The sequence below is a fragment of the Lathamus discolor genome, chromosome 5 (genome assembly GCF_037157495.1).
Source record: "Lathamus discolor isolate bLatDis1 chromosome 5, bLatDis1.hap1, whole genome shotgun sequence".
NCBI classification, from domain to species: domain Eukaryota; kingdom Metazoa; phylum Chordata; class Aves; order Psittaciformes; family Psittacidae; genus Lathamus; species Lathamus discolor.
Genome location: NC_088888.1, coordinates 38,113,667 through 38,185,755, shown reverse-complemented (window position 1 = coordinate 38,185,755; position 72,089 = coordinate 38,113,667). Strand labels below are relative to the sequence as shown.

The window sequence follows — 72,089 nt, the reverse complement described above, 5'->3', positions numbered from 1 at the left end:
CTGCCCGTGTACCTGACTTCTACGTTTTAGTGCAATTCTAGGTCTCAGGCATCAAAATGAAACTAATAAAATGAAAGGCTGAACCTGAAAGATTAAACTTAGGTTTACTCTTTCAGGGCTATACTTCAACACATAATTTCTTTTTATCATTATTAAGTTTTTGTAACTAATAGTTTTTTAATACCAATTGGATATCACATCGAAACTAAATAGATGAAATATTATATATAACGCTTCCTAGAATTCATTCTTAGAGTTTCGGCTATAAGAGTTCAATGCTGCATCATTATTAGTGTTTGAAACTAGTACATGGTAAATTGCCCTAATAGCTTTTCTGAGATGTTCCTGAAATTAGCCCATGAATATGTAAACTCTTTTCAAATAGCTGAAAATGAGTGCTGTGACTGTAGAAATCTGAGGTGGAGACTAAAATGAAGATGTGGTATTTTGTAATTTTTGAAAATGATGAAAGTACAAATGTGAGATCCTGGGGAGCTGTCATGGGAACTGTGCCTAAGTCCATTTTTCATTAATAAAAAGTAATGAAGCCAATGTCAAGGGATCAGAGTTGATGAGCAATAGCACCTTTATACATACATAAAATAATCTCTGACATACCAAATTGACATGTATTTTTTAAAAAAATACTGAATTTGTAGCCAATGGTAATGATGGCACGACAGAAATATGACTATTTCTCAATACTATTAAAGAATTTGATATAATGCCTCCCACCCTGAACAACTACTTCTTAGCAACTTGGATATAAGCCTTGTCTTATGCGTGGAAAGAGTCTAAATAAATGGTGGTGATTTGCAGCAAAATGTTGAATCCTGGGAGGTGTCCAAGTGAGGTGGTGCTGGGCACTGTGATGTTAAGGTTTTTTTATGGTGTTTATTAATTTTTGCGAGGGAAGTGTAAACTGTACATTAATTATGTTCCACAGGGACTAAATGGGGAGGTGTAGCAGAAGATGGAATAATCACTTTATCACTTGCTGGGCATTCTGAGCTGGTATAATTTAATATAGTCCAACTAAAAGTGGGAATAAATGCTTCCTTATTGGAGATTTATTTCCTAGGCTGGTATGTGGACCTGTGTTTTATTCCCTTCAGACACTATATATCTGTTCTTATATGCCAAAGCTACAGGCTTTTCTCTTATTCTTGGTGCCAGGATCACTGAATGCTTCTTAAATTGCTTGTAGATGATGGTAAGTGCAACTAAAACAATTTTATCAATGATGAAAAGAGGAAGCAGGTAAATATCTGGGATCACGAAGCAATACAAAAAGGACCAGAAAAGGCTGGCAGAGTGGGGACAGGCTGCTTCTACATTGAACATGACTTCATTCTTTGGGTACTGCATATTTACAGGGTGTGCTCACTGCCACCCTGTAAAGAGGGAGAAGGCCATAGCCACCCATGGAAAAGTCTCACACAAAGGATACAGTACAATGCTGTGCTGATTTTTGTAGGAAAATTTCTACAGTTCTTTTAATTCTGTTTCCATCCTGGCAAGGACCCCCTGACTGTGCACTGAGGAGACCCTGCTCTTTCTTGGGAGAGAGGAAGAGGAAAGGGAAGATAGAAAATGCCCTGCCAAGCCATAGCAGGCCTCTGGAAGACACTCAAGTTATTGGTCTGGAAGGCAGACGTATTTTGCAACCAGAACCCTCTGGACAGGAGCAATTTTCCTGTCAAAATGAGTTTTAAGGAATTTTAGAATGTGCAAGGCCTCAGCAGCCTTTGGGCATGCTTGCACAATAGCAGAGTTGCAGGGGTGACTGCAGTAAGAGCAGTCTAGCTAAGCTGGCTTCCATCAGAGTGGCTCAGGTGCTAACAGCACTGAAGTTTCAGGGTACAATCTTCAGCTTTTGCTCAAACCAGTCAAGCTACAATGTGGCAGCTATTTGTGATCTGACTGCACAGAGGCTAACTCTTGATTCAGGCCAGTACAAGATTTCTTGCCCTTGATCATGTTTTCTGTAAGGAAGAAGTTTGGAATGGCAAGTTCCAAGGCAGTTCAGACAGGCAAGGCGAGTGCATTTGAGGCTGCTGAGAATGGTGCCTGTAGTGCTAGTAATATTTATCACATTGCAGTGGAAATGAGAACCCTGCAACATCTTCCATAGACCCTTAAGATGCTTGAAGACAAGACAAAGTTTTGATTTAAACCATTGGCTGAAATTGCTTAAAGCAAGAAGAGTGCCTCGACATAGTGTAGGATGGGCATGCATTTTGTCCTCTTGTCCCTGGTGTCATCGTGAAAACTTTTAGGAGGGTAGATGAGATGATTGGTGTGGGTACATGATAAGCTTCCAGAAGATCTTGCTTACCAACAACTAAATAGCTCCGTGTTACCGGTGGTTTGAGATAGTGAGATATGTTCTTTATTCTTTTAGAGTTTTCCATATTGATTAGGCTCAAATGTGCTCCTTTTACAAATATGACCATCAGAGTGATTGTTTTGCATAGAAGTGCCATAAATTTTGTCTGGCTCCAAAAGCCTCTTCTGCAGTCATTTGACACTGGTGGGCCCTTCCCAGCACCCTGTAAATCAGTTACTATCTGGCAGTTTTGTGTTAGTTTCCCTTCCTTGTCTGTCCTTTGAGCAAGTGTTGGAGACAACTTCATTTCTTTACATGCACAGTCATCTGCAATATACCTTGTAACTTTACGGCTGGAAAACTTGAAAAATAGTGTGCATTGGGATGGGGATTGAAAGTCTCCCTCCTGCTGCCTCCAGCCTCCAATCCAAACCCAAGGAGGGGCAGCTGCTGGAACAAACGGTACAAAAAGGAGGTGGATTCACATTGAGGCCACCGCAGGGCAGTGTTACCCTCACAGAGCTTGAGGAACATCCACCTAGCAGTGCAGAGGATTTGCCTTGGGTTTCTCCACATACAGGGAATGCTCATTCAGTGTAGTGCATCCTCTGTGGCATCTCCTGGGCTTCTAACTCAGACCTAGGGAGCATGGATGTGTTCACTTGCTCTTAATTGCCATGTGGGACACCACCTACCCAAAGAGGAGTGAGAAAGGAGATATTTATGTCCTTCTTTCAACAAGAAGATTGCAACTGTTCTTTTCCTGGGCCTCCAATGTCAGGAGTCACCTTGTTCCCTCTTCTCACAGGCATAAAGACCATCAGACTATACCACTCAATCATGAAGGTGGTATTTAATGGGGTGCCTTGTATTTTCATTGACAGAGAACCCATCAACCAAGGTGCCTATGCCACTGGATCCATTTAACCATGCCTAAGATGCACTTGACAACATGTTAGTGTGCCACCAGCACCCATCTGATTTTCTCCTGCTTCTTTGCTGCTGCAGCACAAATTACATGTCTGAAGATGTTTCCTGGTTCTTGGACTCAGATCTATCCTGCAAACATTAAATATGATCTGATTATTAAATGCTGCCCCACAGTCTCATTTAGCATGCTTTTGCTGAGAAAACCTACTAGTGACACTAAATGACTCCCTAAGTGAGGAAAAGTGGATTTTAGATGATAAATTGTTTAAAACATTTACTGCAAAGCTACTTTGAGAAGAATAACAAGGGGAAACCATTTTGTGTGGAAAACTTCAAATCCCTGAATAAAGTATATAGCAATTTTCATTTAAGGCTTTATATATATATTTAATATGTATGATATATATATATATTCCTCTTGAAGGCAAGACTTGGGAATTTCAGGCTTCTCTGTAAAGGGCACAAGTCCAGAAGTTGTGATTTTTGGATCACTACTTCTCTGCTGAGCTAGTCTAACTCAGGAAGGTGGTAAAGGTTTTAAACTGGCAGAGATATGCCTGAGGCAAGCTTCAGGCATATTGGCGTCACAGCTGTCTCTCTGCTTTGCCAGCAGAAAAGTGGTACCATATAGACTGATTAGAGGAACATGGATAAGAGAATGGCTTATTTCATTTCAGATAAAATAAACAAATGAAACCTTCAGGAAGAAGCCAGGTTTTTTTCAAGAGGTTGTTTGGGTTTTTTTTATTTCCTGGAAAGGTGTTCTACTGTTCTGTTCTGAGTTTGATGTCAACTGGTATGCCAGTTTAGCCTGTGTGATTTATGTGATTTGGCAAGTTTTAAATGGGACTGCTCGTGGTTTACTCTCATGTGAATGAGGCGCCTTGCACATGAAATCAAAATCATTTCTTGTGGAAGCCATAGTTTCATATCAGGTTCTTAATTACACATAACAAGCCAGGTGGGAGAGCATTTTGTACCTGGCTCTTGAGGACATATGTTGCATCACAAGGCATTTGTGAAATTCACATCCAGATTATGTTTTCTAAAATTTTATGATATTTTAGACTTCCGACTCTTTGATTTGCATCTAGCCAAACATTAAACATTGACATGCAATGCTTTGTATATATAAACTTTTTACTTTTCATTTTCATGTAACCACAGGGAGGTTTTCAACAAGATGGAGCTACGTTCCTCACAGCAGGGTGGACAAGGGAAAATAGGCATTAATTGCAATGAGAGGTTCAGATGGTATAAGGCAAGCAATGGAGCAGGTTTTCCAGAGAGGCTGTGCAGTTTCCATCCTTGAAGGTCTTCAAGACACAGCTGGAGAAAGCCTTGAACACCATGGTCTGATCTCAGAGCTGTCCCTGCTTTGAGCAGAAGTCTGAACCAGAGACCCTCTATCGTCCCTTCCAAGATGAATTATCCTAGAATATTATGATTATTAGTTGCTAGTTTGTCCAGTCTAATTCCAAAAATTACTATGGGCAGTGTTAGATGAAGATGGAGACTCTTTCCTAAACTGGAAATAATTTATAAATATGGAAAGGCAGCTGGGATGCTGTCATTGCTTGATGAAGATTGGTGTCCAGGAATACATGTTTATAAATCATCAGGATGGGAGCTGAACTCCCTCTGGCACTGGTTGAAATGTTATTTCTACATATTTTTAATGCAGTTCTTCGGACAGCTTGGCCAGCACCGGGACAGCAGTGAAGAGATTAATTAGTTGAAAGGAGTTTTGTTGGGTTTACATGTTAGTAAAAGTGAGGACAAACCAGGTAAGGCAGGATTTACACTGACGAACTCTCAGCTGTGTTAGTTATTCCCCTGGGACTTTATTTCTTGAAATCTTACAACTTTCTGGAGAAACTTCTTTCCAGCTTTTGGCTCTTTGATGCCCGTAAAAAGGACAATCAGAACCCCTTCTTAAGGTTTTTCCCCTCTCCCATTTAACTTCTGCTGGTTGAGCTGTGACTTCCACTTTTCTTAGCAACACTCCCCCAGATCTCCTCCTACTCCTCCCTCTGGCTCTGAAGGCAATGCTAAGAATCATTTGCTGAGAACAGCTTCAGCAGCATCCCAAATGATATCTTCAGGGAGTCCCTTGGGAACACCACCACTTCTTTAGGTTTTCTTGCTTAATTAGAAATCCCTGTCCTGAACTCCCATCCAAGACCCTTGCACTTTTCTTTTCCTCCAAACAGCAAGTTAATTCTAGTTCTTACCCCTCTGATTTTAGTGGATTTACCACTGGAACATGAATATCTCATTGTCACTCACTTCTGAGTACTACTGGTACTAGATAACTGCAATTTTATGAGCTCTGTGTTTAGAGACTGCCATTAGAAAAGCAGCACTTTAGTGCCCTCTGGTATTGAGTTTTACTGTGGTGTTCATAGTATCTTCTGTAGCAAGAACAAGAAGTACTGCAGTAAAGACAAAATTTGAGGTACCGTAAATGTTAAATTTCTTTTAAACGATCCACTGCAAGCTGACAAGCAAGATATACTTAATACTTTAGTCTATAAATATAAAAATTGATCCAAGACTATGTCCCACGAAAGTAAGAAAAAGGTTGAATTTCTCTCTCACAGAAGTTGCCTCTTGTGTGAATGATTTACCTCTAAACCTTCCAATTTTTAGGTTATTTCATGATTAGTGACCTTCAGTGGTAGTATCACCACAAGTGTCATTTGTTTCTTCTAACCAAGTGTGCTGTTCGGGGAAGACCATCTTTGTAGAGGACTTGACCTTGTGACATGGAGGGGAGCTTACGCCTATGAACTGTGATTGCTACAAGTCTGAAGAAAAAGCTCATCGTCTGAGGATTTCAACCGAAAACTCTAAGCAACTGTAACTTCTGCTGATTTAAATCTGGAGTATAAATAGATCAGCTCAGAAGTTTATAGCTGGCTACCAGCAGAGAGGACTTAATTTTTAAAGCTGCTGGCATAGGTGAAAACTTAACTCGGAAGAAATTCCCAAGACTTCTGAAAATTAGACAGAACTTTGTAAACATTCTTCATGAGAGGATTTTTGCATATATTTCTTGTTCGGAAGGAAGACAAACCTGTTGGTCTACTAATGAAAAAAAAGAAAAAGAAATTGTGTTTAGGAAGAAATTGGTGATATACAGCCAAAACCCTCCCTTTGTTGGTGCAAGAATACAGTGCTGTCGTCACAATCCTGTGGAACATCTATGGTATTTTTCTACCAGTACTGAATGTGGTAGGAAGAAAGAAAGTAGGTGACAGTCCTCCAGTCCTCCTTCCCTTTGCTGTTGGTGCCCTTGGGTGCCACAAATCCTGCTTTACTCTGCTAAGTGCAACTGTATGACCCCATTTAGATCTTTCTCTTCTGCTTCAGCCTCTCATCACATTGACACTGCCTAGACATGTTGGCCTCTGAGGATCAATGTGCTGCCATGTATCCACCTCCTTATCTACAGCCCATGCCAAGATCAGCTTCTAGACAGCCATAACAGCATATGTTAGCAGTTGGGCAAGCGTAGCAGTGCATGGTGAACCCTGTTATGCATGTTTGGGTTCCTCCTGTGCCCCAGGAGTTTACCACTTCTGTTTTTTACCCTGTGCTAAAGTGCTGTGAGACAGGGACTGCATGGAGATCTGAATAGGCTGCTGCAGTGCCTGAGTGCTTCATGGGTTGCATCATGTTGTTAGCAGTCCCTTGGTGCTAAGAGATACTGTGAAAAGCAAATTAAAATAAAATGTGGTTTTAGAGGAACATTTTATAAATGGAGTACTGATTTCCACTAGATGTATTTTTAGTGTCAGGAGGGGGCTATATAAAAGGATTTCTCCTGATTTGAGCTGGCAAGGTGGCTTCTTTTGTGGTGGTTTTAATCCAAGGTTGTGAAAGGAAGCTAAAATTTTGGTGTTCAATTGAAAACATTTTAGATAAATCTAATCTTCAGAACAGAGGTACAGAAGATGTTTAGGAAAGTGGGCAGTTAGGGGCATCTCAGAGGATGCTCGGTGAATCTGCCACCCTTTCATCAAAAACTAGACCTTAGGCTTTTGAGGAGAGGTATCTATTTCTTTTGTTTATATACACAAGTTGGTTGGTAAGATTAACCACACAATTTCTCTAGGATCCTTTTGTAAGGACTGAAGATACTTTTGTTCATCACAAAACTAGTACAGAGGAATGACAAAGAGTATATTTGGAGCCCAGAGAGAATAGCCAGCTACCACAAATGGCTGAGTTAAGTGAGTGGGCAGGACAAGCACATCTGAGAACTTCTTTAGGTATATGGTTCCCGGATAGCCGCATTGTTGCTTTTAATAATTAATTATGCATTTACGTGTAAAACTAAATATAGTTACATGCCCTAAAATTAAGAAACACAGTAAATGGAGAAGGTATTTGAATGGTGTACCAGGTTATACATTTTAATATTACAGTGTGCTTAATCATTATCAGTCATTAAGGAAATTTAGTGTGTGTGTTCGTGGGCATGCATACACATTTAGCTCTTTCTAGAACCCATCTGGTTAACTCTGTTGCTTCTTCAGAGATTATAGAGTGTCTTTTAAATTCCTGTTATGCCACATTTATTTTATTTGCCTTTTAATAAAGGAAATATTCTTTTAAACTTAAAAAACCCCAACTTTGAAAAGTGCCTTTCCATAAATCTCAAGGGTCTCTTGAAATGCTTTAGAAGTTCAAAACAACGGCAGCAACAAAAACAAACCCAGCAATTTTCTCTGAATGGGGATATAGAGAAAAATTCTTCCACTGCAGGCACAAATCTCAGCTGTATCATGCTCCCAGCCCTATTCTTTTTTTTTTCCCATTGGACACTTGAGGAAAGAAAGGTGCTTGCAACATGGAAAAGAGAAAATCTTGTTCAAATTGATATTAACCAACTGTGAGGGAAGAAGCAGGGGGTGATTTCTGAAGTCTGAAATGCTTTTTGGAAAGGACTATGACAACTTCTTCACCAGCAATGGAAGACATTTTTAGCCCAGTGCTGCTTCTGACCAAGTACTTACTGTAGCAAAGCAGTGGTTTGAGCATCTCCCTTGCCCTAATGGTGGGAATTTATAGCTTGAGTACCAGTTTCAACTGATTCTTCTGTTAAGGCCTCCCAAGCTCTTGTAATTAGAGGCCAGAACGGCCTATGCTGACCTCCTAAATAAAGCAAGGAATGAAATTCAGTCCACTGATGTCTTCATAAAGTCCCTATCTTCTATTTGAGCATAGGCTTTAGTAGTTATCCAGTTTTGTTCTAAACACATCAGATAATGAGCAATCTACTGTATCCCACAGGAAGCTGTTCACATAGTTATCTCTTCTCTCTCAAAAGCATGCGTTTCATGTTATGTTTGAACATTTCTAATTTCAGCTCCCTGGTGTTTTGTATCTCATTATCTAAAGATGTTAACATCCATTCAACATTGGGCTTAGATGAGATCACCAGAGCGACTGCTCACCAACTGCTCATAGACCCCCTTCCCAGAGGCTGCTGCCCACCAGAGCAGGGATGGCTACAGGTCTTCTGAAATAACGCTGTTTACAATGCTAAACTCATCCTGGGCAGCAACTTGCAAGAAATAAAAACCAAACTGGTTCTTGCTAAAACCATGCATATCAGTACTTTAATGTACTAGACTGAGGTACCTCTTATCTCCACAGCTGCAGTTATGATCAAATATCATCTTAACCTTGTTTTGAGTACACTGTCCTCTGAATCTTTCACTGTAAAATGTGCATCTGAGATTTTGAATCAATTTTGTAATTCTTTTCTGAACTACTTTTCAGCATGTGGATATAAGACTTGAATAATCATTTCTGAACAATCATTTTGCAAGCTGTGTTAATCTACACAGACTTCTTTTCAATGACAAAGAGTGAGCCTTTCACACAGAGGCTTCTTTCCAAATGAAGCTCCTAGTCCTGCAAGCGTGACATGATGCCAGACTCCTCCAGAAACATGGGTACTGAAACTTTGGTATTTTAACCCCCCATTTAAATATCTCTGAGAAAGAAAAAGGAAATGGCAAAATTAGATTAATTTGAATTACATTCCCTTTTTTTTTTTTTTTTTTTTTTCCACTGCTCCAGTGGAAAAAGTTAACACAGAATCACACAGAATCACACAGAATCCCAAGGGTTGGAAGGGACCTAAAAAGATCATCTAGTCCAACCCCCCTGCAAGAGCAGGGTAACCTACAGTACATCACACAGGAACTTGTCCAGGCGGGCCTTGAATATCTCCAGTGTAGGAGACTCCACAACCCCCCTGGGCAACCTGTTCCAGTGCTCTGTCACTCTTACAGTAAAGAAGTTCTTCCTGATGTTAATGTGGAACTTCCTATGCTCCAGTTTACACCCATTGCCCCTTGTCCTATCACTGGATATCACTGAAAAAAGCCTAGCTCCATCATCCTGACACCTACCCTTTACATATTTGTAAACATTGATGAGGTCACCCCTCAGTCTCCTCTTCTCCAAGCTAAAGAGACCCAGCTCCCTCAGCCTCTCCTCATAAGGGAGATGCTCCACTCCCTTAATCATCTTTGTGGCTCTGCGCTGGACTCCTTCAAGCAATTCCCTGTCCTTCTTGAATTGAGGGGCCCAGAACTGGACACAATATTCCAGATGCGGCCTCACCAAGGCTGAGTAGAGGGGGAGGAGAACCTCTCTTGACCTACTGACCACTCCCTTTCTAATGCACCCTAAGATGCATTGAAAGCACGTTTTGATTTGATTTTTAAAGAGAAGTATTTTCTTCCCACAAGGAGCTGGCAGTTTAAAGCAAGATATTAGGACTGTTCATTTCCACGCAGTTCACTGCAGTAGCTGCAATACATTGTGTGATCAAATTAATATGTATGAGAACGTCCAATATGTGCATGCAAAACCTCATTGTTTTTACGGCAGCTCGTTATGCATCAATTCTATGAAGTCAGAAGTGTAGTCTGAATTCAAGTTACTTTGCAGTGAATTGGAAATCCTTGCATTGCTGGAGTAGGTGAAGTTCATTAATGTTCATTTTGGGAATGATTTAATGATGAGCGGTTGATACATTGCCAGCTCATAGTCAGCTCAATATCAACTCATTAGCAAGGAGCTGAACTCTGTCTGAGTTGTTCTGAGACTTGTACCTCAAACAACACTTGAGGGAGAATCATAATTTTATTAAAAGAAAAAAAGTCCTTGATGTAAGAAGCAATTTTTAAAATAAGGTGAGAGTTGATAGAAGCAATGTTGGAACTGCCTTGAAATTGCTTTCCAGCAAAGCTGTCACCCTTAAAAAATACAACATGAATAACAGGGTATGTCGGTGTCTTTCTCATGGCAACACAAAACCACTATGCTTTGTAACTGCTGAAAGCTGCTTATGTAGAAGGCCTGCTATTTTATACTTTTAGATCTAGGAAATCAACACTGAATTTAATTTAAACCTCATATACAAAAACAAATCAGTAACACCATATCAAAAGCAAGGATTACATCTGGTCTCAATCAATTTATGTACAACATTCAATGCACTTGAAAGCACACCACCCACAGCAACATCTCCCAGCGTGCTGAGATCTTCCAACACTACCTTCGTTGCTTTCTTTTCCTCATTTAGAATGTGTTCTTTAAAAACAGATAAACAGAATTAATTTTCATGATTCACATTTTCCATAATCCACTGGCTCCACCTTTTTAAAGCTATTCCTGCATTCCTTCATCTACTGTCCCAGCCACCAAACAATGTGATCCATAAATTCCATTGATTTGGTACATACTTTGCAGTTCCTAAGACTTTTAGACCCCATAGACTCACATCTTTTACCAAATATGTTATTTGGGGATCCCAAATACCTGGGATTATCTTTTAATTGCTTGTTTAACCAAAGTACTGATGTATTGACTTAATCATGTTTGTTCTCATTTATCTGCTTAAACAGCAAGAAATACTAAAAGATAACAACATTGTTGATTGATTTGACTGTGTGACGTTTGATGCAATCCATATGGGCCACAAAGTCAGCATTAGGTTTGCAATTACAAGAAGTCATCTCCAAAATCTCAAGGAAGAGGAAAGCTGTTGCTGTTAGGAAGAAATTCAATTCCTGTAGTAAAGAATCATTTGTTTTGGTTTATTCACTCCAGTGAGATATATGAAGGCAATGTCAGTAAATCAGCTGTCAGCTGACAGCAAAAAACTTAGCTCCAAAACCCAAGAAACTGCAAACTAGGATCTGCCAGCTTCATTCCTGGTAGTTTAAAAATACTAAAAAACATAGGAAAACCTGTGACAGGAAACTGATGTATACAAACCCCAGCAAACCCCTGTTATTTGTCATGTGCAGTTTTCCACGTCTTAGAAATGATCGCTGAGAAAATTTCATAGCCCTAAGATCTCGTTACCCTGTGGATTTTTCAAGATGTCTGTGTCCAGGTGTGGACTTTTTTGCAGCTAGAGTTAAAACAGTGGATTCTTGGCTGGTTTTTGCCTCTCAGGAACCTACCCAGCTCCTGAGCTTAAGAAGAGAGAGCAGAAGCTGATCATGTTTTTGATGCAGAGGTGTTGCAGTTTACCTTTGCAGGCAAGCCAGAAGCTAGGGAAGAAATGGAAAGAGAGGAGAGAAGTGGAGCCATAAAATCTCATAAAGAATACATGGGAAATTCTTGCTGAATTTTTTTTATGATTGTATCAATTTTGTGCACTGTGGAAAAAGCTATTTTGTTTTTCTCATGGTATATTGCATTCGTTCGAGTAGAGCCATTAAAAGCATAGGCATAATAATTTGTGAGGCAGCTTGTGACCCATGCTGCTTTTTCTTGCCTTCTTCACCCTAGTTAAACTTTGAAAGCTTCCCACATTATTGTCAAATGTTTCTTGCAGCTAAGGAGATAAATGCAGCGCACCATCTTCTGTTAACAGCTGAATTACAGATTCTCCCTACTGGAAGAACTAACAAACATTTTCTGTACAAGGCAACAGTTTATTTCCATTGAACTTGGAATGGAAAATGCAGGCAAGCTCTGCAAACTGAAACATAAAGAACAGAAAAATGGGAATATTAGGGACTTAATGTTTCTCTGTGTACCAAGAATTGTTGTTATATTATGCCAGGCACTTTAATGAAGAAATTAGCAATAAACATTTAGGACTGTACAAACAACTTAGGTGTACAAAATATTTGCAGCAGAGGCAGTGAAAGGTAAGCTAAGGAAGAAAAGGTATAGTGTTGCATCCATAGTATGTAAATTGTGAAGGGAAAGCGAGGATGTGGGTTTCTGTCTGGCCTGGCTTCTGTCACCTCTGTTCTGCAACTGGTAAATTTTTCCTCAGTTGAACAGTCTCATCTAGTCTCCTGGGTCTCCTTAAGGCAATAGGAACTACCTAATGATCAGAAACATTCTCCATAATAAGGAGATTTGTGCTTACGGCTGCCTCTTTTCTATGCCTAAAATGTGCTGTTTTTCTAGAAATAACAAAGGGTTATGGTGACAGACAGGTGTTACAGTTTCTTGCAGGATCCAGATGTTTGATGTTGGTGTTAGACACTGTGCATACAGAGTCTCTGGCTCAGCTAGAAGTGGTCAGCTGGCCGTGTCAGCTAGGGCTCCAGAAAGTCAGAGGCCACCATACCTCCTTGTCTTCCTTGCTACCTCCTTGTCTGTCAGCTGTTGTTCAATGCAGCATAGCTTGGCTGCATCTTCAACACCAGCTTCATCAAAAAGTATTGTTTTCTTGCCTGCTGCGGGAGGTTCTCATAATGGAGCTAAATACTGCTTTTCTTGGTTTTGTGACACACTCTTGTTATTCAGAGCAAAGCAAGCAGAATCTCCAGCAGTTGCTCTGCTATTTTCCATTCCTCCTTTATAATTTTTAACCTTTTCACTATCCCCTTCTGGCTCGAGTTGGGCTGGGAATCAGTGCTTCCTGTTTGCTAACGCCAGGCTGTAATGAATGAGTGTTTTACACTGTGTTGCAGCCTTTCTGCTGAATTTGGTTCTGACATAAGCTGGTTGGACAAGCTGTCAGTTGTCACTCTCATGATGTTTCCCTTGTGAATGGGTTCTTTGGCATCCTTTTGCCCAGAGGACAGTCAGACACTCTTGCCTACTCTGTCTGATTTCTTCAGCGCTTATTGCTTGCTTGTGCCTGATGCAGAGAGGCAGTTACTACCCTTTAGAAATCTGCAATAGGCATTAACCTAGGGCACTGACACTGGTGGTTTTGTGATCCAAGAAAGATGTTAAACAGCTGAGGTAGGAGGGGGAGGGTGACTGTACCTCTGAATGGAGCTGATGCACTGTGGAAACCTCAGCTAATTACCTCTGGATGAAGAAACTGTCAAGGTCCGCTGGCCAAGATGTTGGAGGCTGTTACCTGAGCAGTACCATGGGCCCTGGGCAATAAGCCAGCACAGCTTCCAGCCTCTGCCAGCCCATTAGCCGCAAACTACTAATATGACACATCCCTCACGACTTGTGTCCTCTATAGCCAGCGCTGGATTCAGTCCCAGATCAGAGCTCCTACATCAAGGATTTTTTTCCAGAATTCCTTTTTTTTTTTTTTAATTATTATTAGAAGCAAACCAGTAGACACAAAAGCCTAACCATTCCTTGCTGCTTAAAAACAACACACGGTGCTGTGGTGCCTGCTTTAGTGTACAGCAGTATTAGTGAGAGGTGTGAGCACATTGGGAACCTCACTACAGTGCTGATGCTATGGCCCAAAGATCCCTGAGAGCCTTCCCAAATCACCTTGGGAGAAATCTGTGTGAAAAAGACATAGCAGCCCCAAGGTTGCTCTTTCAGCAAGATATCACTACAGGCCTGAACAAATATTGAAATAAGTGGAAAGAGTTTCATCGCATCACAGAACAGTTAGAGTTGGAAGTGACCTTAAAGATCATCTTTAGGGTAGTTCCAGCTACTTATGGGGTAGTTCCAACCCCCTGCCATGGGCAGGGACACCTTCTGCTAGACCAGGTTGCTCCAAGCCCCATCCAGCCTGGCCTTGAACACTTCCAGGGACAGGGCAGCCACAGCTTCTCTGGGCAACCTGTGCCAGTGCCTCACCACTAGTTTGCCTAGACTTTGCTTGGCTGGAATAGGAGGGTAACTGCTGATGCTAATGTTTACTTGGGGCTGTCATCAGGCAGCAGCCCCAGCGCAGCATCGCCTGGCAGTGCTATTGGGAGCAGGAGGAGTAGCTTGGTCTGGTGCAGTGGGCTTCTCACTGGTGCAACCAACATGCATTTGCTTTCTAAACGACACCTCTCCACCTGCATAAGACAGCTTAAAGCTGTTTTAAGCAAGCACCAACATTGTTGGGTAAAGCCCAGACAACACTGACATCTCTAAAGATGGGAGGAAAAGCAGCTACATGAGTGAACACAACAGCCAAGCCAGCCAAAAAGCACAGCATCCGTCTCACGCTGTGGGCCATTAATCTCACGGGGTAATGAGTGTCTGGGAAAGCTCCTTCCTCCCTCTGGTGGAAGCAGGCAGCTGGGCGTAGCCCTGCCACAAACTCAGTGCTGGTTTGGCCATGGGTGACAAACACCTGCAGGATGAGTAGGGGTCTTCTGGAAGAAAGCAGACTCATGCCAGAGCTGGGGGCTGTGCTGGAGCATCATGGCATAGACTGACAGCACTGCTGTGTACAGGTTTCTTTGCTTTGAAGAAGTGAGGAGGTGTTCACCAATCTGCATGACAGCTGAGACAGGCCAGCCTGAAACAGCCTTGCAGCCATCCAAATCACTGCTGTGTCAAAACATCAGTCACCTTTGGGTTTTGTAGTTTTGCTTTCTGTGGAATTGTTTTTCACTGAAGGATGAATGTCCGCCTCACCTGATAGCTTTTACCCAACTTTTCCTCTCTGAAAATCACTGCACAGGAAATCATTCAGTATGAGAGGAAGAAGATGGTGCCATGTCTGCATTCTGGCTTCAGACACAGACCAATCACACACACATTGTTTGCAACAGCCTAGCATTTTTGGGCCAAGAGTGGGTTTTACTTTCATCAGTCTTCATAACCTAACAAAACCCATTCTACAAACCTCTTCATACCAATGCAAAGATGCTGTATATAAGTACTGCCTGAAGTCCTGCCCATCCCTGCAATGGCAGGGCAGCCCCATATGCGTACACTGTGCTCTTCAACTCTTAACAGATAATCTGATTGCCTGCTGTACAGGCAGCAGGTGGCAATAGGTCTCTCAGCTGAGGTAACTCTGCTGTTAACAATGGAAAAAGCTGGGCCCATTTGTGGTCTTGGCTGTTAATTGGCTGTTAAACCCGCAGCTGACCTGATAGAGACGCTTGGGAGAGCTCTTTTGTGATCCTCTGTTGGGTTCCTTGGGCACATTGGTTGCTTTTCTGCGGTGAGTGAAGCTAATCTGGATGGGGTGGGATGAGAACTGGCCCAGTAGTTTGTTTTGCCAGCTCTTTCATCAGTTTGGATCTTCAGCAGAGGCATAATAACTGATAGTGAGCATGCAAATATGTTTTAATGTACAGCTTTCTGCAATAAGTGACAATGAGCTAAGAAAGGAGGGAATTTGATTTGTACGTTATTTCAGTTTTCTCTGAATATGCTTATGTTTATATATATATGTTGCTATTTAACCTTGCTTTTGACTTTCTGGTACCTGGAGTCCTTTAATATTTGGACATGTTGGTTTATACTCAGGAGCAGACTGTGCGTGTAATTCTTTCTGTACCACCACAGTTTTCAGCACAGGACAATTCTAACATACGCTAGTATGACTTTCATTTGGCAGATTAGACTATAAACTTGGACAGCTTGGTAAAGGGTATGTGTCCTATTCAGCCATTGCTCTTGTGTTTTGGTATCACCTGAGTGAGGAAGCAGACTGGCACAGGAGGCATCTAGTGCTGCCGTCCGGGTCACTCTCTGTTCTAGGGCCCTGCTGTGCACCCAGAGTTGGCAGCTGGATTAACAGTGTAGCAGAGAGAGTAAAGAAATACCCAGTTCTGAGCCCATTTGTGCTAGCTGAAGATGCCTCTGTTCCCAACTGCCCCTCAGCCAGCATAGCCACCCCTGCAACCTGCTTGGTGGAAGCTCCCTACTTCTGTGGAAACTTAACTGTTCAGATTACAACCACAGTTTACCAGGTGCTTTGGTGTTTAGATAGCTATGAGCATAAAGCTTGTGTTTTTTTGTGGGTGTGTATTTCCGAGTGAAGTGTGCCATTAACGTTTTTCTGGCTATGTGAACAATTAGATACAAGATTCTGGTGATGCTATGCAATTTTTCATAAGAGCACTCTTCTGTTTTGTGGTAGCTTTCACAATTTTTACAGTCACTGCTTTGTTTGGGTCAGGCTGTAATCTTTCTGAAGAAACTCAATGTCAGAAAAGTTATGGGTCTATCAAAAAGCAGCAGTTTAATTTTATAGGCACACCTGTGAATTTAATTCTCTCTCTAAAACTTCTTTTAAGTCCTTAAAGGGCCATTCCAAACTTGAAGGGGGAAGCTTTGATTGCATAGTCTCAGTAAACTGCACGATATATAGACATACTGAACCTGACAAGTTCATTAATCCTGAAACCTGGCCAAATAACTAAATTCCAAAAGGCACTGCATTAAAAAATGAAAAGTTCCCTGTATGATAAAGGCCCATTTATTATTTTTTTTTTATTTCTTGCTGCTGTCATCCATTAGTAAATGCCAACAGCTGCTAGTAAGGTCACTGTAGTTAAGTTTTCCTCACCTGAGGAATATCAGTGAACTAGAAGTTCAAGGACATGGACATTCTTTCCCCTTCCGTTTCTTAAACTGAAGCATAAAAACTTTTACAGACTACATCAAATCAGCTGATAGAAGGAATAATCTCTACTGTCCTGAGGGCTATACTAAAGGGGAGAGGGACTTCTGAGCTGAAGGAAACCTGCCTTCTAGTGCAGCCTCCCAGCTTGCTTTCAAAGAAGGTGCATTTTGAAGCTATCATTGTGTTGCATACAGCAACAATATTTTTTTCTAGGATTTCACAAAAAAAACCCCAACCTTTTCTATCTCATGCAGTAAGGTAAGTGAGATAACCGTTTATTCTGAAAAAGATGAGGTAGCTGTAGAACAACCATTTTTTTACGATTGCTTTTAAAGTGATCTTGCATGGTACTGGCTTTTCAAGTCCCCTTTTCTTAACAGTGGCCTAAGCCAATTCACACTTCAGATTTATGCAGAAGCTTGTAAGAAAGGAGAAAAAGAAGAAAGCAGAAGGAAAAAATGTATTTGTCAGCCCAGGCAGCACCTAAAAATCTGATGACTATGATAACACAAAGTAAGTTACTTAAACACTATTTTAAATTCTAAAACTTTTTTTCCTTTTTTACAGGGAAGTTAATGATTATGTGTCTTACTGAGTTCTCCTTTTTTACTAAAGCAGAAATACTTACAAGCTGTAAGCATCTTTATCACATGCTGATAACAGGGCTAAACAAAAGTACTTGAAATCTCTGGACTGTGTATTCTTGAAGTTATTCACTGCAATTTTGTAATTTCTGGCAATTTAGGGAAAGTAAAATTGCCACTCTGAAGTCAATGTGAGCTCTGACACCCATTTTAGTATGGCCAGTCTTTCCAAGAGAGTCCATTAGCTGAGGAACTCCCTCCTCATGGATAATGGGTATCCAACGTGCCTATGTGAACCTGTTGAGGTTTTTCTGTCACTAAATATGAAGCACATCTATCCTCCTGCTTTTTGGTGCAGAATCTTTTTTTGTTTCTGAAAAGCCAAATGGAGAGAATCACCACTATTAGATGAGCACCTTGGGGAAGCTTGGGTGCCAATCCACCTAAGTATTTATGATGGCTCAAGCTGAGGGGTTGCCTGAAACCATCTGCGGGACAACCTGCATGCTGTAGGCAAACCCTCTGCTTCCAGAACTTGGTTATGTAGAACCTCTTTAAAGCTATTACTAGGCAGAACAATTTACTTTGTATTCAGTGACAAGAAAGCTGTTTTTAACATAGGACATCTTGTACCACAGCTGTTACACAATGAAAGGACAGTGGATGTACTGAGGTATTTTAGTTTTACTGGGAAGTGAATTAGCTGAAGTTGAATCATGAGGGTCTAGAAGACTGCTGACCTTGCCTAGCTGTTAGTAAAACCTGCAAGCACCTGTGGCCCCTTGCATTTTACAGCAAGATAAGTGTCCCAAGTTTATCTCGGCTCAACTCAAAAAAGCAAATATCCTCTCCCCTCCTAACACCTTTGTGACAGAGAAGACCTTACTCTCAGTCCTGAGAGACCTGATAATTGTCTGTCCTCCATAAAAAATTCTCTTTATGTTCTCTGTAACTGAATCTTGTCTCTGTGACAGAAGAAGTGAGGGAAGAAAGACTGTGGGATTGGAAAAAGACAGGCAAGTGCAAAGGGATGGAAGAGGGGAGAGAGACAGAAAACCTGATTAATATAAAATATGAAAATGCTGGAAAGCCCTGAAGTATTCTGACTTCTACTTTGTCTTATACATCTTAACACTGTTTTTCTGTTTGTTCTTTAGCTCTAGAAAATTATAATTGCTCAATACTTTGCAAACACTAATGGCTTTAATAGATTAAATCTGTGGTAATATCTATGCAACCTAATAAAGCTACGTAGTTTTTAATACAGTACATTAAGATTTCTCTTCTGAATGTGTTGGCAAGAGGGAATATGACAACAAGGGGGAAACAATTCTAAGAGCATGCAAACAAAACCCAGGAAAGACTTGAGTCTTCTGACTCAGAATAAAATGAATTTATAATGAAACAGTCTTCACAAAAGGGAGCTTTTATTTCTTCACTGAATGTTATTTTCTAGACACATTTGACAGCGTTGCTCGTATCTTGGAATTTAGAGAACAAAGAGAAATTATTTTCATTTCTCTTACACTAAAAATTTCCCTTGATGTTCAAGTTCAGTTTTGGTAATACTCTAATAGGTTGCACTTATATACAGCTTTCCATTTTAAAATCTAGATCATCATACATATACTGAACTAAACATTGCATACCCTCATGGTGTTGAGCAGTAGTAATATCCTTGAATCACAGTTGAAACTGAGACTTTGAACTTACCGGTAGTGTTGCCCAATACATCTAAGGCAGAATTGAGAAGATGGTCAAATAGATTTCATGCTGGCTTTTTTTCTCCATGTCTACTGTGAAGCTGGATACCCACTTGACTTCCTTGGATCCCCTCTGCCTGGGTGGATTTTTTTTTCTTTCCCAGAGAAAGAGCCTAGGATTGCAGACACATGTCAGTGAAGAGCAGCAATGAAAAATATTGATAAACTTGACCATGGGTCACTGAGTGTGAGTAAGGACAGAACATGGCATGGAGACTGGAATTTTGAGATGCATTGGTGGATCTTCTTGTAGTAGTTCAGGGAAGTACTTGAGCCAGGCGTTTAGTCTGAACCAACATGAGGGCTATTATTGTCTATGGATGCTACTGTCTCTTGCTGTCCTTCCTGTACCTGCAAAGGAGGACTTACCCTTGCCTCAGCTGCTCCTGTGCAAACTGTGTGGAACAAAACAAAACAAGCCAGTTTGGGAACAGGTGGGGGGCTAAACAAGGCATCTTGTCCTGTCAACAGACCCCTACAGAGGGAGCAGCTTCTGGCAGAAAGTGTGGTTACCTGGAAATAATAGTATGTTAATGTGCTTTGTGTGGAGCTTGCAGAATTGAAAAATGATGTGTTTGTTCAACCCTCCAAACCCCCAATCTTGTGTTATGTCTGAATGAATCATTTTATGTCTGTCTCCTGAGCTTTATTTTTATAAAGATAGGGTTTTGGCTTTGCAGAATTCTGAGGAAGAGATACTAATCAGCTTGTGGGTGTACTGGGAGTGGGACAGAAACAAAAACTGCTGGAACGTACGTAATTGAAGTTATACAATGCATTTGAAGAAGCTTTCTGAATTGCTGCTTCCTTGCCTGTAAATCTGCCCATCAAATTCCCTTTATATGCCTTTATATACACCAAATAAATACGGTGTAACTATTATGCTCTTTGCTTTCTCTGTTGTATACCTATAAATGCCTGCTGACTGTCTTTCTGAAAAGACAAGAGGTCATTTCGTATGAGTCTCAATTTGGGCAGGAGAGGTAAAACTACATGGTCTCTTGCGTAGTTTTCTTTTGTAATATCCAACATAGTTATTTTAGCAGGAGGAATTATTTTGGTCTTCTGTGACAGAATTTAAATGTGAGTCTGCATTCACAATACCTAGAATATTGCATAATATTTCATAACATATAGGACTAGATGGACAAATACCTGTCTGATCTTCTTCCATTAGTTTTACTCATTATGAAACCTAAAGCAGGGGTTTCCTTTCCTCAAGATCTGAGTGGCTGTTACACTGTTTTTCAACAGTGATGCTTTGCTGCAGCACAAGTGGATGCCAGCACTTGATCTTTTGCATCTGAGCTGAAGGATCGATGAGAAGAGTTAGCAAGAAGTTGTTTATGTTGTGTTAGATCTCATTAGGAGTTTAGTCCCTATTGTGGAAATGATATATATCTATAGGAACAGATAATTTCCAGCAAGGAACAATTATATGGAGGAAGCCAGAATAAGGGTTTGTCTGCTGGTAGGTATGGCTGCCAGAGTTTCACCCACTGATTACCACCTCTGTTTTGCTCTTCCAAAATAATGTTAGTGAAAAAAAGAAGCTGTAGCTCCTTATAGGAAACACAAAAGGGTAATTTCAATGGCTGCTGTCTGGGTGTCTATTAAATGGACTCTGTTCATTTCCATTTTCATGGTGCCTGCTGAGGGACGATGGTATGGCTGCTGCCTAGCTGAACCCTAGGGGGTTATTGAGCTGGGGCCGGCTAGTGATGTCAGTGCAGGTGTAAAATGGCAATGTTCATTCACTGAAAAATGTCTCTTTTGATACACAATTCCTGTGTGTATACCTGCTCTTCAGCTGAAGTACTCTAATGCTCTTCCATTTACTAAGCTTAGGTTCTTACAAGTTTTGAATTCAATAAAATTGCCTTCACCAGATTTGTCGGTTTCTTTCCTACATCATCTACAGTTTGATTCTCTTATTAATGAAAAAGTGATTTAGCATTGTTAATTCCTTCATCTTGTTACTCTTCAATTGATTGAATAATAAGAACCTATTGTGCTCGTTATAGGTTATGAACCTAATATAAAACTAGAAAATGCGCATGAGTAGATACACTTAATTTTTTTTTTTTTAATTACGGATAAAGTATAGCTGGATATTCATGAAATGTTTTTAGTTGGTTGCATCATTTTAGATGGTGAATATAGCAGAGCAAGAGCCTGAAACAGGAGTCTGCATGACTATGGGACTTGGAAGAGAGTCTTGTCAGTACCACAAGCGTGTCCAAAAAGCAGGGCTAACTAGAAAAAGTGTGGGACTACAGCCTCTTTCCTTCTCTCATTCAGTTAACACTTCAGTGTTCAGAAGTATTCATAAATTGTTTGTTGGTTTCTTTGTGGATTTTTGTGTGTGTGTGTGTTTTTGTGTTTGTTTGGGTTTTTATTTTTTTTTGTTTATTTTGTTTTTTTAATTCTAGGTAATATACTGTCACTTTTTTGATTACAGACGGAAAAGTATGACTGAGCACCAAGTCAAGGCTACATGGGTCTGACTAAAAATCCTTTAGGCTTCGAATTCATCAGAAACTCTGATCTGAGGTTACATGCTATCTACACTAGGTTCTTGAAAGCTTTGCAAGCGTGGTCCATTTAATAAGAAAACTTGAACATATCTTGCTTTAGGATTTTGGTTTGGCAGTTTCATGGTGTGATCATGTCCCTTGTTCTCATTTTCATCCTGACAGATGAGTCTTATACGTAAAAAAGATAAATGGCTCTTTGGACCCTCCATGGAACTTTGCTTGATCTTTTGCTTGTGGCAAGCAAGCCAGAGAATTTGTGGCATGGTTTCTCTTCCTGCTTCTTTCTTTTGACAGCAGTACCTGGTGGGAAGCAGTACATCAAGTTTGCTTTCCTTTCAAACCATGATCTACAGCTCAAGACTAGCTATTATGGTTCAGTCTGTTGTACCTCTGCTTTTCTCCTCTTTACACCATTCCCTCATGAAAAACTACCAAACATCTGCCTTTGTTATGCTGGACCTCTGAAGAGTAGGATTCCAGTACTTGGGAAAGCCAGAAGTCACTCATAAGTAAGGAGATACTGCCTTTATATTGCATCCCTTTGCTGTTAAACTTCTATTGCCCAGGCTTATCATGAAGATCTGAAGAGTACTACTACTATGATATAGGATTCTGCTCTGGCAACTGGCTGCATTATGTTTAGAGCTGAAATGAAACCTTCACTTTCTCATCCTCTGGGATATTTTGGAGAGAAAAAGTATGCTCTGGATTGAAGCAGACTTTCTGAAACACTTTTTCAAAGAAAAATCTGAAAAAAAAGAAAAAAGATCTGAAGACTTGGAAGCAGAATTTTAGCATAGCATCCAAGTCCAAGGCTAGGGTTTGGTTCAGCTGGACCCTGGGCTGCCAGCCTTTATGATGAGCATGACTGGAGGCCGAAACTCCAGGGACTCCCATCATACCACTAAGGACTACCAGCTTCATCTGGGACCTCAGTGTTCTGTCTTAGGGAGCCTGGAAGCCTTGCTTCAGAAGCATTCAGCCAAATAGTTCACAGGGGTCCTGTGTTGACAATTTGGCACTGAATTTGTCAAGTTCATACTCTTCCATTGGTAGGTGTCTGAAATTTCTGCATTCCTACAGATGTTTTGATTTACAGAGAATTGATGGTTTTCAGCAACAACAAAATGTTTAATTGAGGCAGGTCTTCTGCTCATAATTATGATGTCCCAAACCACAGAAATGAAAGCAGCATTAAACTGCTGTTATGTTTCAGGTAACAAAGGGAACTTTTACTAATTGCCTCATTGTTTTCTACTCTTTTCTTTTTACCATCGTAATAAATATGGTCTAATCAAAGATGTCTTTTGCAGTTCCTTCTGAAAAGAGAGATGATTACTAAAAAGAAGTTCTTTGCTATTCACAAAACTTTAACACCGTACAGATCTATAAGGCCTCAACATTTCTGTTGTCCCAGGTGAAAAATTAATCTTATTTGTTTGGCCTTCCTAGGAACAGAAGCTTCTCCAGAAAGATGTCAGATCTATTGTTTCCCAGCTGCTGCTAGGTAAAAATCATTGTCTGAGCACACAAGAGAAAACTAGTTGTTCTAGTTTGCTTAGCTCAATGAACATACTTCTTAGAAAAATCCGTAAAATAATATAAGCCAAACTGGACATAATATGTGACTGCACCTCTGAGCCTTTGAAGGGAAAAGCTCATAGCTCAAAATTGATTACACTTATAGAGGTGAGCAGTAGCCATCAAGTAGGTTGCTTTTTGGGTACTTCGGAGTTAAGGCTTAATTTGCCATCTGCCTGTTCTCAGAAGGTGAGTAGATGGTACAGGGTTAGAAAGTCTTCCCCTTGGTAGGCAAGTTACTTGTTTTCTCACTTCATGTACAAATGGAGACAGCATGAGGTCAGTCTGCACAATAGACTAATTCCATTAATCATTTTAATTCCCCATAAATAAAGTAGCTGATGATCGGCTAGTAGGGCCTTATGCTGCAGTCACATTTTCAGGGTTGGGGCAGAAGTGGCATGTGAGGTGAGAATCTACTTGGTTAAATCAGGCTGAAATAGCAGGACAATGGTTTAGTCCTTTAAACACCTCATTTAAACGACATGAATTGCTTGACTCCGTTGAACTGGGTTGTGACTTTACAACTTCTCCCAGCAGTAGACTGAGGTGAGACTTCTCAGCCTTGTCATTGTGTCCCTTGTTCTTATAGTACCATGTTGCAAATGAGTGCAGTGAGAAGATCTTGTTTCATTATTCTGGCCCACTTGAGTTGATAAAAGGCAGGAAGAGACTGCATTGAGCCAAGGTTCTCATCACCTGTAAAAGGAGAGAGTGGTTTCTCCTTCACTCAGAAATGTAGATTTTGTGTGTAGGCAGCTTGTGGAACCAGGACACTTCTTGTCTCGCGTTTCTTACCGAAAGAGGTCCTAATAGGTATGCCCGAGTTTGTCTTGGAAGCTTCAAAACAATGCTGGAATCCTCTGAAGGTAGTAGATAATTATATTCCATTATCACAGCCTATGCTTATTTCCTGCTTCCTGCAAAACAGCTGAGAGGAAAAATATTTCTCTACTCTTTTTAAAGAAAACTACTGCAGTTACTGGTATTTGAAACTAAAACAAGAAATAGTCATTTGAGAGAAGTTTGTAATTAGCTCTCATTCATTCTCTCCTCATCAATGTCTTCCACCCCTCCAGCGCACGCACCTACACATGTAGCCCTCCTTCCCTAGCTCATACTAAATTCTGTTCTCTAGTGAAATGCAATATAAAGCAGGATATAGGGCACGAATCTAGTAAGACTGTACTTGGTAATCCAATTCTGGGTTGTTTTTTTCTTATCCTTTATTGCTCCATTTTGTCCTTATTGAAACTCCAATATGTTGCCTGTATTATTTTATATTCCCCAAGTTTGCTCTCTAATGGCTGGGTATGCCCAGCAGTTACCGCCTCTCAGTTATGTTCCTTTCCTTCAGAACAGAAAGTTCAGGTTTTTGGTAGGCTGTGAAAGTCATGCTGTTTATAGTCTTCCAACTTCTTGATTGCAATGATCGCCTACTGGATGACTTTGCAATATCAGGACTTATATGAAAGCATCCCATGAGGACCAGGCAGAGATGATTTCTTTAGGTTCAAGTTGGATAAAATTCTTTGACTATTGCCTCTTAGAGGAGAGTGAATGTGGAGGGTTGTCTTCTACTAGATAGTAAGCCCTTAAAACTAATTCTGTCATTTTGTGTAACTTTACATTTGTACTACTTTTTGTCTGAAAGACCATTCAGATGGTGATCAAAGATACAGGGTATTATTCAGCTTCAAAGGTACAGCGTATGATGTTGAGAATTCACATATGAGGTTGCTGACAATAAGCCTTTGTAGATAAGTTTAGAGAAAGAACCTATTTTTAATTAAAATCAATTATCACGAAGTTGGAGGTTTTGCTCACTAATTGTCCACAAAATTACTGGAAATCTTGAAACTTTGTGTATTGAACAAAAGCTCTGTCCACTAGCATTTAGTAAGCATGGCTCCATGAATGAGTTAAGATTATGTTCCAGTCTCTCAATTTGCACTGTGTGAAATCACTAAATGTGGAAAAAAGTGGAGGATAAATGCTGAAGGTGTGCATTCATTGCAAAGTTGAGATAATATATCTTTTTATTAAGTCAATACAGCTTGAGATTGAGGATGCACTAAAATTTCACTCAGGTGGCTGCATCCATGCCAGTGCTGTGTCACTCATGTATGTATGAGACTGAGATTTCTGGGGCACTTATCCCCATTTTTAAATGAGCTGAGCTCATTTGTGAGCTCAGTGTGGTGTGTTCTCTCTCTGATCCCACTAGAGTGTTAGGGGAGGAACTGGAGCTGGTGGCCTCGCAGTGATACTAGTTTCCTTCAACTCGAAAGTGTGATTATGCAAGTGGCTCATTTGTACTGTTTGAGCTGGCTTGTGTAAGTTAAGCTGAGGGTTGTTTTTTTGTAATGTCAGCTGAGTTCTCATGTGAGTCCTCATGGGCAAGTTGCTCAGCAGAGCTTGCTTAGGAAGACACAGACCAAGGCTGCCTTCATGCTGGGCAGCAGCATTAGCAGAGACATCTGAAACTCATCTTCAATAACAAGGTTCAGCTTGACTTGGGCTTGTGTTTGGAAGAGCAAGCACTCTCTCATCATGGCTGCTTTTTAATTGTATTATTTTCTAACTTTATTCAGACACGTGAGTTCTGATGTTGTGTGGACAGAAGTTTTGTTGTCATTGTCTGTGAGTAATTACAGTTTCCCTGCAGTCACTGGCAAACACAAATCTTTCTTAAATTTTTGGGCATGTATCGCACATCACAGCCCAAGCTCTCTTGGCCTGCCAACCTCAGGTATGCCTTTAGCATACATGCCGAGCTGAGAAGTCATGACTTTCTTCGTTTATGGTTTTTCTTCTGTAATCCAAGGTTTGAAGTGTTTCATTTCATGTTTGCAGCTTTTCACAGAATCACAGAATCACAGAATCCCAAGGGTTGGAAGGGACCTAAAAAGATCATCTAGTCCAACCCCCCTGCAAGAGCAGGGTAACCTACAGTACATCACACAGGAACTTGTCCAGGCGGGCCTTGAATATCTCCAGTGTAGGAGACTCCACAACCCCCCTGGGCAGCCTGTTCCAGTGCTCTGTCACTCTTACAGTAAAGAAGTTCTTCCTGATGTTAACGTGGAACTTCCTATGCTCCAGTTTACACCCATTGCCCCTTGTCCTATCACTGGATATCACTGAAAAAAGCCTAGCTCCATCATCCTGACACCTACCCTTCACATATTTGTAAACATTGATGAGGTCACCCCTCAGTCTCCTCTTTTGCAAGCTAAAGAGACCCAGCTCCCTCAGCCTCTCCTCATAAGGGAGATGTTCCACTCCCTTAATCATCTTTGTGGCTCTGCGCTGGACTCCTTCAAGCAATTCCCTGTCCTTCTTGAACAGAGGGGCCCAGAACTGGACGCAATATTCCAGATGCGGCCTCACCAAGGCTGAGTAGAGGGGGAGGAGAACCTCTCTTGACCTACTAACCACTCCCTTTCTAATGCACCCTAAGATGCCATTTGCCTTCTTGGCCACAAGAGCACATTGCTGGCTCATGGTCATCCTCCTATCCACCAGGACCCCCAGGTCCCTTTCCCCTTCACTACTTTCCAGCAGGTCAACCCCCAACCTGTACTGGTACATGGGGTTGTTCTTCCCCAGATGCAAGACTCTACACTTGCCCTTGTTAAGTTTCATCAAGTTTCTCCCCGCCCAACTCTCCAGCCTGTCCAGGTCTCGCTGAATGGCAGCACAGTCCTCTGGTGTGTCAGCCACTCCTCCCAGTTTTGTGTCATCAGCAAACTTGCTGAGGGTGCACTCAGTTCCCTCATCCAGGTCATTGATGAAAATATTAAACAGCACCGGTCCCAGCACCAACCCCTGAGGAACTCCACTAGTCACAGACCTCCAGCTAGATTCTGCGCCATTGACCACAACTCTCTGCCTTCTTCCTTTCAACCAGTTCTCGATCCACCTCACTACTTGATCGTCAAGCCCACACTTCCTCAGCTTATCTATGAGGATGCTGTGGGAGACAGTATCAAATGCCTTACTGAAATCAAGAAAAACCACATCTACCGCTCTACCATCATCCCTCCACCTAGTCACTTCCTCATAGAAGGCTATAAGGTTGGTCATTCATGACTTCCCCCTCATAAAACCATGTTGGCTGTTCTTAATGACCCCCTCATCCTTGATATGCCTAGTGATGGAGTCAAGAATAAGTTGTTCCATCATCTTTCCAGGGATGGAGGTAAGGCTGACCGGTCTATAATTACCCGGGTCCTCCTTCTTGCCCTTCTTATAGATTGGTGTGACCTTTGCCATCCGCCAATCCTCAGGCACCTCGCCCATTTCCCACGACTTACCAAAGATGATGGAAAGTGGCCTAGCAATGACCTCCGCCAGCTCCCTCAGCACCCGTGGGTGCATTCCATCCGGACCCATCGATTTACAGATGTCCAGTTTGCATAGCTGATCCCTAACCCAATCCTCATCTACCAAAGCAAACTCCTCCTTTGTCCTGACTCCTTCTGGGGCTATAGAAATCCGGGGCCCTCGGGGAGAGCCTGCAGGAGTAAAGACAGAGGCAAAGAAGGCATTCAGCACCTCTGCCTTCTTTATATCCTCTGTCTCCAGGGTACCCACTTCGTTCAGCAGTGGGCCTATATTGCCTCTTGTTTTAGTTTTATTTGCTATGTATTTGAAGAAGCCCTTTCTATTGTCTTTAACCCGACTAGCAAGATTGAGTTCCAAGGAGGCCTTAGCTGTCCTAATTGCCTCCCTACATCCTCTAACAACTGTCCTATATTCCTCCCAAGCGGCCAGCCCCTCCTTCCATAATCCATAGATTCTCCTTTTCCACTTGAGTTTGCCCAGCAGCTCCTTGTTTAACCACGCCGGTCTCCTAGATCCCTTACTTGACTTCCTACTCATTGGGACGCTCCGATCCTGAGCTTGGAAGAAGCGGTCCTTGAATGCTAACCAACTATCTTGAGCCCCTTTACCGCCTAGTACACTTTCCCATGAGACTTCCCTTAGCAGTTGACTGAAGAGGCCAAAGTTGGCCCTTCGGAAATCCAGAACTGTGGCTTTGCTAGGTATTCTATTCCTCCCACACAGGATCCTAAACTCCACCATCTCATGGTCACTGCAGCCAAGGCTGCCATTGACCGTCACCACTTCGACCAAACCCTCCTTGTTGGCGAGTACTAAATCTAGCAGCGCTGCTCCCCTAGTTGGTACGTCCACCATTTGCATTAAGAAATTATCATCAATGCACTCGAGGAACCTCCTAGACTGTGAATGACTGGCTGTGTGAGTCTTCCAGCAAATATCGGGGTAATTAAAGTCCCCCACGACGACTAAGGCATGTAGTCGCGAGGCTACTTCCAGTTGCCTGTAGAAAGCCTCATCAACTCCTTCGTGCTGATCAGGAGGTCTGTAATAGACCCCCACAACTGTATCACCCGTGCCAGTCAGCCCCTTGATTCGTACCCACAGACATTCCACTTGCTCCTCATCCGACCCCGGACAGAACTCAATACATTCTAGTTGCTCTCTCACGTAAAGAGCAACTCCACCACCTCGCTTCGCTGACCTATCTTTCCTAAAAAGGACATAGCCATCCATGACCACATTCCAGTCATGTGAACTGTCCCACCATGTCTCTGTAATCGCCACTAGATCATAACCTTTAGCCCGCACACAGACTTCTAACTCCTCCTGTTTATTCCCCATGCTGCGTGCATTGGTGTACAGGCATTTCAGGGAGCCAGTCCTAGTACTCTTTTTCCCCTGCGGGACAGGGTCTAAAGAGCTATCCTTTCCCACAAGTGAAACAAGAGATTGATAGTCCTCCTTAGCCCGCCATCCTTCAATCCCTAGCATGTTCCTCTTGGGCTTGTCCCCAACAGGCCCAGTTAAATCCCCTCCCCCCTTCATAACTAGTTTAAAGCCCTGTCAATAAGCCCTGCTAACTCCTGCCCCAAGACCCTTTTTTTTCTCTGGGACTGGTGTATCCCGCCTGTCACCAGCAAACCAGGTGTCCCATACAGCAGCCCGTGACTGAAAAACCCAAACCCCTGCCTTTGGCACCAGTCACGTAGCCATACATTAACCTGCAGAGTCTTCTTATATATCCCTTCACCCTCGCTTGCAACAGGTATGGAGGCAAACACCACTTGCGCTCCAGACCCTTTAACCAGCCGTCCCAGGGCCCTGTAGTCTCTCTTCATTGCCCTTACGTTCCTCGTAATAATTTTGTCACTGCCAACCTGAAAAACCAGCAGCGGATAGTAGTCAGAGGGCTGCACCAGTTCAGAGAGCTTCTTTTTAACATCTCTAATCCGAGCCCCAGGCAGGCAGCAGACCTCCCTGTGTGGTGGATCCGGTCGACAAATGGGCCCTTCTGTTCCCCTCAGAAGGGAGTCACCCACCACAATTACTCTTCTTTTCTTCTTGGTTGGGGAAGTTCTGAGGCATGTGGGTGAGTGACTAGCCCTGGGTGACTCACTAGATAGATTTGCCTCACCATCTCCATTCACCTGGCCCTGAATTTCCAAGACCTCATACCTGTTATTCAAGGGCAACTGGGAGGGAGGAAGGGATTGTGAGGGTTTTCGCATACCTCTCCGAGGAGGAACCTCCCTCCATCCATCCTTGTCCATTAAGCTCTCTCCTTCTGTCTGATGGTAGGAGGGAAGGGGATCCATATCTTGTTGAACCACTTCCCTCTGCCCTTGCCTTAGGGTGTGGTTCCACCAATCTATTTCACTTTCACACTCTCTAATGGCTCTCAACCTTTCTACCTCCTCCCTCAGTTCAGCCACCTGCCTGAGCAGGTCATTTATTTGCTCACAGCGAACACAAGCAGTGTCACTGGCTCCCTCCAATACAAGTGCCAGGCTCAGGCATTCGCTGCAGCCAGAGACCTGCACAGCTGCATGTCTGCAGGAAGGCTCAGTCTGGATACCCACATTAGTACTCACTACAGCTTTCGATCGTGTTGTAACCATGATCTATCTGGTCAATCAATCCGTCTACGTCCCTCAGCACTCCTTCCCCCTCCTTTACTCCAGGCGAGTCCTCTCGATGAGGCGGATGGAACGCTCCCCTGCCCGCTCCCCTGCCCGCTCGCCTGCCCGCGCGAACTGCCGCGCAAACTGCCTCGACCCTCTGCCTCGACGCTCTCTGTTTGCCGGCTCTGTAACTGCCGCGCAAACTGCCTCGACCCTCTGCCTCGACGCTCTCTGTTTGCCGGCTCTGTTCGCCGCGCTCCTGGTCGCCGCGCTCCCTGGGAAGGTTTTTTAGCCACTCCCAGCTGGTGCCACTCCTCCTGGCTCCGCCCCCTGTGAGTCAGCCCCTCGCGGGAGCTGAGCTTCCGAGTCCTGGGCAAGTCCTGTTGAGGACTTGAGGCTCCCTCCTCAGTGGCTCTTGTCGCTCTGAGGTGAGGCTCCTGGACGCTGATCTCTCCCCTCTCCGCTCCGGTGTTGCAGGCGTCCTCTCTCAAGCTACTCACCTCAGCAACTGATCGAGAGTGGCCCTTGATGGCCGGTTTGAATCAACTTCCTAGACAAACAAGCAATGAACATGAAAGATGCTGATGTGAGCCCTTGGCTGCAGCTGTGATTAAAACAGCAGATTAAGGATGTAGCCCTAAGATCTGGGAATGCCGAAGAAGTATGGCATAGTCAATAGGCTAGGACATTAGAAGGAAATGTGGGGATGGTACCAGCAAGAATGTTGATTGTCATTACATTAATAGAGAATAGCTTTGAAGCTGTCCCTGTGGGTAAACAGCTTGTGATAGGAAGAAACCAAGACTTGGAGATATCTGCACACAGAATTGAAGTCCACTGTGGTACCTCTGTCCTCATCTGCTTCATAACGCAGCCCATGCTTAACAGAATTTCCATTTGAACAGATGGCTTCTAGAGTTCCTAAAGAAATATACCAGTAACGACTGGTGTCCCTCAGGGATCTGCACTGGGACCAGTCTTGTTCAGCATTCTCGCCAGTGACATGGACAGTGGGATTGAGTACACCCTCAGCAAGTTTGCCATTGACACCAAGCTGTGCGGTCCGGTTGATGTGCTGGAGGGAAGGAATGCCATCCAGAGGGACCTTGACACGCTTGTGAGGTGGGCTGATGCCAACCTCATGAAGTTTAACCATGACAAGTGCAAGGTCCTACACCTGGGGCGGAGCAATCCCAGGCACAGCTACAGGTTGGGCAGAGAAGAGATTCAGAGCGGCCCTGCAGAGAAGGACTTGGGAGTGTTGGTCAATGAGAAAATGAACATGAGCCGGCTGCAGTGTGTGCTCGCAGCCCACAAAGCCAACAGTATCCTGGGCTGCATCAAAAGGAGCGTGACCAGCAGGTCGAAGGAGGTGATCCTGCCCCTCTACTCTGCTCTTGTGAGACCTCACCTGGAGTATTGTGTGCAGTTCTGGTGTCCTCAGCATAAAAAGGACATGGAACTGTTGGAACAAGTCCAGAGGAAGGCCATGAGGATGATCAGGGGACTGGAGCATCTCCCGTATGAAGACAGGCTGAGAAAGTTGGGACTGTTCAGCCTGGAGAAGAGAAGGCTGTGTGGGGACCTCAAAGCAGCCTTCCAGTACCTGAAGTGGGGCTATAGGATGCTGGGGAGGGACTCTTCTTTAGCGACTGTAGTGATAGCACAAGGGGTAACGGGTTAAAACTTAAACAGGGGAAGTTTAGATGTAAGGAAGAAATTCTTTCCTGTGAGGGTGGTGAGGCACTGGAATAGGTTGCCCAAGGAAGTTGTGCATGCTCCATCCCTGGCAGTGTTCAAGGCCAGACTGGACAGAGCCTTGGGTGGCATGGCTTAGTGTGAGGTGTTTAGGGGGGTTGGAACTAAATGAACTTAAGGTCCTTTCCAACCCTAACTATTCTATGATTCTAAATAATGGAACTTCTGGTGAGAGGAGACAGTGAAACTCAAGCACCAGCAAGTTCTCCACAGATTCATGAGCTTTGGGAATCCATGGTTGTAGCTCAGTATCCCACACTCAATCTCTTCCAAAACCACCTTGCTGTCTTATCATCTCTGAAGGCTTTGGCCCCACTGCCTCTCCTGCTTGATGCAGCTTTCCTGGCAAGTCAGGAGGAGACATGTCTTCTTCACTACTCCCCATGCTCTGCTTACCACTGGTGCAGCTGCTGGGCTGGATAGATCCTCTGTTGAGGAGGAGCAGAACTAGGATGCAGGCGTTAAGTGGAGACCTCAGTTGTGCTGCTTCTGGCAGGGCTTCCCCCACACATGTGACAATGCTTCTTTTGGCAGTGAGAGCTCTGCAAGCCAGTAACAGCTATTCAGGCTGGGATGAATATTTCCTATGTCCTCAGATTCAAAATAGGCAGATCACTGCTCACCTGTGCTGGTGGCTTGCTCCAGGTTTGTGAGGTTTTTTTGTTGGTTTGTTTGTTTTGTTGGTTTTGTTTTGGTTGGTTTTTTGTGTGTGTGTGTTTTTGTTTTTTTTTTTTTTTGTTGTTGTCAGTAATTAACATTAGTGTTATTTATTAAGGAAAATAAAAGTGGCAAAAATCATGTAGGTCAGCAAGTCTACTCTCTCCTGACTGCAGGCAGCTGGAGAAGAGATGTCAGTCTGGAGAACATCCGCTTCTGCAGCTTCACAAACACCCTGTCACAAGCAGGGTAGCTTTCAGTAATGAGGGTCAAGATTAATTTCTGTCTGGTGTGCAACAGTTCATAATGATTTCACAATACAGATAGTCTATTCATTTAAATGCTAATAAGATTCCTGTTTTGTTTAGAAATGCAGAGTATCTTGCTTCTTTACCCTTTATTTCTTTTTCTCCTTTTATTTATAATCTTCCTTTAGCAGTTCAATCCGGTTTTGCAGATAAGAAACATTCTCGTTTTGGCCTTTTCTAGAGGTGCTTTTCAGAGGAGCACGTGCTGGATGTGAGCACTTCAAGGAGGGACAACAGAGTCCTCTCCACCTCTTTGGACTTGCTCCATTCAGGACACCAGCCTTTGTTTTGCTTTCAGAGCTCCAGTCCTGGGAACAAAGGTCATTTTTAACTGAGGCAGGCTCTTACAAAGATAGAAAATTCACCTTTAAGGCCTCCACAAGTGGCCACTGGGGACTTGCTGCTTGGAAAGGGTGCATCCAAGATAACAGCGTAGTTTCTGTGTGAGCCTGACTCCATTTAGGAAAGGATGGCGCTTTCCCCGTGATGTCAAGCTGGTACCAGAAATAGAAGCAGGCTGTCTCTGTACGGCGTGGTCTTAATAACTTCACAACAATGACATGAGTAACCCTGTGGGTATGCTGTAATGGTGACAAGAAGCTGGAGATAGCTGTGTACATGGTTTTCTCATTACCTGTACTAGATACAGGAGGTAACAGAAGATGAGTCCAAAAGTATATGATTTAAAGATTATCCAAACTATTCTAAACCACACACACTATTCTCTTGGGAATATATATTAGCATTAATAGAGGGTATTGGAAACATCCTGTTAATATCAATAGTTATGCTTTTATTCATTGTAGTGATCCAGAGGTCCCATTTTGTTTTGGTCCAATCTATGACCACACACATGCATGCACTAAAAATGTTCATGTCACCACAGCCTCAGACTGTAGCATGACCCAATGACAGCTCTATTTTGAGTTAAGGACAGCTATTGTCTTACTCTTCAAACAGTAGAAGTGACTAAACCCTTAGGGACATTGTGATGCTTTTCAGGTGGTGGTCTATACGCATATTAACGCCCAGATCAGAGGAACATTTGCGTATCCATGGCACATAAGAACCACTGAGTCTCAGAAACAACAGAGGAATAAGACAGAGGAAAACTTTGAGCACAGCTATCTTGTATAACCTCATAAAGGCTAAGAGAGTGTTTTTTGGATTGTGTGCTGATAGGAAGATGCAAGTGAAGATGTGATCTCTTGCTATGTGACACCCTCACACCCTACAAACAGGATTTGGTGATCCTTATAGACTCATAGAATAGTTAAGGTTGAAAAGGACCTTAAGATCACCTAGTTCCAACCCCCCTGCCTTGGGCAGGGACACTGCACACCATCAGAAAGCAGGGATTCTATAACAGACATGAGGCTCTACTGAAAAATGCTTCCTCCTCATAGAACAATTTTCAAGATCCCAAATTTTTGGGAACTGTTAAGTTCAGAGAGAGTAGCAGCACAGCTGAAAGTGTTATGTAAACAACATATGCTAGATGTCTGATGTGCAGAGCTGGCTTGCTCCACACAGAGCACTAAAAACTGCATAGAACATAGGAGCCTAGCCTCCCACTTTAACAGTGCAGGAGAGCACTAAAAAGCAGAAAAGTAAATCTCTGTGTAATTTTATAGTAAGCTTAGGAGGTTTTTTCTTGTATTCTGTTGGATGTTTGCACAAGGGAGACCAGTACGTGAGTTGGATTTCAATGAAAAGGCCCAATCAGAACATAAGCTTGATAATTAGGCTTGGACTCCTCTAAAATGATTTTTGCCACCTCAGATGTAGACATCAGGCTTAAGGCGGCTGCCTAGACACCCTCCATAGCTAAAAGAGGGGTATCTCCTGAGGGCAGCTCAGCCCTCTTAGAAGGACTTCTGAAATAAGCAGGATGATTTGCCATCCAAAGGTGATTTTTCTACATTATAGAGAAAGCTTTAGATGACTTGTTTATTTTTATGTGCTTACCCTTTACATAAGCAGTTACCTGAGAGATATATTTCCAAAAATTGCCTAAAAAGTCTATATTTAGGAGAGTGTCTGGGAAGGACTGATCAGAGATCAGTTGCAGCCTGGGCAGAGTCCTTTATTTTCGTGGCATCTAACAAGGAGTTACTGTAACAGCACTAAAAAGCTCTCTGCAAACTGTTGGTTTGTTTTTTTTCCCCTCAGTCTTGACTTGCACGTTGACTTGCAGTTTCTGCTTTGTCTCCAGATTCATATTCAAGGGCTGTCATATTTGCTGGTTTTTTTTATGAATTGTGCTGCTGGTGCTCTGACAGTTGAGTGCTGCCTTGGTGGTGGCATTACTGCAGGGCATTTATGTTGTGCCTACGATGACAGGGCCTGACATCCAAAGCTTGGCTTCACCCAGTTCCTTGAGGGGGGTCAAGACTGAATTCTTGCTTTTGAGCTGCAGCCTTGATGCCAAATCTTTTAAGGAAGCCTGTATCTCAGAGGTGAGAGCTCCCCTACTTCCTGCTCATTAGGTGGTAGGATCTGCTACAGTCATTTGGCTTTTACAATGCCACAGGCAAGAGTTGCTGCTGCTTTTTGCATTTTTACCTGAATCATTAGTATTCTGCCTCTCTGCATCTAAGACTTGGATTAGGTATCGGAGTCAAGAGGAGACTGCAAGACACAGAAGCATGCTGACTGCTTTCTAAATCAACCCTGATTAGAGATGAAAAATTCATTTATCTTATATATATATAATATATATTTATGAAAGCTATTCTCTCTGTGAGCATTAGCATTTTTACCAACTTATTTTAAGTCAGCCAAAGTGGATCATTCTTTGTGTTTGTGAGTATTGTTAGACCTGCCTGCCTGGGTTTTTTTATTCCTGAATGGGTTTTTTTCTGTCCTTTTTTTTTTTTTTTTTTTTTTTTTTTGTTTTTGTTGGTTTTGTTGGGGTTTTTTTTTGGGTTTTTTTTTTTTTTTTTCACTTGATACAATTGACCTTAGTGCCTTGCTTCCAACACCTAGCACTTGCAATGCAGAGGATAGAGACAGAAATTGAATGCCAGGTCCCTGCTTGGTTGACAAGGCATTTGTTCCTTTGCAGTGACAAAGACGGTGACAGCTACTCAAATGGTGATGAGGGAGTGAGCATATGTGCAAGGGAAAACCCAAGCTGGTTGTCATTGCAAAGTCACTGTGATGGTAGAAACTTTATGCACTAGACCAGCACAAAGAATTAGAAAATGGGTCAAAACTTCATGCATTCACTCCATCCAAGTTAAAATCCTGTATAACCATTGATCTCGGGCTCCTGGTGACTCTGGGTCTCCTCAATGAGCTCGCTTCCTGTCTTGCTTCATTTCCTTGCTACTTCTTACTCCTTCCTTGCTCTCTTAGGAGAAGAGAAAGGATTTGCTTCCTCCCCAGTTGTGCACACTCTACTTCCACCAACCAGTTAAGTCTTCAATAGTTCCTCATTTCTGCTTGACTAATTGCCCCCATTTAATAACCCATAGAGGTATAGATTTCCTCTAGTTTTTTACTTCTGAGACCCAATGTAATTTTAGACCATAAATAATGCTTTCATACAAAATTTCAGAACTTAACTTTTTGATTGCTTCACTACCTCCTTTCTCATGGTCATTCTCTTTAGCTCCAGATGGTATATGATCAAAGGTAAAATGAAATGCTTGAGATTCTGTCTTTTTTTATTAGCATTTTGAACACAGTAGTACATTTTGAGCCTGCAATTGGCCTTGCAGCTTATAGATGCATTTCAGATATCCACAGATAGAAGGAATTTCTGCAGCTCACATCCTTTAGCTGCGGAACTTGTGCTGGATGAGTTCAGGGTTTGTTTTGTGTAAAGTGATCTGTGATGGGATCTGTCTTTTAAGACTGCTTTTGGAGGGCTTTAACTAAACCGCACGCAGCTCCACTTGTTACTCAGTGTCCCCTGTGCTACTTCTACCTAGCCCTGCATGGGACAAGGTAAAAAGGTGAAAATTCACCCCTGAGGGTGAGAAATGTCTGGAATGGTTTTACTAGAGCAAGAGCAATGGAAGGCAGAGGCTGCTGGACACTGTCATGTTGTGGGTCTAGTATTGGAGCACCTGACAGCAGGAGTGAGTGGCAAATGGGTTTGGGGAAAATAACTCCCACCACCCCTGGAACTCTGCTGCTGGCACTTGCTGTGACAGTATTTCAGGGCTGTATCATCCCCATTGCTGATGTAGTTTGGCAGGATTTGTCAGTAGGACTTCACAGGGACTCAGGAGAATGTTGTGAACTCCTCTAGCTGTTCCTCCATATATTCAATAAGGCTGCTGGGGCTTGTGTCTTCCATACTTCCCATCTTCCTGCCAATAGTTGAGTAATTGAGAACCCTGCTTATACCATGTTGGCAGGACCATGATCTTCAGCATGCCTTCCTCCATGCTGTGTGACAATGTCTGGAAACAGCTAAAAAGGGCACAGTCAAACCACAACTAATTAGTATATAAAATGGGAATTTTAAGATACCTGCAAAAGATGTCAGAAAGGAATGAGAACAAGTTCTTAAATCATACCACCGATCACAGGCTGCTAAGGCTGAGACAGGTGTTACTTTCATCATGTCTGGAGGTCCTGATCAGGAGCCAGTGCATCACTTTGCAAGCCAGCTTCAGTACTTCCAGATGCACCCCCCCTGCACATGGAGGAATAGGACCTGGTTTAATCTGTGTAGAAAGTTTTTTCCTAAGAATTGCCCTACTGTGAGTACGTAGAGTTAACTAAAGTATTTGTACAGCTCCTCACAGGCCAGGTCCTGGTGGAGGCACCATTGTTCATGCCTATCAAACATCAGCAGTTTTCCTGAAGGGACAAAAATACTGCTCTCAAAGGGTTGCTTTACCTGAATTTGCTCAGGCTTGTGTCATGAAAAAAGCATGGGTATAATGGCCTGTTTCAGCCTTTGTCTGTGGGGAAGCTGAATCATGGGTAAAGCGTATGAGCAAGGAGCCACACAAAATCAAGATAATCCAATATTTGCTGAAGGTGCTGGTGTGGCTTTTGTTGGGTGGTGTGTGTGTGTAAAAGGCTTGCAGCCCCAGCGAGGTTTCAGGGTAGTCCTGCACTATCAGGGAGGCCACTGGTATCTTGCTGAGAAGCAGAATTTCTCTGTTGTGTTTATCTTCTCTTTGTTTGATAAGCAAACAGAGATATTTGAAACTCTGCTGTATCCTTGTGATTTTCTCATGGCTGTAGCCTTGCATACAGAGCAAAGGGTCCAACAGACTGTCTCACTGTCAGATAACCAGTGAGTGCTGGGTATACACGAAGAGATGGGGCTGGGGTCAGCTTGAACTGAAATTTTCACTTTATACCTGAATTAGAACAAGCTAATACAACAGTTTTTCAAGTCTTCTCTGCTATAAAACAGGGAGAAGATGTATCTGTCCTTGTAAAACTTCGTATTAAGTACTGTTAGAAAGTATCTTGTCATGGCAGTATTTTTTCACTCTGTCATTAAATGATATTTTTTTCTTATTTCCCTTTCTTAAAGCAAGTTCATGCCTTGATAAAATACAGCCATTTTTCTATGTTGTATGTAGTGGAGTAGCCACTCTTGAGCAGACCAAATATATTTTGTTCCCTCCCTGTCCTCACTGCCATACAAAATAGCAAAAGTAATTAGTCCACAGTATGGATGAATTGATTAGTTGGGGCTGTTCAGCCTGGAGAAGAGAAGGCTGCGTGGAGACCTCTTAGCAGCCTTCCAGTATCTGAAGGGGGCCTATAGGGATGATGGGGAGGGACTCTTTGTCAGGGACTGTAGTGACAGGACAAGGGGTAACGGGTTCAAACTTAAACAGGGGAAGTTTAGATTGGATATAAGGAGGAAGTTCTTTCCTGTCAGGGTGGTGAGGCACTGGAATGGGTTGCCCAGGGAGGTTGTGAGTGCTCCATCCCTAGCAGTGTTCAAGGCCAGGTTGGATGAAGCCTTGTGTGGGATGGTTTAGTGTGAGGTGTCCCTGCCCATGGCAAGGGGGTTGGAACTAGGTGATCTTGAGGTCCTTTCCAACCCTAACTATTATATGATTCTATGATTCTATTATATGATTAGATTTTCAGCTTGGGGAAGAGATACATTTTAAAGCAAAAGCCTCTGGAGCGATATCTCCCTCCCTAGCACAAAAGTTGACTGGGACTCACGACAGCATTATATTCCTGATTTTATTTGTAATTTTTTAATTCTTCCTTTTATTTTTTTAATTTTTTTTGTCAATTTACTATGCAATTTAAGTGAAGCATTTAAACTCCCTGGCCTTGATTTATCGTGTGCTTTGTTCCACCTAGGCAAAATAGAGCTGCATGGAGCAGGGGTTCAGCATGCAGTGACTACGCAGCAACCCCCCTTGGTGGAGGGAGTGCTCTGGGTTGGGCTGGGGTGGCAGGAAAGGGGTTAGTCATTGGGACCCTCATGGTTCTGATTCTGTGCTCCCCACTGTCTGTCCATGGTGGCTTCTGAAACAGCTGGATATTGAAAAACAAAGCAAAGAGCCTTGGGCAGCCTGTTTGAGGGATTCTCAGGCCAGCAACACCCTGTTCCAGCTCTGGGTAGAGCACAAGGGCGAATGAACCTCCTGACTCTGCTCTGCAGCTAATGTGATGCCTCAGTACTTAAAGATCTTTGGATAAAAGGTACAATTGAGTCCTGGCATTATTCTGAAGCTTAAAAATGGTTGAAACTCTGCTTTAAACCCAAATTTAATTAACTTTGTTTTAAACAAAGATTATTGTAAAACCTTTATCCAGCTGAAGCTTTATCTGCCAAGTTTCACTGCAGGCTATGCATTTGCATGGCAGAATTTTACACACTGCTAAAATTTGTGGTTTGAAATGGAAAAACTGGCAGACTTGGTTATATCAGCATTAACAGACATTCAGGATAATTGAAAATACCATTCCTTGCCAAAAATTGTATCACAGTTGTTTAATAGATTTTTTTTTTTTTTTTTTTGCTTCAGGTCCTTTAGCAGTGGAGACTGCTCCAGAATTTATGTCTGGGCAATACGTATCTATGACTTCCCCACTTCCCCATCCTGCATTTTCTGCTCATGAGCCTGGGGTGGGAACACAGCCCTCCAATTTAAGAATTGCTGTACTTCTGCCCATTTTCCTGGCATGGCCACGTGTATGTGATCAATGGCTGGAGACATTTTAGAACATCCTATTTCTTAGGTCAAGCAGCACGATGCCCTTTGAAAATCCTTGTGTCAGGGAAGAAAGGTGGAGGGAAGCAGGAGGGATACTCATGTTTCACAAAGTCCACAAAGTGCAGCCAGACTCAAAAGTGTTTAAGCACAGCCTGACTGCAAAAGGAATTCAATATTCCATTCTCCAGAGTGAATGACGCTGATCAAAGAAGCTGTGTCTTAAAAGACGAACTCTCTCCCCTGTCCCCTTCGCTTCCAGATTTGAAGGGGAAGTATGAAAGATCACTGTGCTACAAGAATCACCAACCCACATTTTCATGGGGAAAATCCTTTTTTTCTTTTTATTTATTTATTTTTATTCCTTTCATATTAAAATAGTATTTATTTTTGAAAAGGGAAACACTTATCTTTGCTTGTACTGCAAAATTGGCTTCAAAAAGGTTAGGACAAATTCAGGATAAAAAAGTCCATCAGGAAATGCTAAGCAGCTCTAAACAGAGCTGTAAGTACAGTCTTCAGATAGACACTGGGAGGATATAGCACATAAGTGGAACTCTGTGCCTGCTGTTGTGCTTCCAACCACACAATGATACCTACAGTCATCCCTAGGTAGATGTTGCTGTCGTTGTCAGAGACCAGCAAGGCAGACCTTTGGTTTGACAGAGGACAGACATCATGTTGCCTTTCCCTAGTAAATATGGAATGAGATGTTTTTCCCTGCTGCAAGGAAGGGACAGGTCCACCAGGTCACAGTCCTGCCCATGTCATCTGTTCCCCAGAGGACTCATCCTGCACACTTAGCTTGCATGAGCTGATAAAGCTGTTTGTGCTGAGCACCTTCCCAAGGAGCATCCTGCTCTCTTTGCAAAGCAGCTGCTGCTCAGGGATGCTGTTTGTGGCCACCTCTGTGGCTGCTTGAGGTGAACGATTTCAAACCCTTCATCCCTGCAAAAGAGCACTGAGTACTGGAAATGCTTCTGTGCTGAGAGCCAGATATAATCCTCCAGGTCACAAAAGGACTCTCAGAGAGCTTTACATTCGAAACATCAATGCCGAAAATATAAAAGTGTAAAACTGCATCAGATCAAATAGTCATAATTATAGCAAGCATATGAGACAAAAACCATTGTCATTTATCTCTCTGGGGACACCAATTTTTTTTTGTTTGAGATCTATTATTAGTGAAGTATGAGTTCTAAAATTATAATAATTAAAATGATGATTATAAAGTGTCAGGGATTGTGTTTCTCTTTTCTTTTTTTTTAATAGCTGGGAACAGTCTGTTCATTACTGAAGTAGAGATTTGTCTTTACATTCACATAATTTTAAAAGACAGTGAGAGAAGGAGCATGTTGATGTGAATGAAGCAAGCATGTCCGAGTGCTGAGTCCTCTTCCTGTGGTATGGACTGGGATTCCCTTTCTCCTCTGTCAGGCATGGAGAAGGGAAGCTGTGGTGAGGGGCAGTCCTGGGCAGTGGGCTAGAAATGTGCCACAGCTTTACCTTCTGGGAGCCTGCTGGTAATTTCTGCTGGTTTGTAAACACTGGCTGGTTATCTGCTGCAGCCCAGTGCTGGGATGTGGGAGTGGGCAATACGTTATTCCCATTTTCTGGAAAGAGAAACTGAGGATGTCAATTTGAAGAAAACTATTAGAGACATCAGCATGTGTAGCACAGGAGACCCTTAATGTCAAATGCACCTTCAGTTCATCCTTTTATGTTGTGTGAGTTATGCTGGAGAAAGTTTTTTTGTTGTGAAGTCCAGGCTCTGTCTCAGGGCAGAAGTTAGGGTGTCCCTGGCCAGGGCAGCAGCCTCAGCAAAATGTTGTGTATCTCAAGGAGTTGCCTTCAAGCTTTATAGGTTGTCAGTGCTAGACTGGGTAGCTCAAACAAGGCAACATCTTGAGTGCTTGAGATTCAAGATACTCTGTGTTTTCAGATCTGCTCAATTTTGGGGATGAAATGGCCCCAAAATGTCAGCTATGTCTGCTCAGTGTCAGGAATAAATAAAAGCTGAGATGAGTGTTAGCTTTGGGCACCCCTCCAAGGCTGCGAGAGAGAAGAGGAAATCTATACCATAGATTTCAGAGAGACCATATGTCTGATCTAGGACTTGCTGCCTGTCCTTCGCTGGATTTGGCCCACCTGTGAAGAAGAGGCTAGGCAGCAGCTTGGGGTATAGAGGGGAAGAGGAGGAAAAAAGAAAGGGAATCAGAAAAACATTAATAAATTCTATTTAGTGAATAACACAATGCATGTAGCAGTACAATGGCCTTTTCTGCAGGCAGATTATCCCAGCCAGAGTCTTTGCTATATTAAAAAGAGGGGGAAAAATAGAGCACCAAAGAAAAGGAAAGGCGGGCTGTACAGCAGCAATCAATGCTGCCCTTTGTGTTGCCTGACATTTGAGGGACTTGTTATCAACGATTGCTGGCTGCTTTATCTAAATGTATCTCCCCAGCTGCCAGGCTCAGCACTGATAGGCAGTGGGACATGCCGATGGCCCCAGCTGATACTGCGACCTCCCAATTCGCCCGCCTGCTTTGCTGTCAGGAGCCCGATGGCTTCTGTCACTCCTCTGCTGGCATACTTGTGCTGACCCCTTAAAGGGGAGAGAGAGGGCATTTTCCCTATTGCTCTTCTTCCTCATCAGCTACTTCTTTGCCTTTTTAAAGGAGAAGGAAGGAAAAAAGACCAAAATGGGCCAAAAAACCCCAAAACAAAACCCCAAAAACTTGGGATGAGGGAGGGATGTATTGAGGAAACGAAAATTTACTTTATTCTTTGACCTGCAACAGCTCCATCATCTGCTGCTCTGGCAGAAATTGCCTCATATGTGCTTGCCTTCTCTGTCCTGCTTTACTGCAGAAGAGTGATAAGAATAATCTACTGCTTGACTGCTAGGTTGTCTCTTAGTGTGGAAAATGCCTCTCTAATATTTTTTGTTTGCTTATACAACATATATACTTGTGCCTATGTAATGCAGGGTGCTGTATGCAAAAGTTTCCATGCAATTGCCATTAATTTTTATGACTAGAAGATGATGAATGGGCATAAAACAAAGGTTGGCTTGTAGCATCTCCTAAATCCTGAAGTGTGCATCTTTTTTTCCTTAAAAAAAACAAAGGGCATGTTGCAGTCCAGTTCCAGCCAGAAAGCTGTGCAAGTTGCCTAAGAGAAGTTTAATTCTTGCAAAAATGTAGCCAGTTATTGACAGCTTTTAAAGTACGAAAGCTCTGGATTGGTGTGGCCTCTTATTTCAAGAGGCAACTTAAATTATTACCTTTGCTGCTAAAAAGGTTTTGAGGTCTGCATGGAAATGTCAGCTCATAGGTTTGCATGTATATTTATTCTTGCTTGGTGCTAATGAAGCCATTAAAAATGCAGTATGGCACAGCTGAAAGACTTCCCTAAAAATGAGCATTTACTGCTGTCTATGACTTCTGAAGAAGAAGCATCTGGAAAAAAAGGTAATACATAAGAACAGTAATACAAAGGACACAGTATTAACTGATTTGCTTTTAATGATTCTTCACCAAAATCTGAAACTAATTAGAGCTCTCAAAAAATAGATGGTTCCTGGAGATTAGAATAAATTCTTATCTGTCTCATGTTCAGCTGTCTTATGTTAATTTGTATATTTAGCATATATTTACCAGTTACAGACTTGATTTTAAAGTGTGTGCAAATTGCTACCTTGACCATAATTGAAAGCCCCACATGCATGTAGTGAAAATTAATCTTGATAATGTATTTTGAGGAAATTCAGGCCTATTTAAAATACCACATTTTACTTTTGATCATCACTGTCTCAGGGAAAGACTTCTGGCACTGTTGTCCTTGCATTTCTTCTGCAGTGTGTTTCACCTACTTACATCAAAGACTCAATAAGGAAAAAAGCAAATGTGTGAAGGGTGCTACAGACCTTAAAATCCCTCTGGAGGGCCAGAGCCAAAGCTTAGATACTATTATATACCTGCTTAACAGAAGAATAGCAAAAAAATAGTAAAATACAAGATTTGCCTGTCAAAAGTGAGACATAGTGCTTCAAGTGTCCAAGATACATGGATGATGGTGAGGGGCCTTTGATAAAGCTCTGGCTGAGAAAGCAGAATGTTAAGAGTGCTGCCCTGACCTGGGAACTGGATAGCCCCACTCTCCTCTACAGCTCCTGGTTTTGGCTGGGTTGCAGAATTCTTTTTGGAACCAGCACACTGGTTTCTGTATGAGAAACAGGAACAATTTCACTATGCAGTGTGGAGCAATGTTAAATGGTGCCTGTTCTGCCTACCTTTGTGAGTCATCCAAAATATGACAGAAGGACTTTAATTAATAAATGCTGGTCAGTGCCAAGTCCATTTGTCTTGCTGCCTGGCCTCACTGAACCAGGGGAGGATATCCCACACCCCCTGTTACTCCTCAGCCCTTTGTAGGAGCAGGCAGCACAGCTCGTGGAGCACAAGCTCAGATGTGCGCATAGTATACCCTTCCTGAACATTTCTCTTTCTGTGGCATTAGGAAGCCAATTCCTCCCAAGAGCATGTTTGTATCAATTTAAAATTCATTTTGGCTGAAATATTTATGATGGGGGGGTGGGGGGTTGGGGAGAGGAGGCAAAAGGTCTGGATGTTGAGTGTGGTCAGATCAAGTTAGCTTCAACTGGCAAGGCTGACAAAAGTAGTAGTCTCTCTGTCCCTCCCCCTGTACCTAAATGAGCATTTATTCCAAGCCCTGTCTTAATGCTGTAACATAATTCATTAGGACAGCCTTAATGAGCTGGTAATTAGTCTGGTGGGAGGGGGTGAGGAGGGGAAGTAGAAATGCTAGACAGAGAGAAAGTCGAGCAGGCTGGGGCACCTTAAAGAGCCCTGAGAGAGCCTTTTGTCAACAAAATGGATCGGGCTTGCAGGCAGTAAAACTTTCAAATGACCTTCGTGTCAAAATATTAGGCTGCTATTTTTCGCTAGATGGTGGTTTCATAAACATAAAAAGTGCACATATCATTCAGAGTGCTGTAAAATTTGTCTCAAAGATGCCGTGTTTGCTTCCCTCCTCCCTTTTTTCCTTTCTTCTTTTGTTGCAAGATAAATATCACCTCTCTGCCGTATGAGTTGGGGGATGGGGTAAGGGAATGGCATCTCATATCACAAACTTCTGCTTAGTCTGAAAGTAATGTTAATAGCAGCTCATCTTTGTTCAGATGGTTTTGAGGGTTTGCTCTTTATTTATTTTTTTCTGAAGAAAAAAAGTAAAACATCACTATATACATGCTAGAGACAGATAGTGAGAGATGGCGACATTTTCACTTGTAAAATTCAGGAAAATTACTTAAATGTTCACGATTTATGGCAAAAGTTAGATGTTAATATTGCTCTGTGATTTAGAAGACAGATGTGGTATAATAAGTATATCAAAACCAACAGCTCATTTCCGGAGAAGTGAAGCATCAAAACAGTTTGCTATTTAAGAGCTTTTCCTTCTGTGAAATCTTTATTTCCAAGGTTAAATTTTTGACAAGGGGTTAGAGGACAGAGGGGCAACTATTTTCTGCAAGGCAAAGAAAATTACTTAAAGCATCCACTCGCTCTGTGCTGTACTTGTCTTTAGGCTTCTTCCCTTTCTGTCCTTATCTAACAAGCCCCAGAGCAGTGGGACTTGTGTAGCTTGAATAAGTAGCAGAAGGCTGATAAGACACCACTTAAGTTGAACCACAGGAGCGTGCAACGGTGACGAGTAGCCAACTGAGCAAAAGCAAACCCAAAGGGGATGGCAGAAAGGCAGAAAACTTGCTAATCTGTTGTGAAGTTAGCTGTTTGTTTTTCTCTGACATCCCATAACACCATGCAGAAGTGACAAGCTGTTCCCTCTCTGCCTCCTGTCTCTCACCTGTATTTCTCCTCTGCACACCGGAACCATTTATGGCTTGGTGATGTGCTGGCAGCCAGGCCACTGCTGGGAATCCAGGTCTTTCCTCAGAAATGGCCATGACTGCTGATCACAGAACTTGGGTAAGGGAAAGCCAGGGCTCAGCTTAATAGACATCTGGCCTAGCTGTCCAGCCACTAGTTTCTAACTTGCTGTAACTACTCAGTATTTAGACAGTCATGATATGAAGTATTTCTGATGTGTCTGGAAGTATCAGTACCCTATCTGAGGAATTTCCTTTTGTGTGCCAAACAGACTTGCCTATGGCCAGTTTGTGGCTGAGGCTGGAGACTGACTGGCTGGCTGTGTGCCCATGTGCAAAGGCTATCCTGGGCTTGCAGCCTTGGAGATCTGTGGTTTGATGGGCTTTCCCTTTGAGATTTAAGGCCATCTTTTCCACGAAAACCGTTAAATTAAAAGAAATCTAGATAAGGTTGAGAAGGTAACTCACTTCTCCTCATGGACCCAAACAGAATAGGAAATTCCATTTGCACTTGTGAAAAGTTAAAGTTTGGAGTTTCACATTGCTTTTATTACCCATTGTGTGGAACAGAAAACAACTTGGATTTCTTAGTTTCCCTCTCTACTGGAATTAATCTCAAGTACTTTGCCAGTGTTGTAGTTGCACTCTGTTAGAAGAGCTGAATATAGATCACAGTGACCTCTGGAGAAGAAATTGTTGAGATAGTAAATGAGGGATTTATTTATTTATTTATTTATTAATGCATTCATTTATTTAAACTAATGAGGAAGAGACACTGCATCTTACAGCATCTGTAGCATACAGATCCATTCAGAAAGGCTCCAGATGTGGTCAGTTTAGCATGGGGCAAAACATTGGTGTTGCCCTCCGGTGACATTGAGTCCTGCTGGCTGGCTACATAAAATCTGCTGCTGAAACTCTATTTCTCCCCTTCCTTGTTTGTTTGTTGGTTTCTTGTTTGATTTCTTGATTTTATTTTTTTTTTTCCTTTCCTATTCTTTTTATTTTTTCCCAGCCTCTTGCTGGAAGAGGCAAAAACACTTCTTTCACCCTCTATAACACTATATTCAGGATGCTTCAGGCACACAGTGCAGTAGTAAAGTGCCAAAACTCAGTAAAGAAACTGGATCTGTTCATAAGATGCAGTGCAATCTTTCTGATATATAACATGCTATATGACCCAAAAAGTATGTCTTCTAGAATCTGCTTTTTACAGCACAGTTGAGACTTGAAAGGCTCTAGCACATAAATAACTGGTGAGGCTGCAAGCTCTGACTATTTTCCTTATTAGAAGGTTCTTTCTTTTTTCTCCTTTTTTTTTTTTAATTTTATTTTTAATCCTTTTTTTTTATTCTTAAACCACGATTGGGGCTGAAATTTTGACTCTGCAACAGGCAACCAGCAGAGGAGTTAATCATTTTCAAGAAAAGCATATTTTAGCAGGGTTAAGGGAAAAGTGTGTGCTAAATTCTGGAGACTTCTCTTTGCAAAGTCCTACCATCACCACTGAGGACTGAAAGACTATTTTGAATATGGTTTACATAGTTTTTAGAAGGATCTCTTCCTCTCTCACTCCCATGATTTGGCAAATTTAGCCAAATTCCAAAGTTTGGGGTTGTTTTTTCTTTAAATCTGAGGCATGTATAAGTTTAGTAAACATTTCTCAGGTGACAGAAGTATGTCCTAAAAAGAGGGGAAATAAAGATGTATGAGAGAGTGAGGCGTAGAGAAGAGCTCAAACAAATGAGTTGAAATGTTGCAGGAAGGAGGCTGGGACAGCATTTGCATGATCAGGCAGGTTTTGAGGAATACACAGGGAATGGAGCTGGGGGTCTGGCTTGCCAGGCAGGAATTAATTGTCTGTGTTTAAGTGTCTGAGGAGCAGAGAGAGGAAGAAAGCACCTTGGTGAAGGGAGGGATAGTGTAAGAGAAAGGCTGGACAGATTAGAGCGGAGATGAGGAAGAAGGTCATGTGTTGTGTCAGTAAACACAGAGTTATCTGTGTCCATAGTAGCAAATACATCCCTTCCTGCTCCAGAGTACCTGGAATAGCATCTTGGGTGCTTAAGTTCCAGGATTTGTCTGCTACCAATAGCCACTGCATTGATTGGGAAAGCCTTCCACTCCCTCTGAAAAATCAAATAAAGTCCCAAATTACTGTTTCCTTTTGGCCTAATATACCCGTGACTTGCCCCTATGTACCGTGGAAGTAAATTAACTGTGAATTAGTGCCGGAGCCATAAGAAACTTGCCCTGAAGTTAATAGTTCTGTCTTCACAGCAGGGACTGAATAATGTGCAGCAGAGTAAGAGCTAGGTGAGTACACAGAACAATACAAACAAAATATTGAAGAAATGTGGTCTGTGCTGAGGCAAAATATATGATTACATAATTAAGAGTGGTATTCTGATGCAGAGGCAGTGGGTAAAGGCTTTGTTGGCTTTGTCGGCATCCTTCATTCCAGCATGTCCTAGCTCTGCTTTGCCCCCTGAATAATGATACTTAACTTACACATTTTGTGAGATATATTTATCACTGCACTTTTCACCTACCTCCTGCACAGTGTTGAGTGTCAGCAATTCACTGTACACCATCCCTCAGTAGCAGTGTTCTTTTTCTTGCTCTGGAAATGCCAAAGCTAAAGTTACCCACATAACCGCAGCTCCAGTCCCCTGTGCAAACGCATTACAAGACAGTCTTTAATTACACTAGTGCCTTTTTTTTTTCTTTTTTTTTTTTTTTTTTCCCTTTATTTTTCCCTGCTGCATTATGCTCAGAGGCATCTGCCCATACCATTCAAAGTGTGGCCCAGGCCTTATTTACCTCACACCGTCCAAACAGTGTACTGAATACAAAATTGTTGATTTACTCTTGGGTTTTTCAGCTGTGCTCTCAGCAGAGCATTTGAGAACTTTATAGACACTAGTGGATTTAAATTCACAGCACCCTTGTGAGACAAAAGGGTGACAGTATTCCCATTTTACAGATGGGGAGCTGAGTCACAGGGAGATTAAGGTCAAAGGACCCACTGATTTTGAGGCCTCAGTTTGGTGTTTCTGAGTACTTAGTGTTTTTATAGCTCAATATATGTTCAAAGCACAGCTCCCAGAGACTTCAATTACAGCTTCCAGCACTCAGCACTTTGCAAATCAGCCCCCAGGGTTTCAAGTCAGGCATCCAGAAAATGAGGAACACACAGTTAGTGACCACCTGTGGTTTATAACTTGGCCAAATGTGTGTGGATTGTCATGGTAATAGCAAAAGGCACCTCTCTTATTCCTGGGTGATGCTTTTCTCTCTCTGTTGAGCCAACTTATCCCTGAAGTAAAAGCAGAGTGCTGGTAGGGTCTCCCAGTGGAGCAGTCTCACACCTTGTGGAGGAGCGATGCAAAAGGAGACCATTGTCATTACTAACAAAACAATACTGTTTTCTTATATGTCATTTGTGACTCCAGCTGAAATCATCCTTGTAAAAATTTTATCATGGCTTTTCAGTTTCTAACATGCAGCAACTCACCTCAAAAGTCTTAACCTTCAACACTAGAACAGGCAATGTTATGGGAGATCAAAAGTATGATCTTAGACTGGGAAGTACTGGTCACTCCTTTGCTGGAGTTGCTGCCTGCTCTACTTCTAATGCTCTCCAGCAGTATACTGAAGGTGAAGGGGTGAAAAACTTAGGCCAGTGCTCTGCTTCTGCATAGCATTGGTGTGGGAAAAGAAATACCTTTTAGCTGTGTCCGGCCAGGGAAAAATTTTATGGCAGTGTTGAAACCACTGGAAGTGACATTTTTAATGGATACCTCCCTGGCAGACAACAATTATATCTATACAAGCAGCTCTTATAAAAAGCATTTAAAATTTGAGTAACATGGATCTGGAATGCCCAGACATAGGTCACTACCTTTGATAGTATTAACAATAGAAAGATAGCGGTGAGGATGATAGGGAGGATGCATTATATAAATGAAATAATAAATATGATTTGTTTCCTTGAAATGAGGAGAGGTAAAACTGGATTAATCTCATGGTTTTATCTCTCTTCCACACCTTGTTCTCTGTGCTGGTAGATACTTATTGCTGAATAAGGTGAAACATAGCTGATGAAATGAGCTTCAGGTTGCTTCAGTTTCACAAGGAGAGAAATACCTGAAATATCAGCTTGTAAAATTGTGTAGGGGGGCTCCCGTGAGAAGAGAACAGGAGGTGTGATGCACTGAAAGATGCAGGTGTTTTTGACTGAAAGAGGAAAACTACATCAAGAATATATTCCCGGGAACTGGTGAGATCCTAGTGAAACTCAGAAATTATTTTAAAAGAAGCCAGTAAAGCCAAAAGAAAGACATAAGACATTGGGAATGGACTGCTAAGAAGTCACAAGAATTCAGCTTCCTTAAAGGAGCAACACATGTAAAGAAATGGCTGCTTTTAATCTCCTGGGTTTCTTGTTTACTGTGAGTTCATGGTGCTGCTGATGAGCCTGTTCCTTAGCAGCAGCACTTTTGTTTATTTGGTTTTGCACTGTTCTACAAGAAAACTGAGAGGAAATTGCTGGTGAACAGTCAGATCACAAGGCTCTTCTTGCACTCACAGTAACTAGTCCTGCTCATGTTCATGCTTACTGTTTACCATTACAGGTGTTTCGAGGTGCAAGGGACTATCCATTATCATAAATGATTGGTTATGACAAAGAAACGTTAAACCTTGAAGAGAGCAGATTTCTACCTTGTGTTTCAAAATAATTCCCCTTGCTATTTCTAGACTGGAAGGTATGTTCTGCAAAAACCAACACTTGAGACTATCCTTTAATGATATGGAAAATAAGAGAGGAAAGACAGCTGTAAAGAATGGAACAAGGAAGAAAGCACTTTCCTTACCTGAGTCTGGCTGAATCTTGCTCACCTGTCATAAGCAGCTACCTTATGTCAATGAAATTATTTGCACCAGGTAGTTGAGCAGTATTTGATCCCTGGCAACGTTCAGAGGGCTCAGAGGAGAAGCAGACTATACCCAAAGGAAATGAAAACAAACACAAAAGAAACTTCCTAGCTTCTTTTATCAGCAGTCTTTTACAGGTCACCTTTAAAAGGTCTGCATTTATGTCATCAGTATTTGAACCTTCTTTCTGTACAATCTGTGTGTGTAGGCTGAAGCAAGACTAAGAGTGTCTGAAAAATGCAGAGGCTAATTACAGCAGTGTGAAAGTAAAATAATGAGAGCTTTAGAATGTGTCTGATAAGCAGTTAGATAATAGACTAACAAGCAGGATGTCTGTAGTCCATCAAGGGGCTAATGAAGGTCTCTGTGTCCTCTGCTATTGCCTGAGGAGGATGTGCAGATGGAAAATATCCCAGAAATGGTGTTTAAGGATATACACCATGTACTGACAGAGTGGCAATGTAATGATTGGATTCAGTGAGTGCTTAACCTATGGATAAAGTAATTACTCAGTTAAAAAGTGCACACTAAATGCTGATAACCAAGTCCTTTTGACATGCTTGAAACCAGTGTTTACAAAGAAGGTGCTACTTGATTTCTTTGCACTGATGCTGCTGCTTGCAGTCTAGCCACCTGCCTGCTGAGCTGGACTTGCAACCTGTAGTGCTACATTGGTTTCAGTGCCCCAGAAAGGTGGCGTGGAAAGACTGGGGGGACTGATGGCTTGGGATGTATGGCTTGGAAACAGCCATGCATCCTGGGCTAGGTACAATGGAGCTGCTGGTCTTAGAGTTAAAAGAGGCATCTGGTGCACACGTGTCCCCTCATGTGTCATGGTAATGCAAGAAGACAATTACTGATAACAGCTTTGTGAACACTGATACCTCTGCTGTATTGTCAACCTCTGTCAGCTGACTGACTTTTCTGGGTAAACATGCAAATTCTGACCCTTTGGAGTGAGATGTTCAAGGCAGGGAAACTGGGGAGTTGAGCACTCTGGCAGGCTCAGAAAATGGCAAGAAAACAAAAGAACGAGCAAGCAAACGCATGACCAGGAAAGATTAATAAAAAAAGACATTTTGGCCGTTTGGTCATAAATAGTACTGTTCAATGGCACAAGAAATCATGCAGACTGTGCAGGGAGACATAAAACCACTGAATTATGTATTAATATGTCATATAAAAGGAAAAAGTACTAAAGAAGTACTGTAGGAAAAATAAATAAAACCACCATTAAAAGTGAACATGTCCCATTTGGTCAGTTATGCCAAACATAAAACAACAGAAAGCACCATTTGGAAGTTAACAACACTTTTAATTTTACTACTGACTTTTCCATTATAAGCCACACAAAGGTGTGGTTAGACCATAGGCTCAGGAATTGATTTTATGTCTGCGTACATCTAAATCAGTGGACTTTTAAAATATACATCTAGTATATATTCTAGATCTGTACATCTTTGTATGAAGGAAGAGTGGAAGAAAGAAGATGGAAAGCTAGGGATGGGTGAGCTGGTTAATGTTTACTTGTGCAAAGCATTTGACATTGTCCCATACACCATCCATGTCTCTAAATTGGAGAGATATCAATTTGATGGATGGACCACTTGGTGGATAAAGAACTGGCTGGATGGCCGCATGCAAAGAGTTGCGGTCAGTGGCTCAATGTCTGGCTGGAGACCAGTAACGAGTGGTGTCCCTCAGGGATCGGTGTTGGGACCAGTCTTGTTCAACATCTTTGTCAGTGACATGGACAGTGGGATTGAGTGTGCCCTCAGCAAGTTTGCCAATGACACCAAGCTGTGTGGTTCGGTTGATATGCTGGAGGGAAGGGATGCCATCCAGAGGGACCTCGACACGCTTGTGAGGTGGGCTGATGCCAACCTCATGAAGTTTAACCATGACAAGTGCAAGGTCCTACACCTGGGTTGGAGCAATCCCAGGCACAGCTACAGACTGGGCAAAGAAGAGATTCAGAGCGGCCCTGCAGAGAAGGACTTGGGGGGGCTGGTCAATGAGAAAATGAACATGAGCCGGCTTCAGTGTGCGCTCGCAGCCCAGAAAGCCAACCGTATCCTGGGCTGCAGCAAAAGGAGCGTGACCAGCAGGTTGAAGGAGGTGATCCTGCCCCTCTGCTCTTGTGAGACCTCACTTGGAGTATTGTGTGCAGTTCTGGTGTCCTCAACATGAAAAGGACGTGGAACTGTTGGAACAAGTCCAGAGGAGGGCCACGAGGATGATCAGGGGACTGGAGCACCTCCTGTATGAAGACAGGCTGAGGAAGTTGGGGCTTTTCAGCCTGGAGAAGAGAAGGCTGCGTGGAGACCTCATAGCAGCCTTCCAGTATCTGAAGGGGGGCTTAGAGATGCTGGGGAGGGACTCTTCATTAGAGACTGTAGTGACAGGACAAGGGGTAACGGGTTAAAACTTAAACAGGGGAGGTTTAGATTGGATAAAAGGAGGAAATTCTTTCCTGTGAGGGTGGTGAGGCACTGGAATGGGTTGCCCAGGGGGGTTGTGGATGCTCCATCCCTGGTGGTGTTCAAGGCCAGACTGGACAGAGCCTTAGGTGACATGGTTTAGTGTGAGGTGTCCCTGCCCATGGCAGGGGGGTTAGAACTAAATGATCTTGAGGTCCTTTCCAACCCTGACTACTCTATGATTCTGTGATTCTATGTTAAGTTGGAGCTGATACCCTCTCAAAGAGGCTGTTTGGGTGAAAGAAGGCAGAGCTGAAATCTGCTTCCAGTGGCCATGAGGCCTGTGCCTTCCAGCTGTTAGGTCTGTGGAGGTGGGATGCATGCACACATGGAAAAGTGGCGTCCTGCTTGCACCAGCCCTGGCTGTTCTGTACAGGGGAAGCCCTGTTCAACAGTGCCATGGGGGCAGCTCAGCCCCGCTCAGGTTGCAGATTTTATTTCACTCTGTCCCTCAAATGTCCCTGTCTTTAATGTAAGATGACAGGTGCCATGGCCGGCTGGCCTAGTGGAGTTAGCCCTGGAAGAGTAGCAGGATGCAGGAAAGGGGCTGCCCACATTTGCACACTGGGACTGTCAGTTCCTCCACTGAGCTCCGCAGCACATTGCAGAGCAAGACCTAGCTGCTCCCTTTCATGCAGCCAGGCATGCCACCGGGGGTGGCTGTGAAATGTACCTGTCAAGCCCAGGCTGCTCAGATCTGGACGCTGCTTTGGGACCATCAGCCTTTGTGAGCCTTTCCCTTGTTGTGAGAGACAGGGCAGCAGAGCACAGGGCGAAGTTGATCGGACACAGCCAACTGAGGAGCCCCTGGCTCAGCTGTGAGCACCAGGGTCTCCTCTCACACACACAAACCACTGGAATGAGAAACGAAAAAGAGAAAACAAAAGGGAGTGTGGGAGAAGGGGGTGGGGGAGATTTTGCTAGCAGAAAACGCAAATGACATGGAAACTGCTGTGCTGCTGATTCATTAAATGCACTGGCCTGCTAGAGCTGCATTGCAGATATCCTCTCGGTGTATTTAGAACAGCAAAATTCCCTTTGGTCCACTCTGCTGCGATTCACCTGCCTCTCTCAGTCTGCCCACAACGATGCTGGTAACATCTTTGTTGGGAGGGGAGAGGCCGGGAGCTGTGCAGTGGTGGCTGGGGCTGGGCACAGTGCTCTGGCACCTGTGCTGGGGCTGCGTCCATCTGCCACTGCCACCGTGTCCCTGCTCCTCACCTGTGGCCCGACGGGGCTGGGATGCCTGCACTGGTGACAGGTGATAGGCCAGCACCAGACAAGGCAGCAAGACCTCTTGGGGTTATGGGGATGCCTGTAAAATGTGCTACAATGGATGTGTCACCTCTGCAGAGGGGAAAAGGCCTGGCTTGGCTTTAGCGTGAGAATGCACACAGCAGGGTTTTCAGGGTCCTTTTGGGCAGAGCCCACCTCCAGCACTGGGAAAAGACTGAGCTTTGGTGTGGTTTTGCTTTAATTTTAGAAGCTCAGGGTAGTCTTATAGAACTGTAGAGAAAGAAAGATTAGGAGGCAAGTATGTAAATAATCACAATTAATCTGAAGGTCTAGTGGTCTGCCTGCCTTCCTACTGTAATTTACCATATGCTTTAGTACTTGTGTGAGATTCCCCGTCTCACGTGTTGTTAGTTTATGTAAGTGTGAGCAGATCTTTGGCAAATTTGTATTTTTATTATGTAGAAGCTAACATTTAGCTTTCTTGTTGTGGGTATGTTGTAGCATATGTTAGTGTTTATGTTGCAGGGAAAATGAATCTCTTGGCTATAAAAATATCTTCTAATATTCTAGCAATTTGTTATTTTGACCTTTTTTGTAATGATGTTTTGTCAATAGCAAAGCTGAGTGGGACAGTCTGGGTAAAGGCTAGCCATTTGTGTGTGACACCCATGGTACATTATTTCTTCTGGGTCCTTGAGGGGATAATCACATCCATGTATTCTTCAGAAGGTCAACCTGAATTGGAGGGAAATGATTTCTCAGAAGTAAGCATAAAATGGGAAGTGAGGTTTTTTCTGTTATTTTTTCCCGTTTCAGTTGGAACAAAGCTATGTATAGCAGGGATTCTACACCCCTTTTCTTAGTTTTCTACATTATCCTTTGCAAGTTTTCTTCAAGACAAATTTATTTTTAACTTTGTCATGACAGGATCTTCAATGTTTTCAGTGGGAAGTATGTTTACATCACTGATATCTGTTTTCTCCAGGGCCAGCGAAGTGAAGCCCACAATATGTTATTACTGGACCAAGGCCAATAGATAGCATGCTGTGATTTTCCACAATTAATGATAAAAAACTGAGCTCTAGCAGCAGTTTGAAGTGTTTCAAAACCTGGGCTCTACTTCTAATTCCAAAAGCCTGGATGAGAAACATCAGAACTTCTCTGAGCTTCATGGTACCTGGATTTTGGCTAAAGCTTGAGCTAGTGCTAATGGTTGGCACTGCAGTCAAACCAAGAAGGAAGTCCCTGCTCCTGTTGCACTATCAGACCAATGCCTGTTCTCTGCAATTCCAGGACTGGAGTGAGCCGACATAGCTCAGACAAGCTCTCTGAGGTTGCTCCCATGTCTGGAAAAGCCATCTGCATGCTAAAGGGAGTGGTCTGCTTTTTAACTTGGTTCCCATTAATTTCATTTTACATCATTCCCACGTGCTGCGGGCTTGACCCTTGGTTTGCTTTTGGAAGTATGTCTTCTGCATTCACAGAAATGCCTGATTTGGTTATCTGCAGCCCTGTGACTTTGTATGCTGTGTTCAGGTCAGGTTCAGTAATTATTGTCTGTAAGTTAATAGCTGTGAGATTTTATGACTCATGTGATGTCTCAGGCAATACATTTGAATTTGTAATGAACAGTGATAAGGGGTGTTTTTGCCTGTCTGAATATTAGGTTCTGCATTTGCAGTACCATGAACATTGCTGCTTGTGAGTTCCATGCAAACTGGGCTATGAAAATGCAGGGATATTTTTTCAGTTCAGAAATAAAGTCTCCTTGGGCTCCATGTGACAGGCTGTATGGGAAATTTTCCCTTTACTTGTGCAACCTCGCTTTGACTGCAACATTTTATGTACATGTCTAAAAGTATGCTGTGTTGGAAACAATGGGGGTTATTATGATTGAAGCTTAAATAATTACTACTACAAGGATTAGAAAAGAAATTATTGTTGAAATATGCTTTTAACCTTGATGTGACAGTATTTACAGAATTGATGCTTCCTGAATCTCTACAAGCAGTATGCTCCAGGGCTGCTGGATATAATACAGAAAGACTCTGACACTTAATGATTTATAGCACTACAGTGGTTTTGTATAAGCTGCAGCCCAATATCTACCAAGTACAGAACATGACCTGGGCAACAGGGACCCAAAACCTCATTTAGTTATATGAAAGCCTAAATTGAGCATTGCTGTAAAAATCAACAGGATCTTAAAATGAGTCTTGTAATCAATTCAGCAGCAAGTGAAAGATTTTGGATGTGAGGAGGGTATTTCTGACCAGCTTTAGGCTGCAGTGAAGCTGGGACAGCTGGATTCTGTGCAGCTCCCACTACAGGGAAGCCTGTGAGAAAAGACATATCCATAATTTGGTAACTGTCCCTGTTCCCATTTTTAGCTGTTTTGTCTCTGGATGCTACATCAATAAAAGTTTCTTGTTTCTTTCCAGCCAGTGTCATTGTAGCCACCCCTTCAGTGCTCTCTAATGTGATGCCTAGCAAGCAGAAATTTTGCTTCCAAATGATTTGCCAAAAATGGCAAGAAAACAGAAAATTTGATGTCCTCTGGCATAAAGCTATTCATATGCATTCTCGTTTGATAAGGTTTTCTGGGTTTTGGTTTTGTTTCTTTTTAAGTGAGAAATCTGGCCTGCTGAAAATAAGGTGTCACAAACTGCCTTAACCGATATATGATAGAAACGTTGAGATGGCCTCTCTGTTAGCTAGGAAAAAAATACATATGGGAGGAAATGTCTGCACCGCTATGACAATTTTCTGTATGATGCATGGCCAGCATCTATTCACACTGTGAAAGCATGAGAAAGTAAACAGGAATCTTGAATATTTTTGCTATGAGAGATTTCCAACAGTATTGGTTTTGTTTTGTTTTTGTTTTTTTTTTTTTTTTAACTTGAGTGCTTTCTGACATGTACCACAAGGACAGGCGGATGTTTACCTAGGAAAGCCTAGATTATTTTGTGAGTGAAATACTAAGGAAAAGGACCATATCTTCACTGGGGAAAACCTGCACTTTTCAGTCACCAGTCTTCAAAGCACTTACCAGGTGCTGCAAGGCAACAGCTATTAAAACTGCGCTGTCACAGCCTGCTCAGGCTCTCCCTCTTGGATATGTACCAGCACGCTCTGGGTGTATACCCCAAATTGGAGCCACGTGTCTTCAAGCTGTCTTAATCTGGGAAGAGTCCAGGGATTGTCTCTGACCAGGGTTTCTAGGAACAATTTTCTGAAATGGAGTCTTTGTAGGACGGCTTTCTGAGCTGAGATCCCAGAAGCATAAAGTTGTTTTTTCCTAACATCTGCAGTCCAGCGTTCCCTATGATCAGCTCTGTCAGCTTTCCTGCAGGAAAAAGGGCGTCCTGCAGTATGAGCAAATGTCTTCTGATGTCCTTCTCCTGCCTGAGATTTGTCTCATCCCATGCTTTCCCTCACTGTGCTCCATTCTTCAAAGCCCTTGGGGAAAAAATGTTTCTTTACAAATTTGTTCTACTTAGTCAAGGCCGATGCTGGTGCTGATAGCCCTTACCGAGCAATCTATTCTGATACAGAGATGTAGCAACCACTCAAAAAATTACAGGGCAAGGATTTATAGGAAATATTCATGAGCGTTTCAATGTACAAAAAGTCCACGATCTCAAAGGGAATTCACAAGCTGCACCTCAGTTCCTTGATCCGTGGCACAGAGATACTTACCCTGTGTCTGCTCCACAGTAGCTGTGGTTTTTAGAAAGCTGTGTTTGTAGACAGATTTTTATGTGCTTTCTAAGCACATCTTGAAGAGGTTTTGGTTCAGAATAACCAGCCACATCAACAAACCAAACTGTTACATGTCTACTTCTGTGGAAATACAGTACATGCTGGGAAGTCTGACCTAATAGGTGCTACTTAATGCTGTTAAAATGTTCCCATGAAGGATTTCTTCTGGGTAGAGTCCAGTCTTCTATGGAACAAAATGTATTTGAATTGGAATAGATTGCTCCTCCTCAGTCTATCAGTAAAACCATTGCAGTAGTGTGATGTAGCTGGAAACAGCTCTCTGTAACATCTTTAAGCCAGGAAGATTTGAACTTGACAAAGTATTTGTGGCATCTCTTGTTTCCTGTATTTTTCTCAATAACTAGGCTCCGGGGAAAAGTCTTCAAATCTTTAAACAAGCTGAAGAAAATCACTCCCTCTGATCTGCACTCCTTAGTGGAAGCTCCTCACTGCAAGCTTCTCACTGCTTGCTCCACACTTGGACAAGCTGCACGTGTGACATCCATGGTTGTTCCACCTGCAGAAAGGGCACTTGCTGTGGAAAAAGGGCCCAGTGGCTGCACTGGCTGAAAGGAGGGGATTTTGTCTCTTTCATGAAACTTCATTGGCTTCAGCAAAAGAAATGCAGGCTTTCAGAAAAGCCTGGAAGGATGCCTGGTCTGAAAAAATGAGTATTCCAGATTCTGGTTTCTTCCCTTTTCTAGGGAAAAACTTAGGAACCTATATAGCTTATGCTATATGCACAGCAGTGTCAGATGCTAGCCGCTCTTTTCTCTCCGAGAATGAAAATAACTGCTATGATTTGGCACAATATAGGTAAATGTTCCTATTTTTGCTTTTTTGTGAGCTATCTGAACTTTTAGACCAAATTTGCTAGCATGAACTCTAAATATATGTTTGGTTATGGGCCAGTTAAATACAGTGTATATAACTACCTGGAAACTTCTATTACAAAACACTCACTTAACTTCTTACTGCACATGTGCCATTAGAACAAATGAATCACAGTAATATTTTGCGTCATGGTTGCACCTGGCAACTGGGGATCTTGAAGCATTTACAAAGTAAGTAGATTTGCTCTGACTATACTTTGCCAGATATCTGGGTGTTTTTCCAATTTGCATAAGAGCTCAGTGAATTATTACTTTTTACAGATTTGAGCTTTTTGTCTTTGTGAGGAGTCCAGTCCAATACTTCCTTTACTTCCTTGGTGGTTCTTGTAAAGAATCATTGCCGAGCAAGTCTTGATCTTTATACTAATCAGATGTATAAGTAACTCAATGTGACTAGGGGTCTGATTTAAAAACAAACACTGCTCAGCAACATTTACTGTACAATTTTCTTTCAATTAGTGTTAGTGCTAAACTAGTATTCGTTATAAATTAATAATAAAGAATACTTGCCTAAAATTGAAGATATATCATGAAAAAGGAACACAGAATGTGTGCACATTTTTGAAATTTTGGAGGCATTTGCATAACAATAGTTATGAAACCTGTGCTGAGAATCCTGATGGCGAGGCATGGCACACTTTTGTTTCTTCTTTTATTGTTTAATGTCATACAGCAGTTCTGTGATAAAGCTGGACTAGTCTTCAAACTCGAACTCTTATCACTGGACAATAGTTCCTCATCTGGAAGAGCTGGAAGGAGAACAAATGCATACAGAAAATGCACGAGGAACAGTTTCCTAATATTTCTGTGCACATTCAGGGCTAGCAACACATTAAGGACTCTGCAGGATTCTCCAGGCAATGCTTCTGCTCCATAACTGAGCCAATCCTCCAGCTCTCACTACTGAAGGAGTTCTTTCCTGTTACTTCTCCTCTTTTTCATCTATGGAGAATCACAGTCAAAGCACATCATTAAAAACTCTGGAGCACTTGAACATTTCTGTAAAGGAAAAGATGCCAGTTAGTAACAGTACCTCACTGCAAACAGTCATATATACGTATGTGTGACCTTGACACCTATCAGAAACCTCAGAGAGCCGTTCGTAGTAACACGTCTCATTTTTTCCTGAAGGCAGAGAACATACTGGCAGTTCAGCTTTTAGGAATTGCTTTAAGTTGGGAAGAGTCAACGGACCAAGCTGCATTGTGTTGCAGGTGGGTAAAGCTCCTTTGAAAGAAGCACTTGCTCTCTTCAGTGATTTTGTTCCTTCAGCAGTGAATTTGTTCCACTTTTCCTGCCTCACGAGACCACCTTCTCTTTTCCTAGTTTCTTTTCCCCCACCTCCCTTATGTCTTAATTCACTGCTGTCATGATTTATACTAGCAATACAATGTGCAAGACACGAAAATCTATACATTTATCATACCCCTGTCTGAACACTGGGACATGACATTTCAAAATTATTTTTCCCTATACATTTATCATACATTTATTTTCTCTTTCAGAATGAGACACTGTTTTCTATGGATTTAAGCAGGCTGAAAAGTGTCCAGCACCTCTACTATCCTATTTCATGTTCTCCATGTGGCCCATGTGGTAAAAAAAGGGGCAGGAGTACTGCTCTGCTGTCTTTTTCTGTTCCTTTGGCCAACACTGTGGAGGTAAATATCTTATGATTCTTGCACAGGTGAAGTTACGTACTTTTAGCATGTTGTCTATTAGTGGCAATTTGATGTTTAGTGTAAACATAAATTGTTCTTTAGGGAAGAGTAAGGATCTGTGATGGCTTGTTCCTGCAACTGGCTGATCTTTATCAGCCTTGTGACAGTCCCACAGGAACAACTGGTTGTAATTAGCTCATTTATTATTGATTCAGTCTTTGGACAATTAATCAGAATTAATCAGGGTTCAGCAGTGTTTTAGAGGTCTGAAAATATGTACGTAAGAGCTAGGGCTGCCTGAGCATGCTGAAAGAAACATGAGGTGGATGCTGTTCAGGAACAGACTGCAATTTTGCCTCTTTCAGGCTCTGAAAACAGGTCGCTTCCTCTGCCTCCTCCTTATTTCCCTATACAGTGTAACTCTGGGAGAGGCTGAGCATAAATGATAAAACATACTGAGAGAAATGGTTCTTAAAAGAATTCTGTCCCAATCTTAGATCTTTCTTCCCTGGTCACTCCCTCTGAAGGCAAAGTCCTGCCTCCTAGAAGCTGTAAGGCACTGGAGCCTGAAATTAGCTGTTTGATCTTATTACTGCAGCCCTTGTGCTTTTTTCCACTCATCCACATATTGGTAGTTACTCTTGTTCTTTATAATTTAATTTTAGACATAACATAATCTTGCTGGAGTAAATGCTTGTGTGTTTGCGTTGTGGTTTTCTTTTGGCAAAACATGAACTGTACTCATAAGAAAGTTGGCGCAATGTAAAGACCAGATAAAAACATACTGTAAAATCTTTAAATGCTTTAATTGTTTGTTAAAAATGGCCACAATTTTTGACTGGAAAATTAAAGTCTCTGACATACCTGGGATCTGGTTAGAGTTTTTCCACATAAAATTATTTTTTTTCTCCACCGCCCCCCATGTGGCATTTCTGAACACAATAGAAATTTAAATTTTATTTCCTCTCATATCCATGTGTTTTAGAAATGAAAACTTTTTTCTTTTTTTTTTAAATGTAAACAGGTTTTTGAGTTAGGAAAATAAGTCATCATCTATCTTCATTTCAAAGTGTTTCTTATAAAAGCTTTTAATGTACATTTTTCATGAAAGAAGTTGCCTCCTTTTCTCCCCACTCCGATCTATTTTTGACTAACTTACTCTTGAATTGGGAATATCCTGAAAAAATAATTTTTGATTTTGCAGGCAGTGTGATAATTGACTTGGAAAGAAAAAGAACAATTTACTTATGCTATAAAAATACGATATTGTTAAATGTTGAATATTTCCTGGATGTGCATTAGTTCTGTTTATATTAGATTTAAGCTAAGTACTAATTTTATTAGCAACAGTAAGTCTAAAATTCAAATATATGTGGAGCAAGTCAATGTCTGTTATTGGAACAAGAGTAATTAGTTGAGTAATTAATCGAACCATGCTTGAGGCCTCTTTTTTTTATTCAGTCAAGGTATTTAAACGGAATACGTTGTTCTTTATCTCATCATAACCAACTGCTCACAGAATGTATACGTTACATTCTGCCACTGACATATGGATTCTACCTCATGTCATTAATGCAGTGGTTAACATCCACAATTAATTAAATAGTTTTTGGCACACTATCTCATCCAAGTCAATGAGCAGAACCAGATATAATTTGAAGATTCAATGCTTTCACCTACATGTTTGAATTTTCCTCTGAAGGAGGTGGAGGTGCCCAGATGAAGCTAAAGTTTTGTTGAACTTCTTCCATTCTTGAGTTAAAATACCTTGGCATGCAATTAAGACTGAGGCATTCGTGCGTTATAAATTTATTGCCAATGACACATAATATTTGAGCTTAATTTAGCCATAGGTCTTGTTGTCTGAAAGATTTAAGAGTAACATTTTAAATTAGAGTCCCAACTATGCATTTAATTTAGATTTAATATGACAGTTATTTGTTCTACTAACAAAAGCCCTATTGCATATTAAAAACATATTAATTGAAGATTAACACAGATGTAGTAGATTTAGAAATCTTTGCTGAAAACATTTTAAAGCATCAGTTGACATTCGTGAATACTGTAAATATATTAACAGTCTTATTGTGACCATTTACTGAAAAATCTAGCAGATTTTTTTCCACTCAGAACAGAATGCTTCTGGTGCTATGGCCAGCCATCTCATTGATCTTTTTTATACAGTGTTTAAGTTATTGCCTTTTCACTTCTGTTTGTAGGTGCTGCCACTGCAGACATGCAGTTGCTTTCCTGGTCTGTGAATGGAAAAGGTAATTGTGCACTTGACTGTGGTGATAACAAACATCAAAGATATTTCAAAACAGACATTTCAGTCTCCTCTTGGAGGCTGGAAGCCATTGGAAGGGGTGGGGATAACGTCTTCGTTCTGTGTGTGTGTGTCTTGAAGACTCAAGATAGGAGGTGTTCATGAATTTGCATGTACATAACGATTGTATCACTCAACTGGAGTTGTATGCAGAAAGTTGCTGCAGCTTCATTGCAGCATGGAAAAGGCCAGCCTGGGACATCCCACTGCCTTGCCTCAGTGGCACGCTCTGATGCTGTGCAGGGAACATCATTAATCCTAGAGATAGCTGTCACTGATATATAGTTCATAATTTTCTATGAAATGTCTGCTGGGGAAAAGCCTCTGTGCTAATTGACAAGGTAAGGTCAACCGTTGGAGCTGTTGGTGGAGTATGGCTCTACTGGTCGGTTAATGCCTCAGCAGCACCCTGTCCTATTATTCTTCTTCTACTCCTGCTCAACAAGCTGTGAGCCAATTTCAGGAAGGCACCAAATTTGATCTGATGACAGCAGCATTCCCTAGCGCACTGCAAGACACTGGGCAGGCAGCATGCATGGTCTTGCCTTGAGGGCTGTAATGAAGCCTTGTAGTAGGATCTAGTACGGATGTATTACTATAAATCCCTATTATGTTTATTTCACTTTTCATTCACATTCCTTCAATTCGTTTGATATTTAGCCCCAGGCAGATTCAGCTATATATCCAAAGATGCAACTTTACATTGAATTAATGTGTATCTCTTTGCCAGTTAAGAAGTTAACAAAAAAGGAATAGGTGTCACTATTTTGCTTATGGTGGGAATTTGACGACGCACTGAACCAAGCACAACACACTTCCAGAATCTTAACTAGTTTGATTGCACCATCGACACTGTTATTTCGACAGACCCGCTCTCCGGCATCTGGCATAATTGGAAGCAGCAGCCAGCAGGTATCAGATGTCAGTATGAATTGTCTCCTGCTGTGTGAGCGCTGACTATGAAATTGATTTGCTGTCTTTTTTACGCAGTTTTGTAATGAAAGTAACGTGAAGTCCCAAACAGACAAATTCCATATTTGTGTACGTATAGTTAGAATAGGCATATGTATAAAAAACAGAAAGAGCAAAATATATCATCAGGAAAGCAGTATGGCACCATCAGGCCCTGCTTCCTCACAGGTGGTTGTGGTGGCAGTCTCCCCTGTGTTTCCGAAGAAGCTGAGCTAAGCCGATAGCTGGAAACCAATTTCTTTGGGTATTTGCATGGATCAAAAGCATAAAACATAAGAAAGAAGAACCCTTCAGTGAGTGAATTTATATACCTATTTTATTCATCAGCGATAACATGCCAAGAGAGAGACACTGTGGAAAACAAGTCTCCAACCTGGAGCAAGTGTACCTCCAATTTGTCATCAGGATCATAGAGACCCCTAAGACAAAAAAAATGGCCCAAGCAAAGTCAATGGCAAATTGCTGTTGATTTACTATCGACAAGATGTTGCCTTAGGGCACATCAGAAATAAATGACTGTCTCAGCGCGTTCAAAATGCCGTCATACAGAACTATTTCACACCTATAAAGGTAATGTTTGTAGGACTGGGGTCTTGAACGCTGATTCAAGAAAGGATTAGACCATGTATAAAAGTGGTGCCATTAATCTGAGCCTTGAGAAAAGCCTTTGAGAACTTCTTAAGGATTGCTGACACCTAGCTGATGGCAGTAGGAGCACGGGAGGCCAGGCTTTGCTGGCAAGAACTGGTGCCTCTTCTTAAGCAGTGTTACAACTGGCTACAAAACAACCTTGTTTATGGGCCTCTTCCTCAGCTTGAGGCAATACTTGGCTTTGATACAAGAAGGCTTAATCAGCTTCTACTGTAATCAAATTATTGAAGGTTTTTCAAAGAGTAAATTGCAACATCTTTCCTTCCCAAGAAGTCAGGGTCAAAAACCTTGTTAGAGAAATCAGCTTGAGCATTGATTACTGCATGTGGCCTCTTTCTAGACAAGCATAATGGCAAAAAACATTCTGAACATCTGGTTCAGTGGGGCCCAAGTTCAGTGTTTAATTGTGTTTTTGCTCTGACACCCAGTTGCATAGCAATAAGGGGGAGCATATGATACAATAATCTATATATAGAATAGGTGGGGCCAAAACTTTGACTGGAGGCCAGCTAGTCTGGTATTCCAATCTTGGTGCTGACATGAAGGCAGCCAGTAACCTTCGGCAGGTCACTTGAAGCTCTTCCTGAATTTCAGAACCTCTGTTGACAAGGGACCAGTTTGTAACTGTCTTGGGATTGACAGTTGTCATAACATGATCCAACAGGCCGCTTTATACAGAGCTGCATCCCAAGTGCCCAGAAAAAACTTTTCCCCATCCTGGATAAGCACAGGATAATTTACAGGGAGCTGGCTGCTCTGCTTAGAGGGTAGTTTCCACACAGAAACAGCAATATACTGCAGTTTTCTTCCCTTCAGAAGCAACTAACGTGGCTTGAATCTGATCTCAAGAGCAGATAGAGGGCAGTCATTTGAGCAGCTGGTTCCCTTCTTTTATAGAATCATAGAATCATAGAATAGTTAGGGTTGGAAAGGACCACAAGATCACCTAGTTCCAACCCCCCTGCCATGGACAGGGACACCTCACACTAAACCATCCCACACAAGGCTTCATCCAACCTGGCCTTGAACACCGCCAGGGATGGAGCATTCACAACCTCCTTGGGCAACCCCTTCCAGTGCCTCACCACCATAACAGGAATGAATTTCCTCCTTATATCCAATTTAAACTTCCCCTGTTTAAGTTTTAACCCGTTAACCCTTGTCCTGTCACTACAGTTTCTAATGAAGAGTCGCTCCCCAGCGTCCCTATAGGCCCCCTTCAGGTACTGGAAGGCTGCTATGAGGTCTCCACGCAGCCCTCTCTTCTCCAGGCTGAAAAGCCCCAACTTCCTCAGCCTGTCTTCATACGGGAGGTGCTCCAGTCCCCTGGTCATCCTCGTGGCCCTCCTCTGCACTTGTTCCAACAGTTCCATGTCCTTTTTATGTTGAGGACACCAGAACTGCACGCAATACTCCAAGTGAGGTCTCACAAGAGCAGAGTAGAGGGGCAGGATCACCTCCTTCGACCTGCTGGTCACACTCCTTTTGATGTAGCCCAGGATATGGTTGGCTTTCTGGGCTGCGAGCGCACACTGAAGCCGGTTCATGTTCATTTTCTCATCGACCAGCACCCCCAAGTCCTTCTCTGCAGGGCCGCTCTGAATCTCTTCTCTGCCCAACCTGTAGCTGTGCCTGGGATTGCTCCGACCCAGGTGTAGGACCTTGCACTTGTCATGGTTCAACTTCATAAGCTTGGCATCAGCCCACCTCACAAGCATGTCAAGGTCCCTCTGGATGGCATCCCTTCCCTCCAGCGTATCAACCGGACCACGCAGCTTGGTGTCATCGGCAAACTTGCTGAGGGCACACTCAATCCCACTGTCCATGTCAATGACGAAGATGTTGAACAAGACCGGTCCCAACACCGATCCCTGAGGGACACCACTCGTTACTGGTCTCCAGCCGGACATTGAGCCATTGACCACAACTCTTTGTGTGCGGCCGTCCAGCCAGTTCTTTATCCACTGAGTGGTCCATCCATCAAATTGATGTCTCTCCAATTTAGAGAGAAGGATGTCGTGTGGGACAGTGTCAAACGCTTTGCACAATTCCAGGTAGATGACATCAACTGCTTTACCCTTATCCATCAATTCTGTAGCCCCATCATAGAAAGCCACCAAATTGGTCAGGCAGGATTTCCCCTTAGTGAAGCCATGCTGGCTGTCACCAAGCACCTTGTGTTTTTCATGTTCCTTAGCATGTCATCCAGGAGAATGTGTTCCAAGATTTTACCAGGCACATAGGTGAGACTGACTGGTCTGTAATTACCCCACACAAGTCACAAGCAATAGTGCTTTGGGTCCTTGTGATGTCTGGGCTTTCTTCAGTCACCTCCTGCTGTAGGTAACACCACACTTTATCTGTTTCTGAAGCTAGGTCTGATTCCGAAGCTAGGTCTGATTCCAACAGTAAGACTACAAACAGTTGCTTACCATATCTGACAGACTTAGGCCCTTTTCTACAGAACCAGAGTTTCCATCAACTTTTAACCCTATAATTCAGCCCCAAGGATAAGCTGTAATTCAACCTGTAAGAGGGTGTGGTTATAGGGATGCTCTCTGCAGCTCACTTCTCAGAGGTATCTGGTAGAAAGAAATCCTCCCAGTTCCATGCAGAAGCATTGTGTGGGTTTGCTCAAACACAGGATGCTGCTGACTCAGCCAGCCCAATTTGCTGCTGTTCTTCCCCTCATTTTCTTGGGAAGCTTCCCTAGGGTACGCAGACCCCCAATGGCAACGAGGAGGATGAAGAGGACTCTACTCTTCTTCCTAGCAGTGCAAAAAATTGTACATTGTACTAGAGAAGATGTGGCTACTGCTCTGGCTGACATTGAAATCCAGAGAGGAACAGGGATGTGACCCAGCAACACCTCCTCTCCTGTGTTTGAAGAGCGCTGTTACCAGAGTCAACAAAATTCTTTGTATCAATGTATCCATTGATGGAGAAAGAGGATTCCTGCAAGAATGAAACACTACTCTGGATTAATTGAACAACAGCCTTAGATCAGTGCATTTAATAATGCATTTAGCAGATTCTTCCCAGCTGTGTCCTTCCAGTCTGTTTCCTTCCCTTCACTGTTGTGCCGTGGAGGTGAGTGAACAGTTACGCTGGGCATCATGGTTTCTACGAGCCTATTTCCGCTCCTCTCCAAAACACATTGCTGCATTTTACAGTGACTTTTCTTGGCTTCCAACTCCATCAGACCCTTTATGGGGATTCAATAACCTAAATTTCTCAATAGAAGTCGAATAACTAAATCCAGTGTGGTAGGTGAAGTCTCTTCCAGAAGCGGCTCAGGAAGATCTTAGTGTACTTTCCCTCACTTCTCTCAGGTAACTGTTCAACTTCCGCTGCTTTTTACCCCAGTTCACTTCTCTTAATACTAACAGGACAGTTTGGCCCTCCATTCTTGGATTCTCTTAAAGAGAAATTTCAGGGTGATTAGTGTAAGCAGCATACTTACATTCCTGTCTGCTTCTTGCAGAAAACTTACCTTTCAACTGTTGTTTTAGTAGCAGTAAAACTTTTGCAACTGCATGACTCTTTTGGGAATGTTTTACTGTCCCCTTTATAGCAAATGTTACAGCATGCACATATGACGTCAAGTTCCTCTTGTGAGTACTTGATTTTTAGTGACATGAATATGACACAGATGGACATGAGAACCCAGCTGTTGACTCTGTCTCTCAGTGCCCTTTTGTTTATGTCTGTGACCTGGTCACGTAGCACAAAGAGTTTCCTGCTGAACTACATGCAGCTGCCTGGCTGAAAAGCATGTGAGAGCTTTATTTGTCCTGCCTGCAGTCTCAGATCTTCTTGGAACTGGCTCCCAGATCCCTCCTGCTGCGGAGGTGGGTGATATCACCAGATAGCCTTCCCAAGGATCTTGTCCTCTCTGGAATCCACTGCCAGGGATCTGCAGGGCATTGCAGCCTGCATTTCAGCGTGCTGCTCCAAATAAACTCCCTGAGTTAAGCTCTGGGATCCCTGGGGCTTCAGAGCAGTGCCACCCTTTTTTGTCAAGGTGAATAAACGTTACTGACACACAGGGAACATAAACTGAGGCTTGACTGATTAATGTCATTTTTCTAAATGTATTTCTTTTAACAGATTTACACATCTCCATGCACCCAGCCTCCTTGGAACCTGTTACATTGTCATGAAAATTGCTCAGGCCCGTGAGCCTGATATTTGGCTGATATGAAAGACCTAAAGATCTGTCTTGAGCCAGATGCTTCTTGAGACAGCTGCACCGCAGCCCACTCACAACAAGGTAGGCACACAGCGTGTGGTCAGAAGGAGCCATGGATGTTTGGGTCATGACATGGTCTGCAGGTCTGGGGCACCAGCAGGCAGGTGGACATTGTTTTGCCTACAAATGGAATGCAGCTTGCTCTGCAACTGCCCATCACAACCTCAGGTGCCCAAATGGCAAAATGGTGTGTTGCTTAGGCAGCACAGATGCTTATTAAGTAGTCTGCCAAGAGATGCTTTTACTTAAGTTACGTCTCATCCACCGGGTGTCTGACAGCGCACCCTAGGGCTCAGGCTTCACCCTGTTAGGTGAGCAGTCACACTCCTCTGTACAGTGTACACAGTCCCAGCGTAAGATGAGGTAACAGATATAGACAGAAGAAAATGTAAAAAACCCCACCAAACCATAAAGCCAATCTACACACTTCTCAATAGCCTTAACTGAAATGATAGAGTTTCCCAGTACAATCAGTTGTTTTGCATATCTGTTTTCTGTAAGTGTGAGTCTGGTTTTGCAGCTCACATTCCCCTGCAGTGATCCATGCCTCCCTTTACCATCTCCTGACGTGTGGAGCACCACTCTTCCATCCCTCACATCTTTGGTTTTCTAACATCACCATTTCAACACTAGCTAGTGATCACATGAGAACTCAATATTAGGAAACCATTTGGTATATTTTTAGCGGTACTCGGGCTGAAGTAGCAATGAGCAGGGAGGAGTGCCAGCCACATGTGACCAGCCAGCTGTCTGTGGCCCACATTTAGGAAATCACTGATTCAAGTAACTGGCAATAGGTTATGGAAAATTTCTCTTTTAGATTGCTATTTCAAAATGATCCCAAACTAAACAAGGTAGGAAGGTCATCTTGGCTATAAACAACTTTACAATGTGTGAGCAGTTGTAATCTAGTTTCTTTGCCTTTTAATGGAAGAGAAATACTTCGGTTGGAAGTGAGTCTCATTTGTGCCACTAGCTGCAAAAGCAGCCGAAACAGTGTTATGGCTGGGATGAAGAGGCTATGTAGCTGCTGTGTCCTTCTTCCCCACTCTTGGGCACTGGTCGCGCTGTGCTAAGTGCTGAGGTCTTGTCCTCTATTGTGTGGAGAGAGGGGAAACCACCAAGAAGGTCTATTTTTATAAATCTTAATGTGGTAGCCATGTAACAAAAAAAAACCCCTACATTAAACATGTGAATCTTCTTCCTTCTCCAACCTGCTGTCGCGCATATCTGTTGGCTATGACTTCCAGCTCACCTCCTTTCCTGTCTTCTTAATCCATGAGTATTTTAGGAGTCAATAACTTCTTGTCAGCTGGCACCTATATGCATCAAAGGCAGCTGCCTGCTAGAGTTCTGCATGCTTCTGGGGTTATTTAACTGCACATATGAGCAGATCTTGCATTCCTTTTATGTCACCCATCTGTGAAAAAGCCTGCACCAATTTCAGCCAGGCTTGCTTTATCACATTCCCTCCTTGCCAGCCTAGCAACCTGCTTCAGTCTGTTTCCTGTCCCACTGAGGAAGCAGAGACTGTGCCTTTAATATGCATTGCCTTGTGTCTTACAGTTTTCAGCTTGGTCTCTCTTGTTGTCCCTCAGACCATCTCTGAGCACAGCAGAAAGTGGCATCAGCACTGGTCCAGGCCCCAGCACATGCACAAGGTAGGGTGAAGAACAACTCTGAGACTCTAGCCACCCGCAAATCGTGAGGCCAATAATCAGCCAAGTCTGCTTATGAGAACAAGACCCCAGTCTCCAGCTGACATGGGGAAGCAGTCAGAGCAGCCCAGTGGGCACCATTGTGAGATTTGATCATTTTGTAGATCTGAAGACTTTGCCAAGCTCCTGGCTCCACATTGCCTGCCAAAGAGGTGACAGTCATCATGCATCAGCTGTGATGGACGTTGTGGGACTGAGTTCCTATGTGTTTTGTCTGGAGTCAGTTTGATTCCAAAGAAATGCCCCCAGAAACAGTATTTCAAACACCAGGGAGACTCTGTTTTATTGTTTTAGGAATGCATTTTGTAAATCACTCGGTGGTGGCAAGTTTATGTATTTGGATAGCACTATTAGTTTCAAGTAAATCCAGTTGAGTATGTGGATTTTGGACTTTTGACCTTTAAGCAGAAAGAGCTTTTTGAAGAAGTGTGAAGTAACTTGTTCATCTCCATGCAGTGTACTCTGCTGAATGAAAAAGGCCTCTGCAGAGACACAGAGGGGATGTAAGGGGTGGTGAACACCTGCATTCATCTCAGTCAATGATTTCTCCCTTCCCAAGCTGTTGCTAGTGGTTGGGACACTGTGCTAAGCACTGACCTGGTGCATTTTCAGTCCTGCACTTTGTGTTTGGCAAACATTACCAGGAAGGTGGAAAGTGTTGCCCTACTGCTGGCTCTCATGGGGAATGAGGAAGTCACCATCCCCCACTACATGGGACTCAGGATAAGGGTTGCCCAGGTCTCGCTGAAGACAGGAAAGATGCAGGGAGGAAAGGTAGGCTTTATTTTTTTTTTTTGCCTCCCAGCTCAGTAGGGCTGGGAGCATGGCTGTGCATTTCCAAGTCCTGTTCCTTGTGTCCTCCTCTGCCACCCTACTGCCCTTTCCCCAGACATCCTTTGCCTCCGCGCTCATGCTATTTATTTAG

The 72,089-nt window shown here is 42.6% G+C and overlaps 3 long non-coding RNA genes across 4 annotated transcripts; all 3 read left to right on the top strand.

Moving 5' to 3' along the window:
- The first annotated feature begins 15,568 nt into the window (after positions 1–15,568).
- Positions 15,569–40,967, top strand: LOC136014291 (uncharacterized). Of its 2 annotated transcripts, XR_010612611.1 has the most exons (5): positions 15,602–15,632; positions 17,256–17,300; positions 17,423–17,555; positions 39,682–39,849; positions 40,176–40,967. It is a non-coding gene; the product is annotated as an uncharacterized LOC136014291 (long non-coding RNA). The 2 variants fall into 2 exon arrangements; XR_010612610.1 differs by lacking the exon at positions 17,256–17,300 and having other exon boundaries at positions 15,569–15,632.
- A 19,747-nt stretch (positions 40,968–60,714) lies between these two features.
- Positions 60,715–63,550, top strand: LOC136014292 (uncharacterized). The gene is made up of 3 exons (XR_010612612.1): positions 60,715–60,798; positions 61,090–61,245; positions 63,465–63,550. It is a non-coding gene; the product is annotated as an uncharacterized LOC136014292 (long non-coding RNA).
- Positions 63,551–69,248: 5,698 nt separating this feature from the next.
- Positions 69,249–71,611, top strand: LOC136014290 (uncharacterized). The gene is made up of 3 exons (XR_010612609.1): positions 69,249–69,467; positions 71,045–71,107; positions 71,269–71,611. It is a non-coding gene; the product is annotated as an uncharacterized LOC136014290 (long non-coding RNA).
- Positions 71,612–72,089: the final 478 nt, after the last annotated feature.